Source organism: Salvia miltiorrhiza, chromosome 1 (genome assembly GCF_028751815.1).
Source record: "Salvia miltiorrhiza cultivar Shanhuang (shh) chromosome 1, IMPLAD_Smil_shh, whole genome shotgun sequence".
Taxonomy (NCBI): Eukaryota; Viridiplantae; Streptophyta; class Magnoliopsida; order Lamiales; family Lamiaceae; genus Salvia; species Salvia miltiorrhiza.
The window spans coordinates 33,801,373-33,873,040 of record NC_080387.1 but is presented as its reverse complement, the minus strand read 5'-3'; the positions used below and the strand labels follow the sequence as shown (position 1 = coordinate 33,873,040).

The 71,668-nt window shown below is 37.1% G+C and overlaps 5 protein-coding genes, 1 long non-coding RNA gene and 2 pseudogenes across 11 annotated transcripts; 2 read left to right on the top strand and 6 right to left on the bottom strand.

The window, feature by feature from the left end:
• Window positions 1-4,111: 4,111 nt before the first annotated feature.
• On the bottom strand, window positions 4,112-5,313 carry LOC131021554 (borneol dehydrogenase, mitochondrial-like). Its single transcript, XM_057950791.1, has 2 exons — window positions 5,117-5,313; window positions 4,112-4,984 (listed from the first exon to the last, which is right to left on the bottom strand). Exons 1-2 carry the CDS (start codon window positions 5,137-5,139, stop codon window positions 4,204-4,206), a joined length of 804 nt encoding a protein of 267 aa, XP_057806774.1. The 5' UTR covers window positions 5,140-5,313; the 3' UTR covers window positions 4,112-4,203.
• Window positions 5,314-9,230: 3,917 nt separating this feature from the next.
• Window positions 9,231-9,954, bottom strand: LOC131021545 (borneol dehydrogenase, mitochondrial-like; annotated as a pseudogene).
• A 19,019-nt stretch (window positions 9,955-28,973) lies between these two features.
• Window positions 28,974-29,948, bottom strand: LOC131021538 (uncharacterized). Its single transcript, XR_009100984.1, has 2 exons — window positions 29,191-29,948; window positions 28,974-29,149 (listed from the first exon to the last, which is right to left on the bottom strand). It is a non-coding gene; the product is annotated as an uncharacterized LOC131021538 (long non-coding RNA).
• Window positions 29,949-46,467: 16,519 nt separating this feature from the next.
• LOC131021522 (NAC domain-containing protein 40-like) lies at window positions 46,468-48,932 on the bottom strand. 3 transcript variants are annotated; one of them, XM_057950766.1, is made up of 5 exons: window positions 48,692-48,932; window positions 48,391-48,587; window positions 47,480-47,733; window positions 47,153-47,404; window positions 46,468-47,076 (listed from the first exon to the last, which is right to left on the bottom strand). In XM_057950766.1, the coding sequence occupies exons 2-5, from the start codon at window positions 48,560-48,562 to the stop codon at window positions 46,735-46,737; spliced, it is 1,020 nt and encodes a 339-aa protein (XP_057806749.1). In that variant the 5' UTR covers window positions 48,563-48,587; window positions 48,692-48,932; the 3' UTR covers window positions 46,468-46,734. The 3 variants fall into 3 exon arrangements, with proteins under 3 accessions (XP_057806749.1, XP_057806734.1, XP_057806740.1); XM_057950751.1 differs by having other exon boundaries at window positions 48,391-48,702; XM_057950757.1 differs by lacking the exon at window positions 48,692-48,932 and having other exon boundaries at window positions 47,171-47,404; window positions 48,391-48,680.
• A 944-nt stretch (window positions 48,933-49,876) lies between these two features.
• On the top strand, window positions 49,877-52,716 carry LOC131021512 (putative late blight resistance protein homolog R1C-3). Its single transcript, XM_057950742.1, has one exon. It carries the CDS (start codon window positions 49,895-49,897, stop codon window positions 52,445-52,447), a length of 2,553 nt encoding a protein of 850 aa, XP_057806725.1. The 5' UTR covers window positions 49,877-49,894; the 3' UTR covers window positions 52,448-52,716.
• A 520-nt stretch (window positions 52,717-53,236) lies between these two features.
• Window positions 53,237-56,874, top strand: LOC131021509 (bifunctional nitrilase/nitrile hydratase NIT4A). Its single transcript, XM_057950729.1, has 5 exons — window positions 53,237-53,623; window positions 54,351-54,530; window positions 54,622-54,915; window positions 55,092-55,373; window positions 56,473-56,874. The coding sequence occupies exons 1-5, from the start codon at window positions 53,383-53,385 to the stop codon at window positions 56,616-56,618; spliced, it is 1,143 nt and encodes a 380-aa protein (XP_057806712.1). The 5' UTR covers window positions 53,237-53,382; the 3' UTR covers window positions 56,619-56,874.
• Window positions 56,875-61,364: 4,490 nt separating this feature from the next.
• On the bottom strand, window positions 61,365-64,738 carry LOC131021486 (uncharacterized). 4 transcript variants are annotated; one of them, XM_057950701.1, is made up of 4 exons: window positions 64,446-64,738; window positions 63,692-64,359; window positions 63,432-63,557; window positions 61,365-62,950 (listed from the first exon to the last, which is right to left on the bottom strand). In XM_057950701.1, the coding sequence occupies exons 2-4, from the start codon at window positions 64,145-64,147 to the stop codon at window positions 61,568-61,570; spliced, it is 1,965 nt and encodes a 654-aa protein (XP_057806684.1). In that variant the 5' UTR covers window positions 64,148-64,359; window positions 64,446-64,738; the 3' UTR covers window positions 61,365-61,567. The 4 variants fall into 4 exon arrangements, with proteins under 4 accessions (XP_057806684.1, XP_057806691.1, XP_057806700.1 ...); XM_057950708.1 differs by having other exon boundaries at window positions 63,692-64,160; XM_057950717.1 differs by having other exon boundaries at window positions 61,365-62,941; window positions 64,446-64,736.
• A 1,522-nt stretch (window positions 64,739-66,260) lies between these two features.
• On the bottom strand, window positions 66,261-68,992 carry LOC131006769 (patellin-3-like; annotated as a pseudogene).
• Window positions 68,993-71,668: the final 2,676 nt, after the last annotated feature.

The window sequence follows — 71,668 nt, the reverse complement described above, 5'->3', positions numbered from 1 at the left end:
AACTGCGCTTAGACAAGCATGCTAGGTTTATCGTTTTCTTAAGCATGTTTTAGAATTCTGCGAGCATGTTTTACATGTTGCGTTCTAGAAGAGCATGTTTAGGATTATGTGTTGAGCATGATCAAACCTTTTGAAAGAAAAAAGACTAAGCTGTATTAATAATTTTATAGATGATTAAAAATTATTTAAATTTCCACAAACGATCTCAAGACAAAGTGATTAAGAATGTGAGTAAACGTCCACACGATCGTGGCTTACTTCATGTTTGATTTCACAAGTTTGTCAAGTTGAGGTTTCTATAAAAAATATTTAAACCATTAAAGTAGTGGGAGTTATGCAGTAAACGTCCACCCCTCGTGGCTTACTTGTATAGTTTTCACAAGTACTTTGGAGAATGGAATTGAATAAGATAACTAAGAAATTAAATTGAATGCGGCATGGTCCTAGTGAGTATGTCAAATTTAAGAATTTAATTTCGAAGTTAGATTGTGGTTATTGTTTAATAATTTTTATTCTTAAAATTATATAGACCTCCACATGCGGTCTCTAGACAAAGTGATTAGCAATGTGAGTAAACGTCCACCCCTCGTGGCTTACTTCACATTTGTTTTTCATAAGTTTGTCAGAAGATGTTTCAATAAAAAATATTTAAACCATTAAAGTAGTGGGAGTTATGCAGTAAACGTCCACCCCTCGTGGCTTACTTGTATAGTTTTAACAAGTACTTTGGAGAATGGAATTAAATAAGATAACCAAGAAAGTTAAATTGAAAGCGACATGGTCTGCGTGAGTATGTTAATTTCAAGAATTTAATTTTCAAGGTTAAAATGTGGTCATTGCTTAGATATCATTTCAAGTACAATGTACAACTCCCTCTCGGAGTCCCTTCTTGATAATGATATGGTCTAGTTAAAGGAGCCAATTATTAATTTCCTTTGTCAAAAGGTTAAGTTGACATGGATGGAAATTAAACGACTAGGTTAATAGTCTGGTTGAGGAGTTTATGTGTAAACGTCCACCCCTTGTGGCTTGCACATAGAATTCTTTGAGCAATTGGAGGTTTCACTAATATTGTTTTATCAAAAGGTTACAATATTACTGTTACGAACTATATGCGTTCATGTTCTTACATGTTTAAATTGTTTACTTTCAGATATGTCTATGTCTCCTGTTTCTTTATTCTTGCACAAAGTCTTTTAACCGGTCCACATATATAAAATGGAAACGCAGTTCTGGTTTTTTATCTTATCACAAACTAACACAATTTTTGTATTGCTTACTACTCCACGTTCTATTGGTCCGAATAATGAGTCAACTGATGAGAAAAAAGGAATTACATAAAAGGTGGCACAAGACGAATAATGTGGCTATATGCTATATTATGAGTATAATGTCACGAACTTTGTAGCTCCAACATCAGGGCATGGACGATGCTATATATTAGCATCATGCTGAATCTCAAGAAAGTGTTCGGGGAGTCGGACTGAGCTGCTCATTTAAATTTGATGAGAGTAATCTTGTTATTTTTATGAGTGAACACAGCTCAGTGCACGAGCATGTCATGCAAATTTTGATGGACTTGACTTGCTCAGTGGGAGTATCGACGGTGAGGCAAAAGTCGATATTATCCTGAACTTTCTTCCCAAGTCTTTTAATTAAGAACTTCCGCCTCAACGCTGTTATGAGCAAGAAAGATGATACTCTTTTTGAGTTGTTGAATGCTCTAGTTACAGCTAAGGAAGTTGTGGGAAAAAGATGTGCAAACACTTGTTATTGCCAAAGGATGCCCATCTTCTTCGTCAAAAGACGGGAAGAAGAAGGATCTAAGGGGCAAGAAAGACAAGGGAAATAGTGGGAGTAGTGGTGTGATAAGATTGAGTATTGAAGATTTTTTCTTTCAATACTCAAGGCAAAGGGTTAAGGTACTTCACTTGCTATAGTAACTGAGACATATCAGCTCATTTTCTACTCAGTTGTGAGTAGTGGATAACGAGAGAAACTGATAATGATTGTTACACCTTGCATGGCCTTTTAAGCTGACAAGGAAGCTGAGAAGTGATGAGATGATTGTCTTCATAAGCAACGTGACTAGAGTCGCAGTTGTTGCAATTGAAGCCTTGTCTTTAAGTCCTAAAGACATAGTTTAGTTTTTGAGAGTCCTTATCATGTTCCAAAATTTTGAATAGATGGATCTTATGTCATTTTTGATAGTGGTGTTTCTATCATAAGAAATGACAAAGTTGTCTATTCTGGTATTTTGAACATCTCTCTTCATACTATAACTTGTCTATAAAATACCTTTATATTGCATTTACATCATCGAACAAAAGAAAGAGAAAAGTTAAGGCTAATCTCTCATGAGGATCTTACACATATATTGATACCCTAGATTAGGTCACATCTATCTTAACAGGATCCAAAGGTTCGTGTCTAAATAGTACATTGGATTCAATCCAGGTTGTAGCACTTGGAACCTGCGAATCCTGTATAGAGGAAAAGATGGAGACCGGGTCATTCATGGCAAAGGGGATAAAGGGCCAATAATGTGTTAGGAATGATCTTTTCTGATTCATTGTCAGTGTTTGGGATTCCAACCCAGTTTACTACACCGTGTAATCCCTATATAAGATGGTGTGGTGGAGAGAAGAAATAGGTCACTCTTGGAAAAATATGTTCGATGATGAGTTATGTATCTTTGCAATTAGTCCTAAAGAATCAGAAGGTGGTTATTAGCAATGACACACGATTCTTAGAAGTGGACTATGGGAGTAATCACTAATCCAAGTCAGATAGTGTACTTCAAGAAATTGAAGACATTAGACAGGCGATTCCATCACCCAAGCCAAATGTGCAAGAGTTTTGTACCACAAGACACTGCACGCACTGTTGACACACATCTCGGAGAAGTGTATCTCTTTGCACGTATTCCTCGAAGGAAACCGGGGTTGCTCGAGCACTCTCCATCGAGTCACTGCTAGACGCCCCGTGTCCTGCGTCGTCATCTCTCCAATTGGTAGCCGCTTCACATTCGTGCTCCGCAATCATGTTATGGAGAATGATGCAACACACCATGGTGTCCTTGAGATGCTCCACGTACCAATTACACTACGGGCTTCGAATGATTCCCCACCAAGCTTGAAGGACTCCAAAGGCGTGAGAGAGTCTCAACCTATTGCATCACTGCTCATCTGGAAGTAACTATCGACACCTTGAACAGCTTCCACGATGCGCAAGAACAGCTCCTTCTGCATTCGAAAATGACGTCAGAAAAATGTAGGCCCGTACGTTGGATTTTCATTGAAATAGTCTTGCATAAGATGTAGATGGGCATCCTCACGATCACGGAGGACGTAAGACCGGGGACGTCTAACACGTTCCGGCGTCGGTTGGGAGTAGATTTGAGACATCAATTGTTTGTGCAACTCTATCTCGTCCATGATCGCTTAAGCTACGTCGTCGGATGAATCAGACGAAGAATCGTGCAAAGGTTCCGCCATTTTTTGAAAAAAAAAATACTGAAAGATAAATATTGGAAGAGTGAATGAGAAGAATTGTTGTTGTGTGAATGAAGGAGTTTAGGGGTATTTATAGATAGGAAATTAAAAAAAAAAAAAAAAAAGGAAAAAATCGGCAAAATAGTCATTGAAGGCAAAAAAAAAGGAAAAAAAAATCGGACAAAACCGCTGGTTTCAAATTTGAATTTGTTTTTTTTTTTCATGAGGCGTGTGTACAACACGCGCCAATTACACCGTCCTTCGAGTAGCACCCAATCGTTCGCGTAGCCCTCGAGTAGAGGCCGACTGCATTGCCCTACTCAATCTCGCCCTTACTCGAATAAGGGAGATCGAGTAGAGCGTTGCAAATGCTCTTATACAGATATATCTCTTACTGTGTACACTATCTTTTTTCATAAAGGAAATTGTCATAAATATCATTATCCCCCTCCCACTCCCCCGCAGCGGCGGAAAAGAACCTCGAAACAAAAATTTAATTTATCTACATAATTGACAATATACTATTAGGAGTTCCCTCGAAAAAGATTTGTCCCAACAATAGTTATAAAAAAATTAAGAAATCGTGCATATATAGATATTTTCCAAACACACGTTAATTTTCAAGCACTGACTCATGCTTCATTTTATTTATTAATATCATGAAATACAAGATCCGACAAAATACTCCACCCATGGATTCAAAGTAAAGTCATATGATCATATCAAATACGTTGAGTCCTTGATTCATGATACAAAATCCTCCATCAACCATAAGGTTATGCCCACTCACATACTTAGATTCATCGCTCGCCAAATAAAGGGCAGCAGCCGCCACATCTTCTGGCATCAAATTCACTCCCTTAAGGTTGGAATTAAAGCCTCGAATCCCATCGTCGTTAGCCTTCACAAAATCCCTCGACAGCGGCGTAGGCAGAATATACGGCGACACGCAGTTCACGCGCACGCCGTGCCTCCCGAGCTCCACGGCGGCGTTCCTCATCAACCCCACCACGCCGTGCTTCGAGCTGGTGTAGGCATGGGAGGAGGAGCCGCCCACGGCGGAGCACACGCTCGCCGTCGTGATGATGCTCCCGTATCGCTGCGGGATCATCACTCGGGCGGCGTGCTTCGTCCCGAGGAACGCGCCGACGAGGTTCACGTCGACGACGCGCTTGAACTCCGACAGCTGGCAATCCCGGATCTTGATCTGGGGGGCACCGGCGATGCCGGCGTTGTTGAACATGATGTCTAGCCTCCCGTACGTCGAGACGGCCGTGTCCACGGCGGTCTCGACGTCGGATTCTTTAGTCACGTCGCAGCGGACGAACGTGGCCGACGACGGCGGTCCCAATTCTTTGCAGACATTGCGTGATAATTCGTCTTGGATGTCCGCTATTACAACCTTGGCTCCATGCCGGGAAAACATTCTGGCGGCGGCCTCTCCGATGCCGCTGGCGGCGCCGGTTATTAAGGCTACTTTCCCTTCAAGCCTAACTCACGTCAAGTATGAAATTAATTAATTACAACATTAAATCATTAATTTTTGGTTATTATACAATGATGCTTTTGTGTTTCGACTAAATTATTGATTATTGAAAATTAAATGTGAATGTAGATCTTACCTTCTTAGAGAAGTTGAGGCCATATTGGCGCACCCTTTCGTTAGCTTGTTTTGTCTCTTTTTGTTGTCGCGAGTTTTCTTTTATTGATCACTTCACCGGTAGATCAACACTCTTGGATTTTTTTGATTTGGATCCTTGTCCTAGAACCTAACCCTAATGGCCAAACCTATCAATTAAGCTAGTTACCTAACGTACCAAATTCATAGTATTTCAATTATACTGTAAATATTTCGGTTGGTGTTTGGTTGAAACTTGGAATATACAAACGCTGGCTCTAATTGGACCCGCTCAGATCCGTGGATTCAGATCCGTTTTTTAGGGTCTGGATCTCAATTTTTTGGATCCAATAGATCTGAATTCGGATCTGGATCTCAATTTTTAAAACGGATCTGGATCTGGATCTTGAAATTTTTAGATCTGAATTCAACCCAGATCCGACCCGTGGATCCGTTTTATTTGATATATATATTAAATATTTTATATTTATTTTATTAATAATATTAAATATACTAAAAATTAAAAACAATACACTATGGAGACTTTTTTTCTTAAGAAATGTAATTTGAAAGACTTGTTATCATTGACTTGAGCATTGAGATTTGTTTATTTTGAATTTTTAGTGACTTATTTTTCTATGTTGAAACTTTGTATTGCATGAATATGTTTTGTGCAATAATTTTTATGATGAAAACTAGATGCTGTTGATTTTGCGACTTTTTTTAAAATTTTATTTAAAAACAGTAGATACATGGATCTGGACCCGTGGACCCGCGGATCTGAATTTGAATTCCAAATTTTTAGATCCGTTGAATCTGGGACGGATCTAGATCCAATAAAATATTAAAATGGATCTGGATCTGATATTAATGAGATCCGGTCCAGATCCAGCCGTTGCCATCTCTAGCTCCAATTCCTCTACTAACCCACTCAATTTGATAGTAGGGCTGAGAATCGGGTCAGGATCGGGTACCCTACCCGAAAAAATCGGGTTCCCGATCCCGAATAAGACCAAAACCCTAATCCCGACCCCGAACCCGAAAAAAATTCGGGTATTCGAGTACCCTAAATTACCCGATCAAAATTGCATCTGTCAAGTCAAACTGTGAAAATCGGGTACTTCGATTGGTGTTTGGTTGAAACTTGGAATATAGAAACGGTGGCTCTAATTAGACCCGCCCAGATCCGTGGATTCAGATTCGTTTTTTAGAGTCTGGATCTCAATTTTTTGGATTCGACATATCTGAATTCGGATCTGGATCTCAATTTTTAAAACGGATCTGGATTTGGATCTTGAAATTTTTAGATCTGAATTCAACTCAGATCTGACCTATGGATCCGTTTTATTTGATATATATTAAATATTTTATATTTATTTTATTAATAATATTAAATATACTTAAAATTAAAAACAATACACTATGGAGTTTCGCGAGTCTTCATAGGGCAATTGTCACTGCCTATGGACCCGAACCTGGGTGATCCTCTTCCTCTGCTCAAAGGAAGATAAGATGGAGGAAGAAAAAGGGAATCTATCGGCTTAGGAAAGATAAGGCTTCTCGATTCCACCGGCTGTTACTCGTACACAAAAGCCAATTGGGCGGTGTGGTTGAGAATGTGATTCACCTTTGAATCATGTGAGTCACTCCTTAACTAAAGAAAGAAGAGTTATTTATAAACCGCCCGGGATCACCTTAAAATTAAAAGAGTTGAAAAGGAAAAAGGGGTAAGCCGAGAAGAGAAGAGTGGGCGGTAGTTGGAAGCACAGTACGGGCAGAAGCAATCCCCAAGCATCATTTTAAAGCTCATTAGTCTTAGCGTGAAACCCAAGATAAAGGGGTGCAATAGGTCACTATAAGAACATGAACCCTCCATAACTTCTTTTAGGCCTAGATAACACTTTTTTTCTTAAGAAATGTAATTTGAAAGACTTGTTATCATTGACTTGAGCATTGGGATTTGTTTATTTTGAATTTTTAGTGACTTATTTTTCTATGTTGAAACTTTGTATTGCATGAATATGTTTTGTGCAATAATTTTTATGAAGGAAACTAGATATTGTTGATTTTGCGACTGTTTTTAAAATTTTATTTAAAAACAGAAGATCCATGGATCTGGACCCGCGGATTTGAATTTGAATCCCAAATTTTTAGATCCGTTGAATCTGGGACCGATCTAGATCCAATAAAATATTAAAATGGATCTGGATCTGATATTAATGAGATCCGGTCCAGATCCAGCCGTTGTCATCCCTAGCTCCAATTCCTCTACTAACCCACTCAATTTGATAGTAGGACTGGGAATCGGGTCAGGATCGGGTACCCTACCCGAAAAAATCGAGTACCCGATCCCGAATATGACCAAAACCCTAATCCCGACCCCGAACCCGAAAAAAAATCGGGTACCCTAATACCCGACTCGGGTATTCGGGTACCCTAAATTACCCGAATAAAATTGCATATGTCAAGTCAAAGTGTGAAAATTGGGTATTTCGGGTATTAGGGTACCCGAATTACCCGATTTAGCTTAATACCCTAATACCCGAAATATTCTATTTTTTTTTATAAAAAAATTGAAAATGTAGCCCCTATTTTCAGCATTTGCCCTATATAAATAGAAATTAAAAATTAATTTTATAATTTAAAATTCACCCTTATTTTTAATATTCGGGTATTCGGGTATACCCGATACCCGATCAGGTATACCCGATACCTGATTTTTAATTTACACCCTAAACAACCCGATCCCAAATCCGACCCCGAATTTTTCGAGTATAGGGTACCCGATACCCGATTTTTTTAGGTCGGATAATCGGATACCCTATACCCGAACCCTATTTTCTCACCCCTAGAGATAGTATAGGCGCCTAAAAATTAGTCAAAGTTGTTTTGTAAAATTGTTTGCATTGACTTTAAAGCTATATTAATTAACTAGGATTTAAACAAATTAAAATTATTAGGAGCGTTTAATTTTAGGGATGATTTTAGATATATAAAAATGAAAAAATACTGTCATTTATATGATATGGGTCAAAATATAAGTTCGGATTAATATGTGGATCAGGATCTGAATACGGGTTAATTTAGGTATACGGTACACCCGAATGCATTGGAAATTTTGTGAATTATATAATATGACGAAATAGAAACACCAAATTGAAGACGAACCAAATCTTCTTTTTTCTTTTTTAATTTGTGAAATAAAAAAACAATAATCCAAAATTTAGAACAATATATATAATGTATAATACCCGAATTAATGATACGTGTCATCCTAGTATCGAACATCAAAATAAAATACACATGTACGTGAATAATTGAATATCCATTGGAGTATATATACATACAACCTAACAACAAAGATATATCTATATTCATGCTTCATTATGCCAAACACGTTATGCACGTCACATACGTTGATATCATGAAACATTTATATCTATATATATAATACTCCTTCCGTCCACGATATTATTTTCACTTTATGAACAACATAAATTTTTAGAAAATGGTGAATAGCAATAAATATTATCGTGAGTGAAGTTTGGATCCCATTATTATTGTGAGTGGAGTTTGTGAACCATTCTGCTATAAATCGAAGTGAAAACGATATCGTGGACGGACCAAAATGGCAAAAGTGGAAACGATATGGATGAAGAGAGTATGTAATAACGATTACAAGTTGTCAAAATAATAGTAACTTCAATTTTTTATTTTTTACCATTCTGTTTTTAAAAATTAATTTAAGTAAATTATTATATTAAAATTCATCTTATATTTATTATATATTTTAAATTTAAATTAATTTAAGTAAATTATTATCTAATATTTATTATATACTCCCTTCGTCCCATTGATTTTGTCATGTTTTCTTTTTTGGATTGTCCCATTGATATTGTCATGTTTCTATTTTTCGTAATAATTTTACACTACAAATAATATATATGACCTATCACCTTTACACACTTTTATTACACTAATTTAACTCTCATTAATAACTGTGCCCAAAAATGGGACAAGCCTAATGGAAGGAGGAAGTATATTTTAAATTTATTTAATATCCTAATTTATAAAATAGATTTCACGCATTGCATGCGTGGGTGGTTCAGTAGCGACATATGAAATGAAGAGTCCCCATCGATGGTATTAGGAATTGATGAAATCAAATATGTTGCATGCTTGATTCATGATAGAAATTCGTCCATCAGCCATGAGGTTATGCCCACTCACATACTTAGATTCATCACTTCCCAAATAAAGAAAAGCTTCTGCCACGTCTTCCGGCATCAGACTCACTCCTTTAAGGTTGGAGAATATACCTCGGATCCCATTTTCATGTTAGCCCTTCGAAATGGTGTAGGCATGTGAGAGGCCGCGCTTGCTGTCGTGATGATGCTCCCGCTCCGCACACTCGGGCGGCGTGCTTGACGAGGTTCACGCGCTTGAAATCGGACAGCTGGCAGCCCAGGATCTTGACCCGGTCGGAGCCTTCGATGATGTCTAGTTTCCCGTACACGGCGGTCTCGACGTTGGATTCTTCGGTCACGTCGCAGTGGACGAACGTGGCCGACGACGGTGGTCCCAAATCTTTGCAGATATCGCGTCCCAATATTGGTCTTGGATGTCCGCTATTACAACCTTGGCTCTATGCCGGGAAAACAATCTGGCCTCCGACGCCGCTGGCGGCGCCGGTTATTAGGGCTACGTTTCCTTCGAGCCTATATATTGTCACGTGAAGCATGAAATTAATTCGACATTTTTGGTTATTATAGAAAGATGTTTTCGACTTGATATTGAAAAATGGGAATGTTGAACTTACCTTCTTAGAGAAGTTGAGGCCATTGAGGCACTCCTTAATTTTTTTTTGTTGTGGTGCGTTTCCTTTATTTTATTTGTTCCTATGGGTTTCCTTTAAGTGGCAAAAATTAAAATAGCCAATTTGATTAAGTAAAAGTTGATAGTGATCATAAAAATAAAAATATATTAATTAGGTACATTTTTACAAATATACCCTTTTATTATTTGAATTTAACAATATTAAATTTTGAAATTTTGAATTTTATTTTACTAAAATTTGAATAAAAGAAAAAAAAAATTAAATCTTCCCCCTCACGGTCTCACCCCTTTTCAACTTCGTCCCCTCCATCAAATTGCCGATTCCTCTTTAGAAACTCCGGCGAACAACAACAGTCATAGGCCGCAGCCTTCAACCCCCTATGTCGTGTCGTTCCCTATAGTCTACCTCTCGACGGCAACATCATCTCTCTCTTTTCTCAAATCTTGATCCACCTTTCCTTCTTTCATTCCTCGCAATTTCCGGCCAACATTGTCGCTGTGACAGCAACAACGTATCCGCCCGCTTTCTTTCTCTTCCGCATAATAGTAGGCTTAGTAGCAGGTGGAGTCGCCACCATCGACCTGTTTTCCCCTCGTCCCCACCGAGCAACTGTAACAAAGCCACCATTGCCGCCGTTTGCTGCTGCTCAACATCTCCCCCCTTCTCGGTTAGTCCGTCAGAGACGAGAATCATTGCCGCAGTCCGGCCGAACAGAAATAGCCACCAGCCGCTGCCCTCCTTCCACCTCCGGCAGACTACTAGGACAGGCTGGCGCCGCAATCGCTGCCATCACCACTTTCTTTCTAATTTATGTTTTGATATTTTTCTTTTTTATTTTTTTCTCACTTTTTTATTATTTATTTTTGTTACTATATTTTTTAAGGGTAATATAGTCTATTTACACAAAAATTGATTAAGCCATGGTCCCCACCATCCACCTTTATATTTTATCCTTACAAACACTCTTTATTTACAAAAAACTCACCTCAAATTCAATCTCAACCACACATCTCATAAAGTGGTGGGGCCCTTTCTCCACTACATCAACATCAACACACATTTTATTAAACTCCGTGCCCGGCCAAAGTGGAATACTTTTGGCGGACGGAGGGAGTATATTTTTAATTCGATAGTTACAGTTAACTTTTTGTTAAGTAAATTGGTTATTTAGAACTATTAACCCTTCCTTTAATGTATGTTCAAATTCCGTCATAGACATTTATTATTTTACTAATAAAATCACGTGGTTTATGACATTTCTGGCTATTAACAATCACCTCCTAAACTACAATGTTTTTTTCTCATATCGAACCAACCAAATTAATTATTGGAGAACTACACAAGTAACAACTGGAGTAGTTATTTTGTATTCAAAAAAATTAAAATATCCTTGTAATTGTGACATAAAGTAATACAAAAATAAAATAAAGGATTAATTGCATATAATATCACGAACTTTGCCCGAAATCTATTTTTTTCATAATCTTTAAAAATTTTATTTTTTATTAAATACTTTGACATTTATTTAATTTCCCCATAATTTTTTTTTCCGATGACCGAAAAAATGACATAGCAGTGATATAGATTTAATTTTACACGTAACATTGACATGAAATATATATGAATTTTAAATTACACATATAATATTAAATAATAATAAAAAGCTCTACTTTCATTTAATTTCTCATTTTTTTTCGGGCAAAAAGAAATTAACGATTGCTTTTGGCGCTAGAAAAAAACGATAGCTTTCCTTTCCATAACCTCTATCGAAGGGTTCCTCTATGATAACACTCATGTTTCCATGATTTTTAGTGTTCATAAGATGTTAATTTTATAGGAAATTGAGTGGTTGATGATTATTTTGTGCTTAAATTATTTTATCTTGTGAAATATGTTACTTGCTCGTACTTTGATGAATTTTACAGAAATATGGAGTCTGAATTTGGACCGATGGTCTTAATTAAAGTTGTATTTCGTCTCGATACGAGTTCGTAGGCACAAACGGTACGCAAATCCAAGTTCGGACGAGAAAGATATGACCGAAATAAGAAAGTCGCGCGCAGCAATGAATATATAGTGCCCGACAGGAATTTTCGAATTTTCGGGATTTTGCGAGATTTTCGGATTTTATCAGTATTTTCGAACTCTGTACTGTATTTATCCCTGACACTATATATAGGTCTTCTTTTGACCTATCTAGGGTTCCCAACTTTAGTTTTTCAGTTTCATATCTTTAGATTATTATTACTTTCCAGTTTTTAAAGCTTGGATCGGATTTCTGCAAGGATTGAAGATTCTAGATTGTTCATCAGTTTTATTCAGTTTTATTTAATTCAGTTTTTACAATATCGTTCTTTTTAATTATGTTTCTGTTTTATTTCATTATGTCTGGCTAAGTTTTTAATCTGATTCTAGGGTTTGTAAATAGTTAATTAGATTCATGTGATCAATTTGTTAATACTTTTTTGCCTTCCAGTTTATGATTCATAATTCCTGGTGCTTGAATTTCTTGTGGATTATCTGACCAATAGTTTGCATGTTTAGCTATTCGGTTTGAGACCTAGCGGAGATAACTGTTTAGCGGATTCAGGAATGTATGATATGATTCTAACCTTGAGACCTAGCGGAGATAGGTGGATCATAGAGAGCTATTCTCATGTGCTTTTGGGAGTTAGTAGATTTTCTTGAGACCTAGCGAAGATAGAGAATTTACTAATCTACGATCGTTGCTGCTATAGCGAGAATAATTGCTTAATTAAGTGATCTCTCATCATAACTGTATTAAATTGGTTAATAGGATTAATAGATTGATTATGTAGATTTAGTTAATGAAATTGCTATCCTAGGATCAGTCGTTTTCAGTATTTGAATTTTTCCTCTTGAATTTTATTTGTTGCTAGTTGAGTTTAGTTTTAGTTAAATCTTCTTCATATTTTGTTTGCCTCTCTACTGTGATAGTTTGTTTAAGGAGTAGCTAAGGTTATTTCGGTTATCAGTCTCTGTGGATACGATACTCGGTTACTGATTATTTGCTATAATTGCACCGTATTAGTTGCGGTATTTTGTTGCTAATTAAGAAATTAGTGATCACTCTCCAAAAGTATTCGTGTCGAAGTCTTCCAAACCAGTGGCGCCGATTGTCTGCTCATATACCTCACAATTAATCTTTGTGTTTCCAGTCTTCCAAACCAGTGCGTCGATTGTTGGGCGCCGGTGCTTCGCCCATTGGTGGCACTGATTGTTGGCCGGTACTCAGCCGGGCAAAACGAGAAAGAAGAAGAAGAGGGAAAGTGGAAGAACAGAGACGTTGTTTGTCACGACCGGTCCTAATTAAGGATAATTAAGCCGGGAAACCGTGACTAATGGAGGGATATTAGAAGCGGGGTAGAAAGGGGATAATTAAACAAAGAAGAATCACATTTCATCATTTAACAAAAGGAATATTTATAATATAACAGAAGTTTAGTCGTATAGACTCAAATAACTAATAAGTTCAGATATCTCTGACTTAGCCAAATAAACATAAAACTTCTGAGTACGCAGCGGAATATGATTCTGATTACATGTATGAAGACATGTAACCCTAGAGTTCATTAATACATAATAAGACAAAAGAATCCCGCTCGTCACTTCATCACCATCTGCAGCTGCTCAACCTGCACATTTAGAAATATATGCAGGGCTTGAGTACAAAAGTACTCAGTGGGCACGTATGCCTAAGTATAAAAATACATGCTTCAAAACTGTAAATTGTCATGTCATCATAAACAGTACAGCAAGGGAGTTTTTCGCTAAAAGGCCCAAGCTTACTAAATTCATTTGTGATTCTTAAAGTTCGACTGCAGTCTAAGTTCTGTAATCTATCATATCTGGAACTGTGTGCCGGAGAGGTGGCCACCTCTCACGGTCACTTGACCGGCCAACCCGCTAGATGACTCACGGTCACTGGTGTACACTAGCCCTGGCAGGATAGCTATCAACTGCTCAAGACCCGAATTCGATTACATGATAAAAGTCACATCAGATAGATATCATACTGAAATTTAAATATTTTATGGCAAGACCATATTTGAAATAACTTCAATTAATTTAATCATGAAATAACTTGCTTGAACGTAATATTTAAACTCATTTGATATATATGAAAGTAATGCCCACCTGTTAGAAACTTTTTGTGGTACAGTAGCTCCTTGACTGATTATTAATCTCGTGCTTGACCTTTATTACGAGAATATAAATAAGATATTGCTCGAGTAAAATCCTCAAATAATGAGATTACAGAATTAACTATGCATGATTTTTATGCATGATTTATTACTCCGAGATGATATTAGATAATTACTACTATTAATCCTCACTATCGGATCAAATAAATACCAACTAGGTTTCATCTTGCGTGGTTGAGTAATTAACTAAAATAATCCGTTCGCTTCAGGTGTTCCAATCCGCCAAGTAAATAAACCCCATTCCTCGTAGTCAATAAAAAAAAATAAAATAAATAAATAAATACTTCAACTTATTCGCTTTATAACCTCATAATTAATCAGGCTTAATAAATAGGAACAAGTAATGTTATAAGATTAAATAATTAAAAGGCTCAACATAAGGCAGCCTAATAATTAATTAAACAAATATGGGCTTGATTTAAATAAATCGTGGCATTCCAATAATTAAATTGAAAAGTTTAGTTGGAGTAATTCATGGACTCAAGTAATTAAATAATTTTAGGGCCCAGTTGAATAAATAACCAAGGCCTAAAGAAAATAATTAGGAGGCCCAATCGGAATAAAATAACAAAGCCCAATGAATTAATTAAATTAGGCCCAATGAATTAATTAAATTAGGCCCAATGAATTAAACTAAAGCCCAAGCAAAATAATTGAATTAGGCCCAATTATAATAAATACAACAAGGCCCAAAAATAAATAATTATGAAGCCCAAAGAAAATAAAATAAAGGCCCAAATTTTCGGCCCATCTCAAGCCCACTGTAATTTAAAATAAAATCGGTCCACTGAAACGAAGCCCAAATAAGGAGTCCAACATAATTAAATAAACTCCGGCCCAATGAAATGGCCCAATGTAATGGCCCAATTATTAAAATAAATAAAGTCCAACTCAATTAAATGAAGCCCATACAAATCAAAACAACAATTAAATCAAAGCCCATATAAATAAAATCGGAGGCCCAATCAGTAATTAAAATCGGCCATTTAAATAAAATCAGAGGCCCAATATTAATAAATAAGCCAGCCCAACTCAAGCCCACTAAAAATAAATCAACAAGGCCCAAAGAATTTAATAAATAAGCCCAATTAAAATAAGGAGCCCAACTTTAATTAAAATAGGAAAAAGCCCAAAATTTCCCCCCCAACATCTCGGTTCTCTCTCTCTATTTCAATACACACTCACATACACCCTCACACACACTCTCGGTTCTCTCTTTTACCTTACAAATCACGCACACACACAAAAGAACGCACACCTCTCTCTCTCTCACTCAAAACAGTCGAGCTCTCTCTCTCTATTTCTCCCTCTCGCTCCGCCTCCAACCGGCCTCAGCCGAGGCGCCTGTCGCTGCAGCTCCTCGTCAACGTCAATCCCTCAACGTCCTTCTTATCCTCTCCAAAACAGATCTGTCACTCTCAATCTCGTCGTTGCTGCTGCGTTCCTCCAGTGAGCAGATAAAAGTTCGACGCCTCTGTCGATTCCCCGAGCCCCGACGCCGCTGCTGCTACTGGAATCCGGCGAGCCAGCCTGCTCACGGTTGCCAATTGCTGCGTCGTCGGCTGCCTTCGAGATTTCCGCCGCCTCTAACTACAACTGCTGTTTCGCCGGGTCGCGGCCTGGAATTCTATCGCCGGACGTAGCCGCTTGGGAGCGCCGCCGCCAGCCGCTGCTGTTAACAGCAAGAGTCCAGCAGCCTCCTTTCCCGGAGCCGCCGTCGCCATGATTCGCAGAGCTCCGACAGTCCCGATTCAGACGTCAATGAAAGCTCCGTCGTCGCGTCGTCTTCCGATTCAGAGCAGGGCAGTCGGCCCTATTCCTTAAGCTAAGTTCTCTAGTCATTCTTCTTTTACTACACAAATAAAATGTTGTTGTGGTTCTCTTTGCTACTGATTAAGCAAATTCTCGTATTCTGTTTAATCTTCTAGTTGCTAAGGTGAATGATTCTCAAGCTTGTTGTTCTATAGTGCAGTAGGATGAAAAGCATAAGTCTTTTTATTGCTATACATATCATGCCCATTTGATATAGTGGTGAAACGTGATTATGCCTCTGATATGAATGCGAACTGAATGGTTATTTGAGATAGCAAAATACCTCGCTTGTATTCAATTGATTGGTTGTTGCTGGAGTGTAGTGAAGGGTGAAATAACTGAAATGGATTGAAGTTGCCATTGTTTAACGAATGAAGGAGACTTGAACTGAAAATAGCAAAGTTAAGGACAAAGCTTACCTTGCAATTGTTTGGTTTGATTGATGTATTGTTCGTTGTAGTTGATTAGTTCCACTGAGGAATTAACTGAAATAAATGATGGTTCATTGTATAATGCAGGTGAATTTAGTCGAGGGAGAATGAAAGTATTGAGCCAAACCTTACCTTGAGAGCTTTGGCAGAAACAAACTGGGTTGTTCTTAAATTTTGTTTTCTCGGTGAAACAAGATGAGAGTGAAAGTTTGCATTTGTTAGGGAATGATACTAATAGAAAATATATATTGCTGCATATTTGAGTGATGAGTGGTGGGAAAAATGATGAGTGATGGGGGAAAGTGGTTGGGAAAGAGTGAATGGTCGGGGTGAAAAATGAGTGGTGGGAAAAAGTGGTGGTCAAAGATTGATGGAAAGAAAAAGAAAAAAAATAGAGAAGAATTAATGATGTATTTTCTATGTCTCGGTGATTCCGTAACTGAAATAAAATACTGGCTTCGATTCTGCTTGATACTGTATTTACATAAATCTCGATTTCGACATGTGATATCTCGCTAAAATCGATAAGTTATAAAATGAATCAAAATTAAATCCGTAGATTTAATTCGTTCGTTGTTCTAATATATAAATTAAATCCGCAGATTTAATTAACTCACGAGTCTGAAATAATCCACAACTTGAGTAAGAATAAAATCTAATTCCATCTCGCTTAAATAAATAACGTGACTTTGCTAAGTCAGTTATAACTCTGAAATAATATCATTGACTGCTTTAACAATATAAATTCAGGATCATAAGCTGAATTCATATCAGAATAATATCCGTTTTCATTCACTGATGAACAAAAATACACACTCATTACTGGATTTAAAATATATAAAAGAGCGGGTCACTACATACTACCCCTCTTAACAAAAATTTCGTCCCGAAATTTGCATATTTCTTCTAAAACAGTTCGGGGTATTTATCCTTCATTTTGTCTTCAAGCTCCCACGTGGCTTCCTCTTGTCCGTGGTGTCTCCATAAGACTTTCACTGATGTGATTGCCTTATTCCTGAGTTGTTGTACTTTTCGATCTAGAATGGCCTCTGGTCTCTCTTCATAACTCAAGTCTGGGCAAAGGATCATCTCTTCTTGGTGGATTATGTGCTTTGGATCGAAAACGTATTTTCTGAGTTGTGATACGTGGAAAACATTGTGAACGTTTCCAAAACTTGGCGGTAATGCCAACCTATAGGCTACTGGGCCTATTCTTTCCAAAATCTCATAAGGTCCTACGAATCGGGGCCTAAGTTTTCCCTTGACACCAAACCTAGTTATCCCCTTGGTAGGAGATACCTTTAGGAAGACCTTGTCTCCTATTTCAAAACATAACTCAGTTCGACGTGCATCAGCGTAAGATTTCTGTCTATCTTGTGCCTCTTTTATTCGCCCTCTGATCTGGCGGACTATCTCAACCATCTCATTTACCATGTCTGGTCCTAAAACTTTTCTCTCACCCACTTCATCCCAATAAAGTGGTGATCTACATTTTCTTCCATACAATGCCTCATATGGTGCCATATCGATAGTCGCCTGGTAACTGTTATTATAGGCAAATTCAATCAACGGCAGCACTACTTCCCAACTTCCACCTCTATCTAACACCACTGTTCTCAACATATCTTCGAGGGTCTGAATTGTCCTTTCAGACTGCCCATCTGTCTGCGGGTGGAAGGCGGTGCTGAAATTTAACCTCGTGCCTAACTCCTTCTGTAAGCTCATCCAAAATCTAGAAGTAAATTTTGAGTCTCGGTCTGAAGTGATCGACACTGGTACACCGTGTAAGCGTACAATCTCTCGAACATACAACTGAGCTAGCTTGTCTGACCCATGTGTGATCGGTATTGGTATAAAATGAGCACATTTTGTGAGTCGATCCACTATTACCCAAATGGCAGTGTTTCCTCTCTTTGTTTTGGGCAAACTGGTCACAAAATCCATTGCGATGTGCTCCCACTTCCATTCTGGAATTTCCAACGGTTGTAGTTTTCCATATGGCCTTTGATGTAAGGCCTTCACCTGTTGGCATGCTAGGCATTTCTCCTCAAATGACGCTATGTCTCTCTTCATTCCTTCCCACCAAAAGTGTTTCTTTAGGTCCTGATACATCTTAGTACTGCCTGGGTGGGCAGTATAAGGGGTATCGTGAGCCTCACTCATGATTTTATCCTTAAGCTCATCATCGTGGGGGATGCATATTCTTCCTTCAAAGAGGATAACATTATCTGATGCTTCTTGATAATTCTTGACGCCTCCTTTTCTTACTGCTTCCCGTAGTTTTTCCATCTTCCCGTCTTTTCTTTGTGCTTCTACGATCATCTTCCTCAAGTTAGGTACTGTTGCCACAACGCTTGCTATCGTCCCTGGTGGTTTAACCACTTCTATGCTCATTTTGCTAAATTCTCTTATGAGCACCGTCTCTCGAGTGATGAGAGCTCCCAATTTAGATTGGGTCTTACGACTCAATGCATCAGCCACTACGTTGGCCTTGCCTGGGTGGTAGTTAATACCGCAGTCATTGTCTTTCACTAGTTCGAGCCATCTCCTCTGTCTCATGTTGAGGTCCTTTTGCTCGAAAAAGTATTTCAGGCTTTTATGATCTGTGAATATTTCACACCTAACTCCATATAGGTGGTGCCTCCAAATCTTCAGCGCATGCACCACTGCAGCTAACTCCAGATCATGAGTCGGGTAATTCAGTTCATGTGGCCTAAGCTGTCGTGACGCATATGCTATCACTCTTCCTTCTTGCATCAGCACGCAACCAAGTCCATTTTTGGACGCGTCTGTGTAGATCATGTATTCCTTATCAGCTGTTGGGACGGCTAACACTGGTGCCGTAGTTAACTTCTCCTTAAGTTCTTGGAAGCTCTTCTCGCACTCCTCTGTCCAAGAAAATTTTATTCCCTTCCTGAGTAGTTGCGTCATTGGCCTTGCAATTTTGGAAAATCCTTCCATAAACCTCCTATAGTAACCTGCCAATCCTAAGAAACTTCTTATCTCATTAGGGTTAGTAGGCGATTTCCATTCGCGCACTGCTTGCACTTTTTCAGGGTCCACTTTAATCCCTTCTGATGATACAATATGTCCTAAAAACGTGACTTCGCTGAGCCAAAACTCACACTTGCTGAATTTGGCATAAAGGCGCTCTGTCCTCAACGTTTCTAGAACAATTCTCAGATGTTCCTCATGGTCTTTATCGTTCTTCGAGTAGATCAGGATGTCATCTATGAATACCAAGACAAATTTGTCTAAATACGGATGGAACACTCGATTCATGAGGTCCATGAACACGGCTGGCGCATTAGTTAGCCCGAATGGCACAACTACAAATTCGTAGTGGCCATACCTAGTTCGAAATGCCGTCTTAGGTACGTCTTCTGGTCGAATCTTCAGCTGGTGATAACCAGACCGCAAATCAATCTTCGAGAACACGCTTGCTCCCTTGAGCTGGTCGAAGAGGTCATCTATCCTTGGTAAAGGATATTTGTTCTTCAGTGTCACTTTGTTCAGTTCCCTATAGTCTATGCACATTCTCAATGTGCCATCCTTTTTCTTCACAAAAAGTACAGGTGCATCCCAAGGTGATACACTTGGCCTAATGAATCCAAGTTCCAAAAGTTCTTGCAGTTGTATCTTGAGTTCTTCCAACTCTTTAGGAGCCATCCGGTATGGTGCCTTCGAAATGGGAGTTGCCCCGGGCTCCAAATCAATGGTAAACTCAATTGGTCTGTCCGGTGGTGGCCCTGGCAGAATCTCTGGAAATACATCTGAAAAGTCCCGTACAATTGCTACATCTTCTATACTCTTTTCAGTACCCAGTTCTCCGTGCAAGTATACGAGGTAAGCTGGGTATCCCTTCTTCATCATTTTCGTTGCTTGTAGGGCGGAGATGATCATCTTTCTTCTTCCCATACTAATTCCGTGGAAATGTGACGGCTCCCTTCCTGGGGGTCGAAACAATATCTGTCTTTCGTTACAAAGGATGGTGGCATAGTTCTCGGCTAGCCAGTCCATTCCTAGGATTATGTCCACATCTCCCATCGGTATAACATAGGAGTTGTTCACTACAATCTTGTGTGACCCTATGTTCAGTTCTAGGTTCAAGCACACATGATCTACTGTCGTCATTCCTCCTATAGGTGATGATATACTCAACTCCTGGTCAGCTCTTTCCATTTTAAGTTTTAATGTATCAACACATGTACTTGAAATGAAAGTATGCGATGCGCCCGTATCAAATAGAAGTACAACAGGAGTATTGAGTAGCATGCCCATACCTGCCAGGTTTCCCTGGTTGTTCTCGGGCTGCTTCTGCCTCATAGCATAGGCTCTAGCATGACGAGGTTTTTCATGTTGTTTCTGTTGTCGCTGCTGTTGTTGGCGGGCCTGTTGCTGATACTGTTGTTGAGGTTGTGGTTGGTACTGTAGCTGTTGGTGCTGCTGTGGCTGCTGATACTGTGGTTGCTGCCTTGGGTATGGTTGGGGCAAAGCTTGAATTGCTCGCAGATGCGGAGCCTGGATAGGTGGGTTTGGCCTTGAACTCGTTCCATGTTGCTTATTCGGGCACCGGTTTGCATAGTGCCCCTTCTGGTTACAGATATAGCAACTATCACTGCTGGCCTTACAGATTCCCACATGATTTTTGTTACATTTGGGGCAATGTGGGGCCCTCTGTTGGTTATTTCCCATCTGTTTCGGTGCACTCTGACCTCCATAGCCCTGTGACTGGAAGACCCGTCCCTGCCATGGCCTCTTCTCGCTTTGGTTCGGGTTACTGTTGTCCTATCTCCTCTTCCCTTTGAAATTCTGATTATGATTTTGATCATGTAGAGGTGCTGGAGCAGGTACAGTTGCAAGTCTTTCTCCTGGCATGGCTGCCTCAATGTCTAACGCTCGGCTGAGCGACTCAGTGTAAGACAATCCTCCATGGCTTGCCAAGGCCATCCTAATCTCGTGCCTCAGACCGGCACAAAACTTTTCAGCCATCTTCTCATCTGTGTCCACTTGTTCCGACGCATATCTAGACATATCGCAGAACATCCTGTCATATTGAGTTACCGACATCTTCCCTTGCTTTAGATTGTAAAATTCAGCTTCCTTCTTCTTGCGGTAGCTCTTGGGTATATACTTGTCATATATACCAGCTTTGAATTGTTCCCAGGTCAGGTTTTCTAACTGCTCTGCTGTCATCGTTTTCATCCGTGCTTCCCACCAGAAATCAGCTGACCCAGTCAACTGAAAGGACATACAAGTCAGACGTTCTTGGTCGGTGCAACGCAGGAAGTTGAAAATGCGTTCAATAGCGCGAACCCAAGTTTCAGCTTCTGCCGGGTCTCCTGTCCCGTTGAAGGTAGGTGGGTTCTGTCGCAAGAATAATTCTTCAATCCGTCGTTCTGGCTGAACAGGTGGTTGAACTATTTCGGGTTCTGGTTCTGGCCCTGTTTCTGGGCCTCTTCTTTCATTTCGGGGAATCCTGCCCCCTCCTCTTGGTCGTCCTCGTTTTGGCGGCATTCTATTAGGTTAAACACAAGTTGCCAGCGCATTAAAAAAAAACAATAAGGCCATACTATCATTTCTATAGTTACTCTTTAACTCATCGAGTTCTGCTCTTGTTAAAACTTAAACGAACATATAAATAAAACATAGCGGAATGACTTGCTGCGAAAAACCAATAAGATCACCATATATAACATAGGGAAAATTGCCTCAATGAGGACTTTACATCATCATAAAATCTAGATTCAAAGATCTATCTAAGTACCACACATGATGAACTGGCTACCTAGTGAGCCATTACAGAAACTACTCAGTCACGGAACGTCCCAAGGTTTCGCGTCTCCGTCCTAATACTAGTCAAAAGTCTATGCCGACACATGGCATACAAAAGCATCAGAACAATCTATGTTTCTGGAATATTTAAATATCATCCTATTAGATATATATATAAACCGGTCTAAGAAGATCGGGTACAAGATCCCTGGGTCGGGGCATGGCTGTCTTCCTCTGGATCCTCTTCCGGATTTTCCTCTGGGTCCTCATCTGTTTCTCTGCCAGATGGGTGCGACTCACCCCCTCCTTCACCTGCTGCCTGGCCAATGATGGCTGAGCGAATCATCTTCAAGGTGACTCGAAGAGTTGGGCGGTCGTCCATGGCCGGGGCTTTTCCCCTATTGAGGAAATCCATGGTATCGGCTAAGACTCTGTCAACGTCGGCCATAGCGGCTGCTATCTCTGCCTTGCTCAACTGCCTCGATGACAATGGTGGCTCACAGACTAATGGCACTGAACCCGTGCCAGGTGGAAAATCTCTGTAGGCTTGAGGCCTAGAGGGGCCTGCCTCAGCGTCGTGCCTCCTGGGTTGCCTTAAGATAGGGGCTGCTGGTGGAGTCGGCTCCGGAAGTGGGTCCAGTAGTTCATCGGGCGAAGGTACTCCGACTCGAGCAAGGTCTCCCGGACGTATATACGGCCCTCGAGGAGCATTTCCCCAACGAGTGAATTGTGCCTGGATCTCAGCAGTAAATCCAGAGAAGTCATAATGCAAGTCATAGGACCTGCCAGAACGAGTGATGTAGTGAGCGGAAATCATCCTCGCCCATCCCTGCCATTCTGATGGCAGCAAATCCATTAGCCGCTCCATTCCGTCATAGTCCGATATCCCATGGTCTCTTGCAGCGACCCAGTGTCGATGGAAGCCGGCCAAGAATTGGCCTAAGTCATCACCGTGGCATCGGCGATAAGTAAAATATGAGTTCCTGATAGCATCCGGACTAGCATCTCGACGCAACGGCCGTCGTCTGGTAAAGCGCATCCTTGCCATCTATACATGAAGGTCGCATAATCAAACTCACGAATATCAAAATAGGTGGCAAAAACAGTAAGGTTCAAACATATCTACAACAGTAAGGTAATAATTCTACTTGAGGTCTCGAAATTCAAACCACGGTATTATAATCATAATAGCCTAACACTAGACTCGAATATAATTCGTGAAGTCTTAAATATGCTGCAACTAGTACTAACTAGGTTTTTGAAAAGAGATAACTCCGCTATGTTGCAGTTTCCAAACTATGTAGGGTATTCTTATTACTATGAAAAGTGTTCCCACTATACTCTGATTAAGGCAATAGTTGATTCGGTATCCGCCTCGCGTGAATAATCCGAACGAAGATCTATGCCCGTGTCACTATCTCGTGTGTGACACTTTTCTTTACTCCCCATTGTATTTTGTTTGTTGATTTCTCGTCTGGTTCACTAACTTTGTAACTTACTCATCGCCTCAATTTACAGAGAAAAGCAAAAATGTTCTTGCTAAATTCCTTCTATTGTTGTGTTCATAACAGTGATCATGCATCCTTAGCGCATCTAAGTTCATTGAGTAACATCTCCATAAAAAGGCATAAGTAAAATCAACATTTGCATCAAGGCGAAATATAAACTTCAACATTCGAAACTTTCTGTTGCATTCCTTTCTGTTGAGCATAGCGATGTGATGAAGTGCTGAGCTTTTGCCGACTGACTCTTTCATACTAGTGATCATACTAGAAAAATTTATTAACTCTAGGGTTCAGAGCAAATGAACTGCTCTGATACCACTCTGTCACGACCGGTCCTAATTAAGGATAATTAAGCCGGGAAACCGTGACTAATGGAGGGATATTAGAAGCGGGGTAGAAAGGGGATAATTAAACAAAGAAGAATCACATTTCATCATTTAACAAAAGGAATATTTATAATATAACAGAAGTTTAGTCGTATAGACTCAAATAACTAATAAGTTCAGATATCTCTGACTTAGCCAAATAAACATAAAACTTCTGAGTACGCAGCGGAATATGATTCTGATTACATGTATGAAGACATGTAACCCTAGAGTTCATTAATACATAATAAGACAAAAGAATCCCGCTCGTCACTTCATCACCATCTGCAGCTGCTCAACCTGCACATTTAGAAATATATGCAGGGCTTGAGTACAAAAGTACTCAGTGGGCACGTATGCCTAAGTATAAAAATACATGCTTCAAAACTGTAAATTGTCATGCCATCATAAACAGTACAGCAAGGGAGTTTTTCGCTAAAAGGCCCAAGCTTACTAAATTCATTTGTGATTCTTAAAGTTCGACTGCAGTCTAAGTTCTGTAATCTATCATATCTGGAACTGTGTGCCGGAGAGGTGGCCACCTCTCACGGTCACTTGACCGGCCAACCCGCTAGATGACTCACGGTCACTGGTGTACACTAGCCCTGGCAGGATAGCTATCAACTGCTCAAGACCCGAATTCGATTACATGATAAAAGTCACATCAGATAGATATCATACTGAAATTTAAATATTTTATGGCAAGACCATATTTGAAATAACTTCAATTAATTTAATCATGAAATAACTTGCTTGAACGTAATATTTAAACTCATTTGATATATATGAAAGTAAATAAGTAATGCCCACCTGTTAGAAACTTTTTGTGGTACAGTAGCTCCTTGACTGATTATTAATCTCGTGCTTGACCTTTATTACGAGAATATAAATAAGATATTGCTCGAGTAAAATCCTCAAATAATGAGATTACAGAATTAACTATGCATGATTTTTATGCATGATTTATTACTCCGAGATGATATTAGATAATTACTACTATTAATCCTCACTATCGGATCAAATAAATACCAACTAGGTTTCATCTTGCGTGGTTGAGTAATTAACTAAAATAATCCGTTCGCTTCAGGTGTTCCAATCCGCCAAGTAAATAAACCCCATTCCTCGTAGTCAATAAAAAAATAAAATAAATAAATAAATACTTCAACTTATTCGCTTTATAACCTCATAATTAATCAGGCTTAATAAATAGGAACAAGTAATGTTATAAGATTAAATAATTAAAAGGCTCAACATAAGGCAGCCTAATAATTAATTAAACAAATATGGGCTTGATTTAAATAAATCGTGGCATTCCAATAATTAAATTGAAAAGTTTAGTTGGAGTAATTCATGGACTCAAGTAATTAAATAATTTTAGGGCCCAGTTGAATAAATAACCAAGGCCTAAAGAAAATAATTAGGAGGCCCAATCGGAATAAAATAACAAAGCCCAATGAATTAATTAAATTAGGCCCAATGAATTAAACTAAAGCCCAAGCAAAATAATTGAATTAGGCCCAATTATAATAAATACAACAAGGCCCAAAAATAAATAATTATGAAGCCCAAAGAAAATAAAATAAAGGCCCAAATTTTCGGCCCATCTCAAGCCCACTGTAATTTAAAATAAAATCGGTCCACTGAAACGAAGCCCAAATAAGGAGTCCAACATAATTAAATAAACTCCGGCCCAATGAAATGGCCCAATGTAATGGCCCAATTATTAAAATAAATAAAGTCCAACTCAATTAAATGAAGCCCATACAAATCAAAAAAACAATTAAATCAAAGCCCATATAAATAAAATCGGAGGCCCAATCAGTAATTAAAATCGGTCATTTAAATAAAATCAGAGGCCCAATATTAATAAATAAGCCAGCCCAACTCAAGCCCACTAAAAATAAATCAACAAGGCCCAAAGAATTTAATAAATAAGCCCAATTAAAATAAGGAGCCCAACTTTAATTAAAATAGGAAAAAGCCCAAAATTTCCCCCCCAACATCTCGGTTCTCTCTCTCTATTTCAATACACACTCACATACACCCTCACACACACTCTCGGTTCTCTCTTTTACCTTACAAATCACGCACACACACAAAAGAACGCACACCTCTCTCTCTCTCTCACTCAAAACAGTCGAGCTCTCTCTCTCTATTTCTCCCTCTCGCTCCGCCTCCAACCGGCCTCAGCCGAGGCGCCTGTCGCTGTAGCTCCTCGTCAACGTCAATCCCTCAACGTCCTTCTTATCCTCTCCAAAACAGATCTGTCACTCTCAATCTCGTCGTTGCTGCTGCGTTCCTCCAGTGAGCAGATAAAAGTTCGACGCCTCTGTCGATTCCCCGAGCCCCGACGCCGCTGCTGCTACTGGAATCCGGCGAGCCAGCCTGCTCACGGTTGCCTATTGCTGCGTCGTCGGCTGCCTTCGAGATTTCTGCCGCCTCTAACTACAGCTGCTGTTTCGCCGGGTCGCGGCCTGGAATTCTATCGCCGGACGTAGCCGCTTGGGAGCGCCGCCGCCAGCCGCTGCTGTTAACAGCAAGAGTCCAGCAGCCTCCTTTCCCGGAGCCGCCGTCGCCATGATTCGCAGAGCTCCGACAGTCCCGATTCAGACGTCAATGAAAGCTCCGTCGTCGCGTCGTCTTCCGATTCAGAGCAGGGCAGTCGGCCCTATTCCTTAAGCTAAGTTCTCTAGTCATTCTTCTTTTACTACACAAATAAAATGTTGTTGTGGTTCTCTTTGCTACTGATTAAGCAAATTCTCATATTCTGTTTAATCTTCTAGTTGCTAAGGTGAATGATTCTCAAGCTTGTTGTTCTATAGTGCAGTAGGATGAAAAGCATAAGTCTTTTTATTGCTATACATATCATGCCCATTTGATATAGTGGTGAAACGTGATTATGCCTCTGATATGAATGCGAACTGAATGGTTATTTGAGATAGCAAAATACCTCGCTTGTATTCAATTGATTGGTTGTTGCTGGAGTGTAGTGAAGGGTGAAATAACTGAAATGGATTGAAGTTGCCATTGTTTAACGAATGAAGGAGACTTGAACTGAAAATAGCAAAGTTAAGGACAAAGCTTACCTTGCAATTGTTTGGTTTGATTGATGTATTGTTCGTTGTAGTTGATTAGTTCCACTGAGGAATTAACTGAAATAAATGATGGTTCATTGTATAATGCAGGTGAATTTAGTCGAGGGAGAATGAAAGTATTGAGCCAAACCTTACCTTGAGAGCTTTGGCAGAAACAAACTGGGTTGTTCTTAAATTTTGTTTTCTCGGTGAAACAAGATGAGAGTGAAAGTTTGCATTTGTTAGGGAATGATACTAATAGAAAATATATATTGCTGCATATTTGAGTGATGAGTGGTGGGAAAAATGATGAGTGATGGGGGAAAGTGGTTGGGAAAGAGTGAATGGTCGGGGTGAAAAATGAGTGGTGGGAAAAAGTGGTGGTCAAAGATTGATGGAAAGAAAAAGAAAAAAAATAGAGAAGAATTAATGATGTATTTTCTATGTCTCGGTGATTCCGTAACTGAAATAAAATACTGGCTTCGATTCTGCTTGATACTGTATTTACATAAATCTCGATTTCGACATGTGATATCTCGCTAAAATCGATAAGTTATAAAATGAATCAAAATTAAATCCGTAGATTTAATTCGTTCGTTGTTCTAATATATAAATTAAATCCGCAGATTTAATTAACTCACGAGTCTGAAATAATCCACAACTTGAGTAAGAATAAAATCTAATTCCATCTCGCTTAAATAAATAACGTGACTTTGCTAAGTCAGTTATAACTCTGAAATAATATCATTGACTGCTTTAACAATATAAATTCAGGATCATAAGCTGAATTCATATCAGAATAATATCCGTTTTCATTCACTGATGAACAAAAATACACACTCATTACTGGATTTAAAATATATAAAAGAGCGGGTCACTACATTGTTTTTTCCTTATATATATATATATATATATATATATATGAACGCTGCTTTAAATTTAGGAACTAGGGTTTTAATATTTACACTGAACGCATCGTTTTATTTATCGAAATGGAGTGTGCCGGCGAGCCACAGCAGCGCCACTTCGATTCTGATTTGAGGGGGGAAAATCGTGGGGAAATTGAACAAATATTAAAGTATTTAAGTATTTGTTAAAAGATGAAATTTTTAAAGATCGTGGGGAAAATGAATTTCGAACAAAGTTCGTGATATTATATGCAATTAACCCTAAAATAAAATGTGGGACATTTTGTTGTACTTGTTGGATGACATGAGAGATGAAAGAAAAATAGTTTTTTTTTTTTTTTTCACGAATCTATATATACAGAAGACCAATTCAACGGATACTTTTTCGTGGAAAAATTTAAAATTTAAAATTACGGTTACATTTTCTACACACGTTCTACTTCTAATCACGATAGTCCCTAATTTTCAGTAACTGAATACCTTTTCTTTGTCCACTCTAATAACCTCTCTCTTTTGTCATCGTTTTTCTATTTTATATTTTTGTTATTTTATTTTTCTTCTTTTCTTTTTTTTTCTTTTATTTCTAAAATTCGTACAATTTAAATAATAATAAAATATTCATTATACATATTAAATTAAACATCATGATGCAAAACCTTTAATTTGATGAATATCTATACTATATTAAAACAGCAGTTTTCAATTTGAAATTGATTTCAAATCAATTTGAAATTGATTTGAATGGCGATTTTGGGATTCCTTCAAAAAATAATGTCATACTCCCTCCGTCCCAGCCCAATAGGCTCGTTTTCCTTTTCGGGACGTCCCAGCCCAATAGGCTCAGTCTTAAAATGGAAATAATTAGGGTTGTAAAGCAAATAATTAGCTACTTAATTAAAGAGAATATACACCCCCTAATTAAAATCCTAAATCATTCACTCCTTCTTTCTCTTTCTATCTTGCATCTCTCTTCTCTCTTCTCTCTTCTCTCTTCTCGTCTTCACCCTCTCTCTCACCCACATTCCATCTTCGACCGTCGACCACCACCACGATCACCCTCACCGCCGCCGTCATTTCCACCGCCTCCGCTGCTCTCCTTCTCCCCTCTCCCGGCCATGGCGGCCTCCCCCTCCAGATCCTGAAACCTCTCCCGGCCATGGCGGCCTCCGCTGCTCTCCTTCTCTTCTCTCTTCTCTCTTCCGGTCTTCGCCGCTCTTCCGTCACCGCCGCCCCCTCCCCCTTCTCTCTCTCTCAACAACGAGCGGCGCCACTGACTCTCCAGAGCTCCGGCCACACAGATCCGCCGCCGCCTCAAGACTACAGCCCCTGCTGTGCCGCCGCCGCCTCTCCTTTGTCGGTGGACGGTTCGGAACCCCCACCGCCGCCGTTCTCCGTCTCCACCGCCGCCTCTAAGCTCTTGATTTAGGGTTTTTGATTTGGTAGAAAGTTTCTGAAAGTTTGATTGCTGTAGATTCGATTTCATTTTGATTGTAGATTCGTCTTCATTTTGATTTGGTAGAAACTTTGCTGAAAGTTTCTCTCTCTCATTTTCGTCTTCATTTGCTGAAAGTTTCTCTCTCCCTCATTTTCGTCTTCATTTGCTGAAAGTTTCTCTCTCTCTCATTTTCGTCTTCATTTGCAGATTCGATTAATTGAAGCATTTTGATTGTTGCTAAATTTCGATTGTTGCTGATTGTTGCAGATTCGATTAATTGAAAGTTTGATTTCTCAGTTTCTGTTAAGCATTTGATTGTTGCTGAATTCGATTAATTGAACAAATGTGATTAAGGAAAATAAGAGAACACTTAAAACATTAATTGTTGGTGGACCACACCATTTACCTACCAAAAATTGACTTTCTTAATCTCCGTGCCGAAAGCAACTGGGCCTATTGGCCTGGGACGGAGGGAGTATTATATATACACAAAAAAATGGATTAAACTAACTTAAATTAAATTACAACTTACAAATCCCACGTCTAAAAAAATGGAGCATGCACTAAAAACTGCATTTTTTTACGTGCAATGCATTGAGAAACTGCATATGAATTTAAGAAAGCATGCGTCTCAAAAAAAAAAAAATGCAAATAGATTTGTGCAGCAAAAAAATTGATTTTTAATTTACTTTCTTTAATCTATACTTTAAAAAGTTAAAATTTTTATTTGAAATTGATTTTAAAATTGAGTGGTAATTTTTTAGTTATAATAAAATTTAAGGTTTATTTATAAACTATATTTTTTTTTCTTTTCTTTTTTTCCCTTTTCTTTATCTTCTTATTTTTTATTTATTTTCTTTCTTTCTAAAGTTGTGAAATTTGACTATTTATAAAATATTTAATATTCATATCAAATTAAATATCATGATAAGAGCTTTAATTTTATATATTTTATGTAAATATTTAATTTAAAATATAAAAGTTATATTTATTTAAAGATTAAATTTTTTTAAAAAAAATCTCTCTCCTCACTTATCTTTTATTTGAATAATTTTTCACTTCTTTTTTATTTTTACTTCTAATTTTTTACTTACATTTTTGGCTTTTCATAATATCAATTTTTATTATTGTGAATTTTTCTTTATTCTTGTATATTTTTCAATATTTAGCTCAAATATATTCAAGTATAATTAATTTTCTATTATATTTATAAATATAATAATTGAGTAGGAATCAATTTTATATAAATATAAAAATATAAAATCATTTCCCGTACATTGCACGGGATGCAAATGCTAGATATATCAATTGATGAATTGGTTGAGCTAGAATTACGAACTTATTGCAAATAAGATGTTGAAGAAATGCTTAATAACTTGAGGTCGTAAATGATTTCTGTTATTTTTATTTTTACTCTTTTTTTTTGCATTTTCATAATATCATATTTTATTATTGTGAATTCTTTTTTTTTTCAATATTAAGCTCAAATATATACAATTAAAATTATTTTAGATTATATTTATAAATATAATAATTGGATTGGTATATATCAATTTTGTGTAAAAATAAAAATATAAAATCATTTCCCGTGCATTGCACGGTATGCTTAATAATTTTGATAATACTTTTAATATGAAGGTTAAAAAAAATTATTAACACCACTAACTCATTTCACACGTTCACACTAATTCAACAAAATATATTAATTACTTAGAAAACACTATTCAAATATATTTATTCAATTTGATTTTCTTTTAAATTCATCAACTTTAATTTATAAAAAAATATTCAATATGGATGTTAAATTAAAGATAATGACGATATCTTTAATTTGATGTAAAAATTATAAAAAATAAATTTAAAACCAATAAGTTATTATAGTTTAAACTTTAAAGTCACCAAATTATTTTTTTCTCTCTCCTCTCTCTTCTCTCCTCTATCATCTCCTCTCTCATTTCTCATTTTTTAAAATTCACGGTTCTTTCATTCCTTTTTCCATATTTTTTTATTTTATTTTTTATGTTTTTACTATAGATCAGTATTTTTTATATTTTACTATTTATATTTTTATTATATCAGTTTAATGCAATTACAATGATGAAACTTATATTTGTTCATTTTAGAAATCTTTAGCTTAAAAATATTTTTTTAAAGGTCAACTTTATATTAATATAAATTTGTAGATAAATAACTAATATATAGTATATCTTAAAAATCGAATTTTTAAGCTTCAAAATTACTCATTGGAAAATCAGTAATTAGAGAACCATTATCGATTTTCTTTAAAAATAAAAAATAAAAGTAAATTGAAGAGTTTAATTTTTTAGTAGCACATTTATTTAAATTTACTGAAATTGTATACATTTTATTTTGGAAAATGAACGACACATATCTCATGTTATACCCTTTATTTTTTCACTTTCCAATTGAAAAAAAAATGTATACATTGTAACTTTATTTTAAAATTTGAGCATAAACAAAATGACCTCATAAATATGCATTCGAAAACTATATTAAACTACAGTTATACTATATGTAAATAAATAGTTTTGTACATCTTAGAATATTATATGATCCATAATGATACTCATTATCATCTATACTTGCTTTTGATATTTCATAATTTATTTATTTATAAATTTATACACATTATCAATTAAATCAATTAATTGCTATTTCAATAATTGAAAATTCGAATGTTTTCAGATTGATATTTTTATTGAGATTATATTGTGAATAATTTATTTTTTATTGAGATCATTTATGTTTATATTTACTTATATATATATATATATATATATATATATTATGTTTAACATTTTTATTTATTTATTTAAATTATCGTTCAATTTCGATGATGGTCGTGCATCGCACGAGCGGGCACATACTAGTTATACTAAAAATGGAGTTAAAATAAAAATGTTACAAGAGTTAGAAGTCTAAAACTATTTTTTTCTCTCTCATATTATTTTCATATATTATCTTTTATCTCTTGATTTTATTTCATTATTTTATTTACTATATTTCATTTTATATTTTGATTTTTTTTAATTTGCTTTATTTTATGAGCAAATATATAGAAGTGTCCACTTTCATATTGTAAAATTAAATTTTAGCCTATGAAATAAAAATATTAAAATCTGGCCAGTTTTTGAGCGAAAAGACAAAAATGCCCCTGCCCTCAAAAATTAAAAATTCTCTCGTTGTACTCTCTCTCTCTCTTTATCTCTCTTTTTCTCTCTCTCTTCTCTTTCTCTCTCTAGGTCTGCGCATTCTCTCTCTCTCATCTCTCATTCTCTTCTCTCTCTCTCTCTCTCTCTCTCTCTCTCCACTCTCTTTCTCTCTCCTCTCCCTCATGTTTTTTGGCGGCGGCCAACAGTAGCAGCTCTCTGCCGCCCTGTCGCCGCCTTCTGATTCTCGGCGAGCAGAAACTACAAGGTTACCACCACCGCGTCTGCCTCCAGTAGTATCATCTCCTCCGGCGACGGAGATTACTCATTGGAATACCCATCGGACTTCGATTCTCGGCCGCCGGAGGCCGAGGAGTCCCCACGCATTCGTTGCTCTGCTGCACCAGATCTCGCCTCCTCCTCCATCCTTCGAGATCTCCTCCAGCTCACAACACCTCCTCCTCCGCATCGACGCCACCATCTTCACCTTCAAGTCAACAGCCCAACCAACTCGTCTGTCGCCAGTCACATCAGCGCCACCGATGTCCTTCACAACGGCCAACAACTTGCACTTTCATTTTCTGTTTCTCTACTATCTTCTATCTCTTTTTCCTTTCTTCATCAGTCATTCTCATCTCTCTCTCTTCGTCTAAATGATCTCCTGACATCTTAAAAGGTCTAGGTAATATACATTTTTATGAGATTCATTGAATGGACATTTAACTACATGATTGGTTAGTTTTGAGAATGGAATTGGCGAATGCTTAATTTAATTTGAAGTCAGAATGGTAAGTGATATAAGTGATAGAGATATTATTTTTAATCTCAAGTCTAAATGTTAGTTTTAAATTAATCTCAAGTCTGAATGTTAATTTTAATCGAAAAAAAAGATATAAGTTATAGAGAAATTATTATGATTAAGTATCATTGTACTTGTATTGGTAATTTAATTAATAAATTTAACTGATATTTTGAGAGTGTATTGATCGACCGAAAGAGAAAAACAGATTTTGCATAATTGATTAATGATGTTGAATTCACAATTGGCTCTATGAATTCACATTTTAATGTTCTTCAATTCACAACAAGATCTATGAATTCACAATTTAATATTCTCGAATTCACAACCAAATCTATGAATTCACAACTTAATGTTCTTGAATTCACAACCAGTTCGATGAATTCACAACTTAATATTCTTGAATTTACAACCACATCTATGAATTCACAACTAAAACTCGAATTCACAACCAAAATAAATTCTAGTTTTAGTTGTGAATTCAAACTTTAAAAATTCAAATTTACAACTATTTGAATTCACAACCAAAATAAATTCTGGTTGTGAATTAAATTCTAGTTGTGAATTCGACTGATTGTGAATTCACAACCAACATAAATGTGGTTGTGAATTCACAACCAAAAAATTCTGGTCGTGAATTAAATTTTGGTTGTGAATTCACAGCCAAATTTTTTTTGTTGTGAACTAAATTTTGACTGTAAATTCGACTGGTTGTGAATTCACAAACAAAAAATTCTGGTTGTGAATTGTCACAACCAAAAAAATTTAATTGTGAATTCACACTGGTTGTAAATTGCGGGATTTTTTAAAGGGGTGATGTTTAAAGGGTAAAATGAAGTGGACATTTATTTTTAATTTTTAATGTGAAGGGTATTTTGATAACACTGGCCATTTTTTAATATTTTTATCTTAGTGGACAATTTTTAATTTTACAATATGAAAGTGACCATTTTAAAAATCCACTCTTATTTTATTTTGATTTCTAAATTTTATATTATAACACGGCATTTGCTACTTCTTGCCATTATCTTTTTGCTACTTCAGATTCCATTATCCCTATTTTTCTTCCACAATTCATACTCAGCATACAATTTTATTTTTATTTTTTCTTTCTTTTGCTTCTCATTTTTTTTTATAAAAAATAATGTAATTCAACTAATGTAAAATATTCAATTAAATATCATACAAGAGCACTAATTTGGTAGTATAATATACAAATATATATATATATATATATATATATATATATATATAGGCAAAGGTTCAATGAAGAAGGCCTAAATGTAAGAAAGAAGAGAGAAGTAATCTCATCCGTTGATCTTATCTAATCTAACGGACATGATTTGTTCACGCCATGTTCAACGGATTTTTTCGTTGAACATATGGGGGGTCGAAACCCAGAACCCCCAAAAATATTGTATATGTTCACGAATGTTCAACGAAAAAATCCGTTGAACATGGCGTGAACAAATCATGTTCGTTAGATTAGATAAGATCAACGGATGAGATTACTTCTCTCTTCTTTCTTACATTTAGGCCTTTTTCATTGAACCTAACCCTATATATATATATATAGGGGGAAGTTATATATGGAAACACAAAGTTAAATAGAGAAAGGAGACATGATCTCGTTCATTGATTTGATGAAATCTGATGGATGAGATTCATTAGCATATCTCACGGTATAATATATGTAGAAGGTTATGTTTGTGCTTTCATAATTATTCTAACCTAAAAGTACCTTAATTATACATAATCAAATCTTTTTTATTATGAAAGATTTGGCCTTTCGATACGTTACATACAATAACCATAATCTTTCATATCCAATCTTCTGTAACTCTTGAGTTTCGGCTCTAAATAGCTTTCGTTCGTACATGGTATTGAACTTTAAAGGTTTGAAGTTGAATGAACACTATATCCCTTCATTTGAACATGGTTAAAAATACTTTCAAACAACAAATCAAATGTGTTGAACAATGAGTGTTTCGGAGTTAATCGAAAATTTGAATGAACATTATATCCGTTCATTTGAACATTGTTAAAATTACTTTCGAACAGCAAATCAAATGTGATGAACATGGGGTGTATAAAGAAAGATCTTATCTTTTATAATATCACGCATACGCAATGAACAAAAAATGCAAAATCGCTGAACTTGATTTGAACATTCAAACGTGAGAAAACGAATGAAAATTTGCTACAATTTGTAATGTGAGAAATTTTAGGGATACAATAAATCTTTCCAAATTATGTTCATTGTATTTTTACTTAATTGGCCTCATTCACTTCAGATTTATTAGCTTAATACTCCCTCCGTCCCACCTTCATAGTCCCTTATTCCTTTTAGATATCCCACAATATGGTTCATTTTCTAAATTAAATTAGTATTAAATTTCTTTTATTTACCAAAGTAACCTTATTTAAATATAGTCAAACATAGAATAAATAAGGGCAAAATTGAATAATTACATATATTTTGGATTTTTCAAGTACTATTTGAATTTCCCAAGCACTATTTATTGCATTTTCTTAATATGTGTGAAAAAAGTGAAGTGGACTATGGAAGTGGGACGGGGGAAGTATTAAAAATTATTATAATAATTGAAAGAACTTTAAATCTCATCCCTTGATTAGTTTTGATCCAACGAACTATATTATGTCTTCTTTCTCTATGTAGGGAGGTTTTCCTATTGAACCCAACCCTATATATATACATATATATATTCATATATATAGGGAGAGGATCATGTGAGAACTAAGAACTAATTATAGCCCTTGATCCTTGCAATCTAACGTTTATGATCTAAAACATTAGTCAAGCTTAATTTTCGTCTAAAATGTTTGTTTGGTCATTTCCTTATTTTGTGTTACCGTGACTTTCCTAATTTCATGGAGCAACATATCTCTTATTTATGGAATTTTGGATTTCAACCATATCATGCCCTCACCCACTAACACACATCCAAAGATTTGGAATTTACTCCCTCCGTCCCTAAAATAAGTTCCTCTTTTTCCTTTTTGGGATGTCCCCCAAATAAGTTTCTCTTCCTTTCTTTCCATTTTTGGACAACTACCCCACCACTAATAATACTTTATTTATTCTTACTTTTCACTTTTTCACCACTCCCAATACAAATTATAACACTTTTTCACCACTCCCAATACTAATTATAACATATTTTTCTCTACTATTAATACACTTAACCTCTTTTTCTTAAAACCCGTGTCGTCCCCAAAGAGGAACTTATTTTGGGGACGGATGGAGTATCTTTTTTCACAATTCACGCTGGAACATCTTATACAAATTTTATTATTCAGATTTTTTTATTGCTCATTAATCGTTGATGGCTGGTGGGGGAAGGACGGCAAAGTGCGAAAGTTAGGGGAGACGCGGCGAGGAAGAGAGGTGCACTGAGCGCGGTGTAGGGATGCTGACGGTGTGAATGGCAGACGGAGACACGGTGGCTGAAGGCGGACGGCGATTGGGTAAAATGCCGACTGTAGTGGATAATGGTCGTCCTAAGGGTGGTTATGGCGGCTGTCATGGCAGGGATCGTCTCTATGAGATAAGCAGCGATGCTTCCGAGCTTGACGGGAGGACTTAGTCGTTTAGCGGTTACTTAATTGCTATAGGTGAGGGTTGTTTAATTTTTTCATTCGTGTGGTTTGTTGTTCATCATGGGTGTTGTATTGCTCATTCCTCATTTTTGCTAAAGCTTTTATTAATGTACGGAGTATGTTATAGACAATATGTTTGCAAGAAAAAAATGGTTGTGAACAAGGGCCGATTTTCGGTGAATAACACCAATAACAACATGAATTATATATCTTTTCATTTTTACAGATTGTTCAATTTTACTAACAAGAGTATTCATATAAATTTACCTTTCTTATTATCCAAAACACATAAATCATACCAACAACATACCAAAATACCAAAAAGATTACAATTTTATTTTGTTCATGGCCCACACTATATATATCCCAAAATTATTGGTACCACACACCTAAAAAAAATGACAAAAAGACAATTCTCATTATTCACGTTTTTTCAAATATTGTTCATGAGTTATGTTAATTGTTACTGGCGTTGATTTTTTTTTCTTCAGTTTTTTAGTTTGTTGTGGTATGTGGTTCATCGCGGATGTTGTTTTTCTGAACTCGTTGTTATTGTTTAAAGCATTTACTGTATGTTATAAATCATATGTTTTTAGGAAAAGAAATGATAAGTTGAGATGAAATATTGTTCATTGATTTTTTTGGAATTATTCATGAATCACACAAGATTATTCATTAATCATCGACCAACTATTTTAGAAAAATCACTCGAAATTTAAGATAAACAACCTAAAAAATTGCAGAGTTCATCAAACTTTTGAATTTGTTCTTGAATCCCACATGAACATTTTTTTCTCGATTAAGAAAACTAAGACATACTGTAGTTGTCGAATACTAATAGGAATTGTCAAGTACATGCTTTTATATTAAATTATATTTACAACCTTTTGTCCAAGTTTTTCGAGATTTCCCATATAATTTTAACGAATCATATGCCATGTACTTTACTCAAGTAGTATTTGTTGAATTTTAATACACTTGTCCACTTTCGCATATACAATATACACTTACATATTTATGTTTATGCACATGTTTATGGTCATGTATTCACTTGTTCACGTTTGCATATACACTATTCATATAGTGTGATCACCACACATTTGTTCATGTTCTTTTGTGCACTATTCATGTTTGAATATATTCTATTCACGAACTCTGATACATTGTTCATGTTCGCTAGTGGCATAAATGAACATATACTGTTCATAATGTCTCACATGTAATGAACATATACCAAATCTAATGAATAATAAGCATTAGACTACATTTTGAACAAAAACAACAATACAATGAATAAGATTCTCAAATCCAATAAACATATCACCAGTTACATTAATGAACATATACCGTGAATAATATCTCAAATCTACTGAATATATCCTAAATATAACGAACAATAAGCATTAAATTACACTTTGAACAAAAACAACAATACCGTGAATATCCCAACAACGACAACGACAATGACAATGATACCGACAATGATACCATCCTTGTACGCAACAATTTTTTTCTTCAATTCGTCGGAAAGCAACGGGAAAAAATAACAACAAATATATTATTGAAAATTTCAAAGTAAAACAGAGATGTTCATAAATTATCGTCGCTTCAACGGAAGTCGCCGGAAAATCAATGGTTGTTCAGCCGTATCAGGTTTGGATGAGTGCATTCTCTTCGTGCCAACTGTTCACGATAATGGAAATGAATATATATGTTGAACAATTTAAGGTAATGAACAATAACATTGAAACTCATGAACAAGCACAACAATATCGTGAATATTACACTAAACTTGTGAACAAGCACAAACAATACAATTGATGAACAATTTTAGTTAATGAATAATAACTGGTGAACAAGAGCAACAATATCGTGAATATTACTCCCTCTGTCCCATTATTGAAGACACAATTTCCTTTTTGGGTTGTCCCAATAATGAAGACACATTTCCTTTTTGGGAAAGAATTAGTCATTTAAGTACACTAATTAAATCATGGCTAATGAGAGTATAAATACTCAAATTTCTCTTTCTCTCTCATTACTTCACGCTCTCTTTCTCTCTGCCATTACTCCCGAAACCCTAGCCCCTCAATTCAGTCTCCGCCGCTCTCACCTCCGATCTCATCAGTGTCTCCCTCCACCTTCGAACTCCGATACGCCGTCTCCCTTCACCCTCGATCTTCGATACGTCGCCCTCTCTTTCTCCCTCCCCCCTCAGTCCACCTCCATTAGCGCCGCCCTCCTCCGAGGTGAGTCCACTGTGTTTCCGCCTCCCGTTGTCTTCGAGAACCTCTAAATCTCGAAGTAGATGAGCCAAAAATTAGGTTGGGCTTCTTATTCGAACAGTCAATTCGTCCCCGATTCGGAGGACTTCGATCCGTTTGAATCTTTGCCTTCATTGCCGCCGCCGCCCCCTGGTTATATTGCTGAGCTTCACGGTGGATTCCAGTCGGAATCCGACGAGTCGTTGTCTTTGCCTCCTGTCCCGCCGCCGCCCCCTGGTTATTCTTCTCAAATTGAAGGCGGATTTTGAACTCCCTCGAAGGAGTCCTCCGGTGGTGCTTTGGAGGAGGGGTTGATGGTGAATGATACGCCCGTGTTGCCGATCCGACGGCCCATGATTCGGCGTTACATTTGCTGCCGATGCTCTCTCGCGATGACGAAAGAGGAGTCCGATTTACTCCCTTTCTTATGCACTGGAAAGGGGAGGACGTCCTCAGAGAGAGGGAGGAGGCGGCTGTCGATGATGACACCCCAGAATGGTTGAGCAGCTGTACTCCGACGGTTCGACGGTTCCTCGAAATCTACTTACCGCCTGTGAAAAGGGTGAGATTGTTCTTATTGTACTTGTGTGCCTCATATTAATTGCCCATGTGTGTGGTGGTAGATGGATTGAAATGCTGAGATGATGATTCATGTGTAATATGGGCTGTGTGCTTTGATTTTATGTTATGGCTGTGATTTTTCGGTAAGATTGTGTGGGTGACTGAATATGGTGTGTGTTCTCAAGTTTTTTTAGAGGGCTGTGTCCCCCCTGTGCTCATGTATGTGTTGGTATGAGGGTTGTGTCCCTCTGTGCTCATGTATGTGTTGGTATGAGGGCTGTGACCCCCTGTGCTCATGTATGTGTTGGTATGAGGGCTGTGACCCCCTTTTTTCGGCTATTTGGAGGGAATTAGGCAGCGGCAGTTTTGGGAAATGAAAAAAAATGCTAATGGAGAAAAAAGGAATAAATAGGAATAAAAAAAATGTGGCAGAAATTAATTTAATGAGATTTTCGAATTTAAATTTTTTAAGTTTAAAATTTGAAGTCAAAAGTTAAAATAAAGGTCAAATAATTCATTAAACAATACATAATCAAAATACTAATGGAGGTGGGCCATATCACTTTAACACCTAAACCACTACTCCTTAATCTCTGTGCCCAAATGAATTGTGTCTTAAATATTGGGACGGAGGGAGTACTAAATTTAATGAACATTAGTACATCATTCTTACCTGCCTCACGCTTGACTTTCCTAGCGATATAATTGTGCTTTATGAAGAACTCTTTGCATCCACTTTGTGGCTGCAGATAATGTCAAGTTAGATCAAAAATAGATAATGAGCATACCTCATTTGTTCAAGTACATAATTCATACCTCTCGCCTATGCTTCTATCAACTTATTTTGCAATATTATTTCCTTATTGGATGGTCTAGTTGTCACATGAACAATGAAACACATATTATGAACAAGGAAAAATGCAATATATGAATGGAACAGAAAATATGTTCATAGATTGTAGACTCTTCACCACTCTTCACTATCAAAGAACCACCGTCGGGAACCGCCGAAAAAAAAACATAAAAATTGAACGAAAATTAAAATATTTTCATATATTGTTGTATCTTCAAACAAAAAATTGTTGAAAGTTCAAAGTTCATACTTTTTTGTTCAAAGTACCACCAAGAAATCACCGTTCAACACAAAGAGATAAACAAAAAACCACTCACAACCACATACATTATATAAAACCCAAGAGATAAACAAACATTTGCATATATCAATCGTCGAAAAAGAACAATTTTTTGATGATTTGCAAAAAAAATTTATAGAAATTTCCGTCGGCAAAAGAAAGAAGTAAATTCAACCGGAAAATTACCTCTTCCAAGCCCGGCGTGAACAAGGTGAAAGGCGTCTTCTATTCGCCGCTTTTGGCGATTCCGACGTGAACAAAGTTGAAGAACAAAGTAAAAAAAATGGTGGAGTAAAAGCTTGAATATTTATTGCTATGATAGGTAGAAAATGGCGGTGGACATGAATAGATTGATGTTGATAGGTTATTTAGTGTAGGTGAATTTTTTTTATTCAAACAAATGGAGTCAACCCTATAATTAAGGGATTCATTTCTGATTTACAAAATTTAAGATGATTCATATCATAACGACATTAAACATATTTTTCAATATTACTCTTGTTCATAAAAAACGCAGCTCTAAAATTAAAGATTGTAAATTAATTAATCGGCTAATTTATAATCTAAGTCATTGGATTAAGCTTAATCTATTGTCTAAGATGGTTCTTAGTTCTTACAAGATTATAGATTCTCACAGGAGTCCAACCCTATATATATATATAGGGGCGCGTTCCAGTGAGACCCCCTATTTTTCGTGTAACATGAGTACAATGAATAAGACATATAATACTAATGAACAAAATATATATCTAATGAACAAGATGTATATACTGATGAAAAATAAAATTTAAAAAATTCGTAATGAATAAGACATATATACTGATGAACAGGGCCGTATATACTGATGAACAATGCAGTATATACTGATGAATAACAAAATTTAAAATATTCTGCTCCCTCCAGGAATCGAACCCTGCGAAAAAAAAATCACATTTCAGATACAATATCAGCCATAGGATTGATAAAATAAACGCACCAGATCGTGCCCTAGATCTCACTAAAATTAGGGGGTCTCATTGGAGCGGCCCTATATATATATATATATATATATATATATATATATATATATATATATATATATATATACTCAGTGTGGGAACATGCAATTATTGTCCAAATTAATAAAACAGTAACACATACGACCATTTCATACATATCCTCAGTTCGCACGGTGGTAATCCAAGGACTTTAATGTCCTGGACCCTATTTACGGGCCCCTGACGATAATATAATGGTTGCAATCATTTAACATGTAATCGCATTGTGGCAATCCAAGGACGGTGAAGTCTTGGACCCTATTTACGGGTCCAAGACATATTATTAAAATGGACAATAAACCACGACATGTATTTAAATAAATCTCACACCTGAAACTTGAGCTTTAGAAAACAACTCGAACAATTCAAATCAAAGTCAAGATCTTAATCGCATCGCAATTAGTTTCATAAAATAGATAAATAAACTTAAATATTTATATGTGTATATATAGTAGAAAGTTTTTTTAATCGAGGATGAGAAAATACGAAAACTAATGCCATATATATATAGGAAAGAAAAGAGAATAGTATATAATATGAATCAAAAGTCTACTGCGTAGGCTTAATTACTCAGCACTTCATTTTCTCATATGTATGTGATGTGACACGTGGGAGGGTTAGGCTATAGGCAAGATAACTCTTAAAATTTATATATAAATTATTTGATCATCATTTTGATTAAAAGAATAACTATGTCTACATATATTGTAATTCTATTTATGCGTATTTCCATGCAGATACTAAAATTCAATGAATGCATAAATCAAACAAAAGTATTTTTACATGTGTAATTTAGTTAAAGTAATTATATATATATATATATATGTGTGTGTGTGTGTGTGTGCGTGTGTGTGTGTGTAAGTTTCGTATATATATGGTATAACTTAAAAATTCAATTTATATAATTTCAAATTTAAAATGCTATAAATAGTACAAATAGATAGAATTAAAATATTTTTTGTAAATTTTATAGCTTAAAAATATAATAATTTTCAAATAAATTATATAAAGAAAATAAATGATTTTGGGCTGTGACATTTGGAAATTGGTCCAAAGTTCATGGTTTTTGACGTAATTAACCCTTAAAAAAATTGATGTATAAAAGTTCATTTCTTGTATTGTCACACCCCAATTCTTGAATGAATAAATACAATCGAGGTGCAACTAATTCATAGAAATAAACAAGGAACAACCTTGTTAAAACCCGAATAAGACAAGTCGGGCTAGTCCCCTTTGGATCACAAGCTTTGTTTCATGCTTCTGACAACCAACATTCATTAGCATGAATCTAGGAGTTTAGAGTCTAAACTTAATCAGGGATATCATTTGAAATTTAATATGAAAGCCTTAAGTTAGGGAAAACAAAAGACTTGATATTATTGAGTGCTACAATGGAAGTCTTAATAGGAAGTTGAACCCTAGCCTCAGCTCCTCCCCATCAACACCAGCCAGCCAACCTGAAAACATTTGAAAGTATTTTTGGGCTAAGTACTAAAGTACTCAGTGGGCATGCATTTTCATAAACATTTCATATTTTTTTTCTTCTTAAAGACAGTTTATCCAATCATACTTGACATGACTTAGAAGATTTTAAATAACTTCTAAGCATGTTAAAATAATTTTCATTTGTGCGCACATGTCACACTCCCTTTCTGTTACTCGCTGTGATCCCGGACCTTTTAGCCACCGACGGATCCATTTCTCCCATTGCACTTGCCCTGAGGACATAACTCAGACAAGTTGAATTGACCTCGGGACGCTACCCAGGCAGGCCCTTACATTACATGCTTCGGAACACATCCAGCAAGCACCCTTATAACGCCTCTTAGTTAGTGCCCGATGGAGATCAACCCACCGAGTCAGCTAACGAGTGTACACAATTCTCAAATAACGTGTTAGGCCATAAGAGAACCTCAATTGATTCGTTGTGGCGAGCCTTAAACAGAGCAGAGTGCACATAAACATTTTATTGGATAAACAGTTTTCATTTCATTGAATAAATAATTTGCATTTAATTGAAACATTTAGAGCTTAATAACTCAATCATACTTTATACATTTGGAAAGTAAGCCCACCTGCTTAGGCAAAGCCTGTCGTTTAACTTAACTCTGAATCGGAATAGCAGTGCTAATCCTCCTGACGTTCAAAGCCTACAAGAAATCTATTCTTAATAGGTCTCTTAATCTAAACTCAAGTCATGGTGTAATGCTCATCATCCTATGATTCACTTAGCCGGGTTTTCAAAATTTAAAGAATAAATACTTGAAAACAATTCTCTTGAGTTAAGAACACCAACAATATTCTTACTCGTCTTTCTTTTGAAATCGGAGTTTTAAATGACCAATTAAAACATGATGCAATGCATGACTCCAGAAACTGAACACGAACAGCAGCCTTAAGTTCATGCAACTCTAACATTTACACTTCAAAACTTCATCATGCTCATCAACCATCCTAAAACACAAACACATCAAAACCCTTAACATGCATCATCTTCAACCTCAAACTTTCATAAAAAAATCGGCAGCCTTGAACTTCAAATTTTGGCAGCCAAGATCTTCATAAAAACATGCTATTTTCATGCTTGGAAGACTATGAATTTAAAGCACAACAATCCTAGCATGCTCCTAAGCACAAACAACAAGTTACAACAATCAATTGGAAATCGAAGGATGAAGAGCAATGAAGAACAAAAGCGGGCTGCCCAACTGGATTCCCTAGCTATGGTTCGAACCGATCTTAACTCTTTCATTAAACATGCTTGATAATTACCCAAGAACAACATACTAAAAATTCACATCAATCCTACAACGTTTGAAAAAAAAGTCGAGAATCGACGTTTTTTCAACGTCGACGAAAACCGAAAAGAAAACCATGGAATCGTAGGTAGAGATGTTACCTACGTGAATCTATGATCGAAAAGGTGCTCGGCGCTCTCCTCGTTGCTCAAATCGGAGCTCAAAAGCTTGACCAAAGCTTTAATGGTGAGTGTGTGTTCTTGGTGTGTGTGTGAAAGAGAGAAAAGGTGATAGTGAATGGGGTGAGCTGCCAACAGCCGTGGGTTTTATAGGGAGTGGGAGTTGGGCGGTTGGGGGGGTGGTTTTGGTGGGGTAGGGTTAGATCTTTTAAGATATTATCCCACTTAGTCGTTAAATATCTCGTTTCGTTTCGTTTTAACGACTAATTACCCACATTCTTCGTTACTCGCCCTCTCGACCTCTACTCAATTTCATTAAACTCGTAATTCTATATAAATATAGAAAACGTAAGCTCGTTCTCGAAATTCTGATAAACGAGATCTACACGTTTATCGAGAAATTCTGATTTACTATTCACTCGTCGTCCAAAAATAGAAACTTTCATTATTGGACTCGTATCGAAAAACTAAGAATATTTCTCGACGACGTGCACGTAAGATTTTTGAAAGTCGACAAAAAGACGAAATAGCAGTATTTTACTATTCATCGTCAAAAAGTCAAAAATTCTAAAAACGTCGTAACGGACTCAGATCTCACTTCCGAGTTCACCGTTCTCATTCAAATAATTATCTCGAATTATTCGAATACTCAAACTCAAGCAATTAAAAGCTTAAGGCCCAAATAAAATTAAAGCTCACTCATAAAAATGCTTGAATGCTTAATTAAATAAATATGCAAAGCATATAAATTTAAATTACTAAATTTACAAATGCTTTTGTAAATCATTTTTGTTGGAATTAAAATAATTTCTTTTTCTCAATCTGGCGTGAATCATCTTAAATCTAAGTTCAAAAATTATTCTAAACTTAATATTAATGGGCGGGGTATTACATGTATTTTACTCAAAAGTCTAGTATTCAAACATTAGATGTCGTCTTCCGGACTTTAAATGATGATATGATACTACAGGGTGGTTCAGACGAGATGATGCCCAGATGAAATAAAATCTTCAATATTGACATTTTTTAAAAATATTATTAAATAAAAATTTATATAAAAAATATTTATTATTCTAACAAAATGTTAACATGTAATTGAGGAATATGATTCAGATTAATATAATTTCAACTATATTACCTTAAATTAAATAAATTTAAAAATAATTTATATATAAATAGATTATGAGTAAATAATATAAGTTAAAAATGTAAAATTGTAAGAATTATATGTGGGGTAGTGTCTAAAAATAGGGTATGCATAATTTTAGGGGCCGCACCAAAACAGAAAGATATGCATAATTTTGGAGGATGGAGGGAGTATCATATAATTTAAATAATAATTTAAAATAATTTTCCCTCGAATTTCGACGGGTTACGCACTAGTACGGCCTAATAATGATATCATATATGACTATACATAAAATAAATATTGATAAATAAAACACGAGTTTGCATGAAAGAAACGACGCTCTACCAGTTTACCGATTCTGTCAAGAAACTGCACATTTTCAGCTTAAATTAATGTGTTTAATCATCTCAGCTTATCGCATGGCGTGCATGGATACTACGGAGAATACAGCATGAAAAATAGATCTCTACCAAGCATATGTGCAAAACTACCCAACCAATTCTCAACATAAACTATACAGATTCACACCATCATAACATATACGATCTCACTTTTTTACATTTCAAAACTTGATCACAAATTCTTGATCAAACATTGAGGTAAAGATGAGCATACCAAGACAGTCAGCTAGACGATCCGCGGATGTAGAGGAGCAATATCAAGACAGAGATTAACACGACAGCAACGAGGAACACGATCCTTGTTGATTTCTCAATTAGGTTCGAATCTCTAGCATTCTCAATACTTATCTCCCGAGTACTCGTCTGCTTTTCCAATTCATATATCCCAAAATGCTCCCTCCCATTCCCATAAGATTCCATCCTGTGGCGTCTGAGCCTGAGACGTCGATTTGCTGTCCCCTGGGAAGGGAGCTTCTGTCTTATAGGCCTAGGATTCTCGCTCAACGAGGAATCATCGAGCTTGATTATGTCGTCTTTCATTATGTCAGCATAACAATCATCTTCCTACAATCATATCATCAAATTAGTCACTCTCTGATTTCATTTTAACAAAAACAGAGACATATACTTTGATGCAAACCTCGTTGAGGCTGCTTACAGGGTGAGAGGATTCGTTCGTGACTTTCTCTTCCGACTCAGAGCCCGTGTCGAGCTGTTCCACCGAGTGGGAGTTGTGGCTGCTGCTGCAATCCTTGGAACAGCTACCAGCAGTCTTTGCCCCATCCACAAGCCCAGATACAGATGGTGCACTGTTTTCGACTGCCCCTTCCCCTACGGAATCGTTCAAATGGAACTCCCTGTTCTTCCGCAGGCGACACACCACCATAGCATCCTACATTCAACAAACAATCAATTAGATGGTTTTTGATAAGATGATGAGAAATGAGAAGATGAAAGTGGTGATCACCTGGGATTTCTCACTCGTGGTATACTCGTGCATTATCCACTCCGTCCTCTGCCCTTTAGGCGCCCGACCCATGTGGAACACGAGAGTCCTCTTCGTGCCAATCTGGGTCGAGCCGGACTTCACGCTGCGCTCCTTCCCTGTCGCCTTCCAGTAACCGGACACGGTTGCCCTTTTACTCTGAGACCCGTTCGGATACTTCCTTCCGCGAGGCGAGAAGAAGAACCACTCGTTGTCCGATTGTATCACTGATTGACCTGTGCTTTCATTTCAATCAACAACCAATCAATACAATGCTAATGCTGTTCACATACATATCCTAATTCATTCTTCACATCACATTACCAAAAACTTGGAGAAATTTAGGGATAATTGCGTTCAAATATACGAAATTTTACCAAATTCTAACCTTTCACACCAACTAAAAAGGCTGCCTCCAAATACATAAGCTTTCAATTTTCCACGAATTAATGTGTGGTGACTTAGTTAAAGTGGCACATTAATATCATCATAACTAATTGAAAAGGTGTGATAGGCATCCAACAATGTCGTTTAAGATAGAAAAAATTTACATGGTGAAAGTTTGTGTATTTAGACGCAATCACCCATAAATTTGTATGCCAATAGACTTCATGTATCTATTATCATTTTTATTTCATTTCATCAATTATCACAAAGAAAGCGCAGAAGCATAAAACACAAGTTCAAAATACCAAGAAATAACAAACCGTGTAAAAACCCAACTTAATTTGATTAACCATAGTCAGTCAGTCACAAAATGTATTCCTAATTAACATGTTTATACAAATGCTAGACAAGTATGTATGTGAAGGTGCATTGATGAAATAAAATAGGAAAGTATAGTGTATAGAGCGAAAAGATTAAATGGAAGAAGAATGGGAATGAAATTAAACCTGGTAAATCCCAAGGTTCATGTCTGCAAATATCAACTTCAGGGATGACTTCGACGCCGTCGTCGGAGCCGTGCAGCTTCCTCTTGAGATAATACTGAATGAGCTCCTCGTCGGTGGGGGAGAAGCGGAAGCCGGGAAACATGGAAGAAGCTTCGGCTATGGAGATTTCCATGGAACAAATTGATCTGTCGTTGTCGCTGATATTACAGCTGCCCATTATTTTATTTTAATTGTAATTAAAGAAGGGAAAATCCCCTGTTTTGGAATATGTTAGAACTTAGAATAGGGGCAAGGAACGAACCCGATGCTGATACACCCAAACAAGTTGCTTTTCTTCTTGTTTGTTGAGAGAGACGAGTGGAGCGTGAAGTTCACGTGAGCCCACGTGGGCGTGGCTTCTGAGCTCTACTTGTTTCGCATGCAACTGCTCCACCTCAGCTCAGATCACCTGTCGCCTACTGGATTCAGCCCTCATCTCTTCCGCCGCACATATCTGCCTCCAATTCGATAATAACTTCCACATTTCATCTACCATTTTTTATTTTTATTTATTTCTCTTCTTTTTTTTCCCTTCTCAATTATTTTATGCTTTAATTTAATTTTAAAGTTTATTACAATTCAATTAAAATATATGTATATTACTTTTTGTATTTTTATTTTAATTTTCTTTTTATCAATTAATAATTCATTATTAATATAACAGTGATAATCCAGTAAAGAGTAGTATATAATTTTTTAAAACTTTAATGAGTTGTTAGAGTTTTATTAATAATTTTCAATTATAGTTTATCAATTAAAAAATTATTAATAATAATTAGAATTCAATTATTATGTTGTGGCCATGTACCGTTTATTGGAATGCATCGAAATGTGTAATAATGATAAATTTGACATTATTAGGATCATGTAATATAGTAGTAACCCTTACTAGAATAGGGAATAAAATTCATTGTGAACTAAGTTACATGGCCCAAACCTAACCCCACTGACCCGATTAATCTTCCAACCCTTAACCCGTTTCAAGACAATTTCATTCCACCATCCACCACTTCGTAGAAATCTCTGGACTAAAAACAGAAATGGAAAAAACGTAATTAGTTACGTTGCCATTTCACATGAGCTCAATGTCCAAGTCATCATCGATGAATAGTCAAATTCTGAGTAGAGGAGAAGCTGAGACATGGCTCTGGTTTCTAATCCTGCTGTTGACGCCGAGGTGGACATGGGGGCTGACGCCTCCGCCCCTGCCACTCGTGCCTCTTGGTTAGTTCCCTTTTACGACATTTTAGAAATATGCATAAATAATACGAAAATTAGTTGCTTGCATGTGCAGGTTCAATGCATAGATCTCAATATATGACTAAAATATTTGAACTTGTAAATATTTAATTAATTAAGCATGGATTCACACCGTATAGCTAGCCTATCTCATGTCAGATCAAAAATTTAACTCTTCATCATAAGATCAAGGCAATTTATTAAAAAAATATATCAGAGGTTAAAGATGGCGGCTTATGCATCTCTAGTTTCTTTGTTGAATACTATGGAGAAGATCCAGGCTCATCCTCTCCTCTCTACTTGTTTGGACAAGTACCAGAATGAATCTCTTCGCACAAAGGTTGATTTCTTTCTAGATTTTGTAGAGCATTATTCAGATGCAGGCAGCAGAGAAGCAGATGATTTGCTGAGGCGAATTGCATTCGTGGCTCATGCGGCTGAAGATATAACTGAATGTGAAGCAGCAGATCGAGTTCGTGCTGTTTCCACTAAAAAAAGTCTGCAGATGTTGCTCCGTCTGCAGAGAATAATCGACGGCATGTTTTCAATCGAGGAAAAGGTAATCAAGTTTAAAGAAGAAATGGGGTGCATAAACCGGCAGCCCTCGTATTCGACGTCATCAGCTGCATCTGTGAAGACTGCAGCTATGGTGGGATTCGACGGCTACTTGGTGCAACTCTTGGATCAGCTCACTGGACAACCTCCTGAGCGGCGGATAATCTCAATCGTCGGAATGGGAGGGATAGGTAAGACCACTCTTGCTAGAAACGTCTATGAAAATCTACTTACTGTTCAACATTTTGATGTTCGTGCTTGGGTTACTGTGTCGCAAGATTACAATGCTAGAGAAATTCTTAAAGAAGCACTTTCTTGCCTAGGAGGATTGAGTAGTAATATTGATAAGGATCAATTAGGCGAAGAGTTGCATAAAACTTTATATGGTAGGAGGTATCTCATTATACTGGATGATGTGTGGAGCGTCGAGGTTTGGGATAGGATGAATTTTTTCTTCCCAGAAAATAACAATGGAAGCCGAATTGTGGTAACAACTAGGCTATCGGAGGTGGTGGATTATTTTAGCTCCTCTGCAGTTGCATTGAGCTTTCTTGATGATAGTAAGAGTTGGGAGCTTTTCTGTGAGAAAACATTTCCACAGGAAAGCTGCCCTCTTGAACTGGAAGACATCGGAAAGAAGATTGTTAACAAGTGCAGAGGACTCCCACTCGCGATCGTCGTGATTGGAGGCCTTCTTGGAAAATCATCTAGGACACAAGAATACTGGGAGAAGATTGGAAATGATATAAGCTTGATTTTGAATTCAAGAGAGGGAAACAAAGTGTTGAGCATATTATATCTGAGTTATAAGCACTTGCCTGCGTGTCTGAAATCATGTTTCCTTTACCTGGGATTGTTTCCGGAAGACTGTGATATCCGTGTGTCCGAACTCATTAAACTCTGGGTTGCTGAAGGCTTTATAAAACCAAACACACACCAGAGTTTGGAAGAAATCGCGGAGGGATACGTAAAGGAGCTCATCGACAGGAGTCTCCTTTTAGTTCGTGGGTTCAGACCACACAAGAGGTTCGAAACATGTTGTGTTCATGATCTTGTAAGAGACTTGAGCATCAAGATTGCTGCAAAAGAGGACTTTGTTTGTGTGCGGCGTCACTTCACCGTTGATGAAAGAACTGCAAGCTTTTACAGCCAAAACAATAGCTCTGGTCTTGTCCATCCTCAGATATTCACCGCCAAGGAAAGGCCGTTTAAATCTCGATCGTTGAGGGTGTTGGCTCACTGTTCGGGTAGCCTAGACTATAATCTCCGAGATGTCAGCTTGCGGTATTTATACCATGAATCTACTCTTGTCGGACTCAACAGGATCCGCAGTTACAATCTCCCTTCATCAATTTCAAACCTCTGGAGTTTGCAGACTTTGAAGATTACAGGGATTGTAAAAGTTGTTGCGCCGGCTGAGATCTGGGAGATGCCACAGCTTAGGCATGTCGATATCGGGTCACTCCATCTTCCTCATCCCAGGGGCAATCGAGACGCGATTGTATTGCGAAACTTGCAGACGCTCAGGAGAGTAAAGCAATTCCAGTGTTCTAAGGAGGTCTGTAAGAGAATACCAAACATTAAGGAATTGGAATTTGATTCGAGCTCGCGTCGCACTTTGTACAATATCGGAAGCTTAACCAAACTCGAGTCGCTGAGATACTCCGCCTGTGGATCGTCAAGGCCACATTATTCCACGAAGAACCTCAGATTCTTGAGCTCACTCAGGGAGTTGAGTTTGCATGGTTGCAAGCTCTTGTGGAGGGATATGAAGACACTTGGTTCATTGCCTCGTCTCCAAGTTCTCAATTTGTCGGGGAGGAAATCCTTGGTGGGATCGAAATGGGATTCGAGTGAGGAGAGATTCCTTAGCTTGAAGCACCTGCAAGTTTATGGATGTGTTGGTTTGATCTGTTGGATTGCGGAGTGCTCCCATTTTCTAGTGTTGGAGACACTTTCCCTTTCAGGTTTATCCGAACTGGAAGAGATCCCTTTAGGTGTAGGAGATATAGCGACTCTTGAAAGAATAGATGTGAGCTATTGCGCGGAATCAGTCTACATTTCAGCGATTAAGATAGTAGAGGAACAAGAGAGCCTTGGAAATCATGGGCTTCAAGTGGAGCTCAACTTCTTTGATCAGGAGGATGCAAAAGAGTTCAAGGAAAAATTCCGACTAGAGGGCTTCACTAACCAAAATCTTCGATTCACATATACGGCAAGATAATTAGTTTCGGGCCACTTTTCAGCAACACAATATGAGGCAAATAGTTGAAGGAGAAGGTGAAATTTAATGGCCTTACTTTTTCAAGTTGATGAATTTTCTAGTTTTTTTTTTTTTTTTGATAAATTAATGTATTTTCTAGTTGATCGTGTGTAATTTTATCATTTTTCTACAAGCCTGAGAAACTCAACACTTTTGTTTTTTTTGGTTCGTGTATGCTTGTATTTGCATACTACTCATTTCGGAGAAGAACAAGATTTCACAAATAGCGTGTTAAAATAATGGCTATTTATGCATTACATTCGTATATTTATATTAGCTTATTCGTTATGTTCGTGTAATGCATTACAAGTTGTTATTCGTAGATTTATATTGATTTATTTGTAAATTTATACTGACTTATTCGTTATTTTCCTTTTACACGATAAATTTGAATAAATTAACATTAACTGTAAAATTTAAATATTTAACTTTTTAGATTCATTCTCATTTAACTATTTAAAAGTCCTCGATCGCCGTAATTAAAAAATAATAAATAATAAGTACTACGTAAATAATTAATTAATTGTTGTTAGAGTTTTATTAATAATTTTCAATTTTAGTTTATCAATATTTTAATTAAAAATTATCAATAATAAGAATTTAACTATTATTTGACATTACTTTTTATTAGGATCATGTAGTAACACTTAATTATCTGGAGATTGGATATAACACTTAGGTGGGCTGACCCGGTTAATCTTCCGACCCTTAACCCGTTTCAAGACAATTTCATGCCACCAATCCAAAAACCAATCTTCCGACCCTTACCCATTTGAAGAAAATTTTATGATCCACCACTTTCAAGAAATCTCTGGACTAAAAACAAAAATGGAAAGAACGTAATTATTTTTTAAATTAATGATCGAAATTTTCTTACAGAGTCGTCGCCATTTCACATGAGCTCAGTGTCCACGTCATCATCGGTTGCTCCGAACAGTCAAATTCTGAATAGAAATTCAGGGGTGGAAGAAGCAGTAGCTGAGAAGCTGAGAGACATGGCTCTGGTTCCTAATCCTGCTGTTGACGAGGGCCCTTTGTTTGCCGAGGTGGACATGGGGGCCGACGCCTCCGCCCCCACCGTCCGCGCCACCGTCGTCCAGGCGGCCACCGTCTTCTACGACACCCCTGCCACTCTTGGTTGGTTCCCTTTCCTTTTTTTGTTTTCCTAATTGACAAAGATTCGGGCTTGTGGTAGACAAAAAAAAGAAATGCATTACTGAATTGTTGGGTGCAAAAGTGTTTTTTGAGTTGCTTGTGTTTCTAGATGGTTCTGGAGTTACTCTTGAATGGTGAAGGGAGATGGTTGGAGTTGCTTTCTTGATTATGATTGATGAGTGTTGAATAAAGAAAAAGGGTTTCAAGGGTTTCTTTCTTTGAAGCCTGAAAAAGCTGAAAGATATTTGATTAGCATACATTTGCATTAGTCTTATCATGTTACTTTTGTATGAGGAGGAAATTCATTGAAATGTTATGTTTGGCTCTAGATGAAACCTTGACTGAGGAAAGATTATTACATGAATAAAAGGCTATGTTTTGAAAGAATTTGGAGCAGTTCTTTATAATTTCCCTGACTTCACTGTGATTTTAGTAAAGCCTTCACCCCTAATATGCACTGATTTTAGTAAAGCCTTCATCCCTAATATGGTTGGTGTTTACTATGATTAGATATCACTTTTGAGGGGCCATTAGGTGCTCCTCCTTTCGTTATCTGATTCTATCAAAAGAAGTAAGAATTGCTCTACAGTACTGTGCTAAAAGTATAGGAAAACTTTGAGGAATCTGGATACATTATTTTAGAATTTCGTCTTATTCTTTGCTATCTACGCGAAAGCCTTGTGAGTGACGAGTAGTCTTGTTCGTCCAGATAAAGCTGAAAGGCTGCTGGCTGAAGCAGCCTCATATGGCTCTCAGTTAGTTGTGTTTCCTGAAGCATTCATTGGTGGCTATCCACGTGGATCAACTTTTGGTGTTTCAATTGGTAACCGTACAGCCAAGGGCAAAGAGGAGTTCCGGAGATATCACGCTGCTGCTATTGATGTTCCTGGTAAGAACCAGCATTGATGAAAAATGCATTGTATAAGATATAACAGAGAATGTTTGTGTCACAGTTACTATATTATCCCATCTTCTGTCAGGTCCTGAAGTTGAACGTTTAGCTGCAATGGCCGCGAAATATAAGGTTCATTTAGTGATGGGGGCTATAGAGAGAGATGGATATACCCTATACTGCACTGTTCTGTTTTTCGACCCTCAAGGTCATTTCCTTGGAAAGCATAGGAAAGTCATGCCTACGGCTCTGGAGCGCATAATCTGGGGCTTTGGAGACGGGTCAACAATCCCTGTTTTCGACACACCTATTGGGAAAATCGGGGCTGCAATTTGTTGGGAAAATAGAATGCCACTTTTAAGGACAGCAATGTATGCTAAAGGTTGTTTTTCACTTTATCTCCATGTATTCAATTCTTTCATCTCATGATACATGATGAGAACTCAGTATATATTACATTTTATTCAGCCATGAATAGTCTTAGCCATTGTTCGTGTCCGACTCATTCTTCTCTATTTGAAGCTATTGTTCAAGTTCCTCAGAGCTTTGTGTTAACAGGTGTTGAAATATATTGTGCTCCTACGGCTGATTCGAGGGATGTCTGGCAAGCTTCGATGACCCACATTGCCCTTGAAGGAGGGTGTTTTGTGCTCTCTGCCAACCAGTTCTGCAGAAGAAAAGACTATCCACCTCCACCGGATTATGTCTTCTCCGGTGCAGAGGAAGAACTCATGCCGGAATCTGTTGTCTGTGCTGGCGGCAGTGTCATAATCTCTCCATCGGGGACTGTGCTGGCAGGGCCGAATTATGAAGGGGAAGCACTCATATCCGCAGATTTGGGTACGTTGCTTTGTTCTTTGTTTATCTTCATTGTTTAAACTTAAAAGTAATGAAATATCATGTGTTAGACAAAAACATGCATAATGTTGGATACAGAACTGCATATATCTATATTAATATAAAAAGTGAAGTGCCTTGGGCACAAATATAGATTGTCTATCATATCCATATAACATATTTTATTCTAAGGATAACTTTGTATATTATATGTTATATATTTATAAGAATATATTAATTCATTATTACACTAAATATATTTATTATATATCTAGATCTCATGCTATCATTATCTTAATTTTTCATGCTTGAAACCAAATCTATTTATACCATTGAATTAGAAATGTCAATTCATTAACTATAACTAAACTAATTTTTCATCGCTACATTTAATAATATATTTGTGGTTTCGCTTCACATACATTAAAAATCTATCTTCGATTTTATATTAACCATGAAAAGAATAGTTTTCAATTTTTTTATATTAATTAATTACTATATAGTGTAAAATTTAATACAAATTATTCGACTCTAATAATTTATTAATGTAAAGTTCATGGATTGTGTGCAATTCACACACTTGAAAACGGCATAAATGCATTAACTCGAAAACATTATCAAGAAATGCATGAATATCCTCTCAAAAAAAAATGCATGAATATATTTATAATAATGCATAACTGTATAAACAAAAATGCATGAGTACCTAATCTTAACCAGTTAGCAAGTAGATAACTATCAAAGAGTCTTTTTCACTTTTCCTTTGCAGCCCCGAAATGTCTGATATGAAAGTTTTAATCTTTTCTCTTGTCTCCGTCGAATTTTCTCAATAATTATAGTGCACCTTTCATTGTAACACTAATCATCTTCCTCGCTCTTATAGTCACTGCTTGTCCCCTTCCACTACACGTTCTCGTGTTTTCTGCATAAAGTTTGTCTCTTCCTTCTCATTTGTAATGGCTGTCTTCTCCAGTTACTGAGGTTGGATATGGGTGTGATGCTGATTTGGATTGTTGCTGGCTTTGTCCTTGCTTTCCTATATTTTGGTTAGGGATTCAATTATTTTGCACCTTTCCATGGTTGTCTTCTTCCTTATGCACAGATCTTGGCGAGGTGGTTCGGGCAAAGTTCGACTTTGATGTGGTCGGCCACTACGCGCGCCCTGAGATCCTCAGCCTCGTCGTGAAGGACCACCCCATGACCCCTGTTTCCTTCACCTCGGCATCAAGCAAGCCCGACGTTCCCTAGCAGACACGCACTAACGTCCAAAATGCAGGTTCATTCACCTAAGCCTTCTAGGTCGAGTATGCTGTCGCTGTCCTTTAATTGTCTGAATAATTTTCTCAATTATTGTATATATATTCTCATGGATTTGTCCCAACATTCTTATCTTTGGGTGAGATGATGCATTCTTACAATGTACCAGGTATCATGCATCGTCAAAATACAGTGTTCATATATGTATATTCTACCAAAAACATAATGCAGACAGTCTCTCCCTCTCTCTCTTTCTCTCATTGATTGGGCATATATGTGTGTCTGATTTTACAGAGAGTGAGGGACCAATGAAGTTTGTCTCAATTGAAACGACAATTTATACTTGATCCCAAGAACGTTTGGAGAGGTCGAACTGTACATGTAGGAATAATTTCAAAATAATGAACAAGGGTGTGTCATCTTTGATGGAAAAGGCTGAAAATTTATTACTTTAGTACTATTTTTTTCGTTATTTTCACATGTTTTATAGAGTAGATAATTTTTCTCCGTCAGAATGAAAAAAAATTATGGATAATATTATAGTGTTGGTTGGTATGATAATATTATTATTAGAGAAATGGCTAGTGTGATAAAAGAAAATCAACTTACAAAATATGGGATAAAAAAATGAGGATTATTATATTTCTTTGTCTCTCCTTTCCATGATAAATTTGCAATGCAGCTGATAAAGAATTTACCATAGTAACAAAACGAAGTAGTTTTTGTCGTGAAATGTAAAATTATGGAGTATCAAAAAGTTTTTTCAGTGAGGCCCCTACGCAAGAGTGTCTTATCATGTTATCAATCAATTATGTCAAAAAAAAAGGAATTAGGAGATGGAAGGAATTAAGTGGCAAGTACAATGAGGAATTATTTGAAGCTAAAAAGGTGTTTTGCCCTTTAAGACATAGGAAAAGTTACGAATATTTGGAAAAATTAATGAAGTTCGACTCCCGTTGCCTATTTTATACTTTGTTATGATATTTGATATTATAAGGATTCATAGATGTATAGGTGTCATAAAAAAAAATATTAAGAATGCAGGATACTTCCATTACCCAATTCCAAAAAAACGGATAAACAATTTTATCGGAAAAGGATATACGACTTAACTTGAGAACAAAAAATCTCTTGTACACTAGGGTATATCGTACATCGAGGTTGACCCATACCAAATTCTCATCCGTATGCTAATCTTAACCCGCATCCTGATCCAAATCATGTAAATGACACTATTCAGTTATACAAATGACACTACTTATAATTGACATTATTCAATTATATAAATGACACTATAAAATTTAAAAATGTTATGTGTCATTTTCAATCTTATAGTGTTATTTAAAATATTATAGTGACATTTGTAATCTTATAGTGTCAATTACAAGAAGTGTCATTTATATTTCCGAATAATGTCAATTATATTCAATGTCATTTATATAACAAAATAGTGTCAGTTACAGACAGTGTCATTTGTATAACCGAATAGTGTCATTTACACGATTTGAATCAGAATGCGAGTCAAGATTTGGGTACGGATCAACCTGAGTGTACGGTACATCCCAGTGTACCCAAGAGACCTAGAATATATAAACGTGTTCCATACTAATCTCAGGGTGTAGAAAATATTTTATAGGATTGCTTTGGATTGTTCGCAATATAAAACTAATTATAGTGATTAAAAAAATCATAAATTTTCTTATGCAGTCGTCCACACATTACAGATCATTCACATATTTTAATAAAATATTTATAAATATTTTATTAAAGTACTGAGTAATTTGCATGATGTGGACGTTCACCCATGAAATCTCTTCATCTTTAGTTAAGAAATAAATAAAGAGGATCGCTTTCAATATTGCTCCGTCCGTTTTAAAAAGGGTTAATAGCCGGAAAATACATGAACTTTCACGAAATTTGCAAATTGCACATGAGCTTTAATTTTGTTGCAAATTGCACACGTGTTGACCACCACCTTGATCGGTGGTGACGTGGCTCCCGAAATTTTCGGACGTGGACTCACCGACATTTAAAACGACGTCATTTTGAGTAGTATAAATTAAAAAAAATAAAAAATAAGAAATGGAAAAAAGTAAGAGGCGATGGACCAGAGGTGCCTTCCCGTCTGGACACCGCACCTTCTTCGGTGGTTTGGTTGGTGGAGGCGATGGACCAGAGCAGGCGCGAACTGGGATTTGTTGTTGTATGGTGTGTGTGGGTCAAAGAAGGTGAGAGGTGGCAGTGGCTCTGCCACTGATAGAGGCGGCGTCGCGTCACCGGGGGTAAAAAGGGGAAAATCCCCAGATCTGGAGGTGGCGGTGGAGGGCTGCAGCCATGGCGCTGCTGGCAGTGGAGGAGGATGAAGGCGGCGACGTTGTTGGAGATGAGGGATTTGAGGGAGGCGGACACAGAGGCGACTTTGTGTGGGTCGAAGAAGGTGAGAGGCTAGTGGCTTGACTGGAGGAGTTTGACGAAATGGGATTGTGGTGAAGAGGGTCAAGACGATGAGGAGAGAGGAGGTTAGGAGAGAGGAGACGAACGGCAACAACCATTTCTTATGGTGCAGAGGCTTGTTGATTTCCATGTAGAGATCTAATGTTTTTGAGCTTGATTTGGAGGACAGAGAGGCGACGTTGTGTGGGTCGGAGAAGGTGAGAGGTGGAGGTGGCAGTTGAGTGGAGGTGGAAGAGGGGAGGTCACGGCACAGCTGCTCCTCGCCGAAGAAGCAGGGAGGCAGACAGGGTTGCATTTTTTTATTTTTATTTTTTAGTAAATTCTCCAAAATATCAAAATGACGTCGTTTTGCATACGTGGCTTGCCAGCATGTAAAAAAAACCACGCAATATGCCATGTAATGTCCACGTAATCACCGGTCAAACCTATTCTTCGCCGGAAATTTCGCCGTGTGCAATTTGCAACAAAATTAAAAGGTGATGTATTCTGAAGCTATTTTTGAAGCTCGTGTGTAATTTGCAAATTTCGTGAAAGTTCGTGTATTTTCCGGCTATTAACCTTTTAAAAAAAATGATCAATTTTTGTCATTTTGAAGCGTCCACAAAAATTAATCTCTTTCTATTTTTTAAAACTTTCTATTTTGGGGCTCTAATTTTCACTCACAATAAAATTAATTATTATCATTAACAATACTTTTTAATGAGATCATTTCTTCATTCACAATACACTAATCATTTTTATTAAAACTCGTATTGTCTATTTTTAAGATTATATTTTGTGAACGGATGAACTACATTATGTACGTTTCAATCACATGATATTTCTTTACTCTTAACATAGGTCTTTATCTAGCATTCCATGTCCTTTAATCTAAAATAAAATAAAATAAATAACCGATGATATATGAAACTTGACATTTTTTTTTTCATTTTTTAAAATATGTGATATATATACTTAAATTTCAAATATTCCAAATATGTTTAACATATGTGCTAGCCACTGCTAGTCGTCAATTTGGTGCTAGATATTTGACATATTTCCTAATTTTGTTGTCTAAATTCTGCGCCTGATAATTGTGTACATATATACCCACTATATACACGTACGTAGGTGAATACATATATATTTCAAAATTCCAAACAAGTTTATCAAAAAAAAAAAAAAAATCCAAACAAGTGGACAAAATGCTATATATGCATATGTAGAAGCAATGTGGTTCTAGCGAGAATTATAATTTTCGTAAGAATATGAGAATCGCTAAAAATTATTGTATTTGCTATATAAGTTAAAGCATCAATTGTTAAATTTACTGCACTCGAGAAAAATAAAAATTTCGCTTCCTTCGAGATTCAAACTCAAGTGGTGCATTCATCAACCGTAGATCTTAATCATCGAAGAGTTAAAAATAATTCCCGGCTCTTATTTTATTTAACGAAACTTAGTTAAACCTCTATGTAGGAGAATACATAGATATTTCAAAATCCCAAACAAGTGGACAAAATAAAATAAAAATAAATGGGACACTTGAAAATGATGCTTAAATGATGCCTCCACATGAGACAATCATTCATTGAATCAACATGATGTATAATATAAAATAAAAAATGGATGGTTTCTCTGGGAGCCATAGCTTCCAGCTGTATCTGGCAATGATATGGGTGCATGTGCTCTAAATAATCCAACACACCTTATTAAAATTCCAAACACAATTGTTTGAGACAACATTTCTGTGGTGTCACCCCCAATTCCTCTCTTGCCCCAAACCATGTGTTTTGTAAGAAACAAGATTTTGATGGGATTAAAAATATTGAGGTGACAAATCTCATTTTGTGTGTCTTTTCTCTAGTTTTCAATGGTGTGGGCTGTTTTCCAAGTCTTCATCTCTTGAAGCCAGGTTACATGCATGAGTCTTCAAGTTGAAGACAAGATTAGGCAAAAGCCAAACACAAGAAATTGCTTGTCTAATGCTGGGCCAGCACTGCAAAAGTGCTAGCTCCTCTAGTAACTACTTCAACAATTGGATTCATGGCCTATTTTGCAATATTCTAATGAAACCTCTCTAATCCAAAAAGTAACTGTATCAGAAAAAGGTTTGTGGGAAGCAAGGAGCAATCACTATCAGAATAGTCAAAAACTGACATGATTCAGGAGGTTGTACTATGATGGTTAAATAACATGGGACCAGCACAATTTAGTGCATTTGTACCACAGCATTATTTGGTTAAACTTTAAGATTATCCCAAAAAGCCAATCTTCGTAAAAGAAATTTCAAGAACAAAGCAGTAAAAATTTCAACATATAACAATACTTTCATTGCCTGAAGAGGAGTAGCATAATTTATACAGTTACAGACTTTATGTAAATCTATGGAAACAAAAATTTCTGTTTACACTCTTGAATTCATGGCATAGGCTAAGCCACATTGGAGGGAAGTTTTCGCCATACCCCAAACCCGATAAGGAGGCGCAATGCGACGCCTCAAGTTGCTAGCCATGACATGGCACACCATTGGGAGGATCCTTTGAAGGAGAGGTGGCCAAGTCTTGAGAGGATGCAATTCTTGAAGTGGAAACTATGTGGTCTCTTAGGTCTTTGATCATGTTGTATCTCTCGAGCTCGTCCTCGACGTCCTTCTTCTTCCATGGCTGTGATGAGAACTCAAACAGCCCTCTCCTGTCAAACATGTCTAGGGTTTCTTGTTTGTTCCCATCTGATGAGAGCTTTGTCTCGGGCAAAATGGCGGCTGCTGCTGCCGTTGGTTTCTTGATCTTTCCTGAGATAGACTTTCTCCCTTTGCTCTTGTCGACTGAGTTCCTCCTCGATTCAGCTTTGGCAGGGCCACCCCATTGAAAGCTCTTGCTGATGTCGTCCATGTTTAGTTCGATGGAGTGGAGGTCGCTGTCAGCTGAATCATCGTCCTCATCATCATCAACATCATCATCATCATCGTCTTCCTCTTCTTCTTCTTTGTGTTGATCAGCTTTGTTTACTGCTGAAACAACCAAAACATCGTCTCTGTCTTTATCTTGGTACTCATATGGGCTAGGCAGCGTCTCCCTCAAGTATCTCTCGAGCTCCTTGATCTTGTCATAGCTCGGAGAGCCATCACCTTGTTGTTGCTCTTCGCCATTCTTGGACTTCAAGTAGGCCTCAAGCTCGTTCCTCAACGTGTCCACGAGGGCGTTTTTCTCCTCAAATTGATACTTGGCCTCCGCAAGCTTCATCTGCACTCTCTCCTCACGCAGCACATCAGCTAACTGAAGCATCTCTCTCTCCTTCTCCACCTCTTCGCAGACTTTAGCCGATCGCCTCTTGAGTTCCTCCACCTCGGCCCGATCCTCCCCTATGCCTCGAGCCAGCTCATCACACACTTGCTCAAATATCTCTCGTGCCCTCTTCTCGCTCTCGAGCTCCTTGGTTATCTTCGTCAGGGACTCCCTTGTCTCCGCCAATTCTATTCCAAGCTTCTTGTTCAGCCTCTCCGTCTGCCTCCTCAGTTTCCTCTCTGTTTCGAGCTCTCCATTTACAGATGCAATGGCATTGCGAATCCTATCTTGCTCTTTCAATTTCCAAACTAACTTCTCCTCTTCTAACTGCTTTACCAAAACACCAATCTCACCCCCCTTCCGTTGCTCTTGGATCAATTTACTTACATGGATACAAGCCCGGTCAAGCTCAAACTTTAGGGCCGAGAAAAGGGATAAACGCGTAGAGTTCTGTTCTTCAAGATGGCTAACGCGGCTCATCACTTTGAGCAACTCTTTAGAAGTTATGAGGCCGTTATACACATCCTGGAGACGATTCTTGGTTCCAACTACTTGCCTACATGGGCTCCGGGCATGGTTCTGCACCTGATCAACCTGCATCGTCTTTGTTAATCCACAGTTTTTTAACCTTCTGTAGAACATTCCAATCAAGAAGAAACAGCCAACAGAAATTAATACACTAGTGCTTGACAAATGAAAGTGTTTAACCATTTGTTGCTATCTATATAGAGACAAACACATGACATGATAGGTAAAATGGTGCCCCATAACAAAAACAAACCATGTTCTCAGCTCCACCACAGTAAGACCATACGATTTTTGTCCATTTCAGTCAAAGCTATAATCCATAAAAAATAAAAATCACTAAAAACACATTTAGTCTTAGTTTTCTTAATCCAGAAAGAAATGCTCGATGCACTTAATTCATGAAGATGTGCTCAACTAGTGAATCTATGAATCATCCTCCACCAAAGGGAACGAAGGTCCTAATCAACTAACACAAATGCTGATGCCAAATTCTTTAACCATCTTCATCTCACAAACTAGTAAAAGAATATCTAAAACGTTTAACTCGAAAATATACCTCAACGAGGCAATTATGAGGAGATTTGGTGCCTCCCAAACCACTATCAACCTGCAGAAGCTTCTGAGAACTTGCTGATGCTCTCCTTCTATGGCTGGCCATCTTTGGCGGAAGAGGTTCCATTCCCTGCAATTCGAAAATGACAACAAAACAACATCAAACGCGATTTATGCAAAAGAATCACTTCTACCATAAAAAAAATCCCTCATTCAAACAAACACAAATATCCAACTTTGTCCATGTAAATGCACAATCCCCACCTCAGCAACAGGACTACGAAACAGATCAGACAAAACAAGAGCCGTTGATCCTGATTTCGCCTCCTCCAATCTAACAACTCCCCCTACCGCACTCCTCCTATCATCAAAATTATCCCTCCTCACTCTTGGTGAAGGCATACCATCAATCTCCCAGAGAGTGGCAGCCAGTTTCCGGGCTGAAATCGACAACTCCCTCGCCTTCTCGCCACCCCTTGTCGCCAAATACTTTAGAGTTGCCGCCTTGTCACTCTCCACTGATGGTGATCTGGAGCTCATCATCTTCCACCTCGGAACAGGGGTGCTCGATCCCACTCGTTTCCCCACCAAAAAAGCGCGCTTCAACCGGTTATTCTGCACCAACGATGAGGAAGACGACGATGAACAACCCCTCTTCCTCACTTTGCATTTCCTCCCTCCAATTTTGACATCAACATTGATCAAATTCTGCCTTGGCATTCTCCAACTTCACCTATATTTAACCTTATTCTATATCATAACAACGCTCTATGCCAATCTCGAGCAATGTATATGCATATAAAAGGCAAAATCCCTATAAAAACCCTCAGAAGCCTAAACAGATCTACAGACAAAAATAAGGTCGCAACAGTGCATTGTACACAATCGGTGATGCCCCCCCCTTTTGAAATGAAAATTTTCCTCTTTTGTAACTGCCAAAGTTGGAGTTGTAAAATGCTTTTAATCAGTCAAAAAAGAAGGGGTTTAATTTAAACAGTGGGGGGGAATTTGGACGTACCGGCTATTAATGTAGTGTCTTTTTGGAGTAGGGAATGATGTTGAGATGGGTTTGGCATGCAAATTTGAGCCCCCTTTGCGAAAAGTTGGGCTCTGATTTTCAAAATTCCAGAGAGGGAAAGGAAAAGTGTAGAAGATACATGTGACAGTGTAGTTGCGAATGAGGCAACTGTCAAAGCTTCATCTTCAAGTGCAGTTGGGAAAAGCGGTGAGAGAGAGAGAGAGAGCTTTCAAGGAGTGAATCTGGTAGCCTTTTTCATGGAAAAGGAAAAGTTTGTGAAAGAGAGAGAGAAGAAGGCAGTTAGACCTGTGATATAAAGAGAAGAAGAGGAATACGTGGCATACACGTGAGCATTTAGAAGGCACAATCACCGCCACTGTCTTATTGTTTTATTTTATTTTATTTTTTCGAAATAAAAATATTTGCAATGCTCGAAATTAACACGATACTTATTTAGATTAATTTTTTTTTCATCTCCATTTTTTAAGGATTTTTCAAATCTATCTTAATCATTAGAATGTACCAATTATATACCTGTTTTTTTAATTTATTTTCAAATTTATCACCAAATTAAATTGTACTATGACACTTGACTGATGATATGACATATTGAAATCTTATAAAAATTGAAAAAATCACATCTCTATAGTTTTTTAAGGAGTACATGTCATGTCACTAATCTAGCAATGAAAGTTTAACTTATTGATAGATTTGAGAATATTTTAAATAAATTTAAAAAAATAATGAAATATCGGGATAGAAATTATAATTAACCTTACCAAAATTTGAATAAGGATCAATATTTAATATACTGTAGAAAAAGTGAAATATTCTTATTTTGACGGTACATAATTCTATTTGTGAAAAATATGGAATGCGTTGAATCGGAATATTATTAATCATTTTGATATGGCGTTTTAATATTTTTCCTTTTTTTCCTAATGATTTCTTGCCCTTTTTGTGTTCAAGAATTAGAGCATGGTGACTAATGATAACTTTCTAGCTTGAAACACTAATGATTATAGACTTTGTTTAAAATAATTATTATAACAGACTTGAACAAATATCAAGCATATATTAGCCGCCTAAATAAATTGTGTTCAACTTTGGTCGTCGTGATAAATTTACCAAAAATCATTAAATTTATCCGATCTAAATGAAGAATTAATGATACTTTTTTTTAGGCGAAGAATTAATGATACTTACTATAATATTATCGTTGAAAAACTTATACCATTACGATATGAAATTTATCATCTCCAGCCATATTTTATTTTTATGGTCAAATTTGACTACGCAGATTTAGCCTTATATATCAATATTAATAGGGTAAATGTCACTTTATGTCCCATCGTTTGATCGAATTATCGATTATGTCCCAACTTTTCAATAATATTTAATCGGTACCCAACCTAACAACGTTTTTTAAATTGTGTCCCCTAAAAAATTTTCGGCGCCCTGAAGTTGACGTGGCACGCCGGAAACTGTGACGTGGAAATATTAAAACAGTTGGATTTGCCAGCTATAATTATGTGGCACTAAAACAATACTAACGAGTGTGCATGAAGAAAAAAACCCAAATCAACACTAAAAAGTTCTAAAGTTTGGGAAAAGTGAAGAACTCTTCGTCGGGCAAGGGCACCTATGCTGGCCGCCGCTCCAAGCTCGTCGCCATTCACCCGCGATCTTCGCCGCCACAAAATACACGTTCGACGCAGTGGCCTCTCCTCTCAGGTATTCCTCCGCAGCCACGAAATACCTTTCCTCTGTTCCAATCGTGCGATGATTTTGAACCCTAACGTCAATTTGATGTTCTCAGAGGACAGGGAGATCGACGACGGCGGCGGAGAGAGGCGGCGAGAGGGAAGAAAGCACGGGGCAGAGGAAGCGGCGAGAGGCAGCGCCGCGGGAGTGGAGGTCAGCGGCGAGGCGGAGGAAGGGGATGAGGTGACCCATTCTGGCGCAGGGGAAGAGGGCTACATGGTAGCAGAAGACGTCATGGAGATTGGGGGCGGAGAAGGGAGTTAGGGATGTCGCAAAATCGTATACCCACCAAAATTCTATCAAGATTTTCTCTTGCTCCATTCTCTATTCATGATTTACTTCAACTATTACACAATAGATAATTTTTGAAACAGAAATCGAAGAATGAAGAGAAATCGAAATATAAGGATTTATAAACAAATTCTTTGTGTTGATAAGTATTGGGGAGGAGGTGGCCGACTGTTCTCGTCGTCGGAAACACTACGATGGCGGGGAATGCGGAATTCCGCTGGAGATGGTAGACGGCCTGTGGTGTTTCGTGGAGAGTGAGGAAATAAGGTGAGGAGAAGAGAGGAGTTGACAGTAGGCTTGAGATGGTAGACGGCCTTTGGTGTTTCTGCGGCACTGACGGTAGGCTTGACGGTGATGGTGGTGGTGGCGGCAGCGTCGCAGGAGTGGAGGTCGGCGGCGAGGCGGAGAAGGAGATGATGTGATTCTTTTGGCGCAAGGAAAGAGGATGAGGTGATATGGATTATGTTAAGTTTTTTTATTAAAATATAATGGATTTGACAATTCCAAGTGGATTAATAAGTCCACGTAATCAAACTCCGGCATTCCACGTCAACTTCCGTGCGTCGAAATTTTTTTACGGGACACAATTAAAAAAATATTGATAGGTTGGGTATCAATTAGATATTATCGAAAAATTGGGACATAATCGATAATTCGGCCAAACGATGGGACATAAAGTGATATTTACCCATATTAATACAACATGTCATTTTTCCCCTTAAAAAAATACAATATGTTATTTTTGGCGCCAGACCAGTTTTTTTCTTTTTTTATACTTCTTTCATATTAACACTATATCTAGATTCTCAATTATTCATAGTCCCTATTATTGAACTCATTCATCATAGAATGTTGAAAATAAATAACATATTATTATATTGTACGAATCCATATCTCAAGTGACAAAAGGCACCTAAAAATTTTCTTATCTGAGTAATTTTGGGTTTAATTTTTTCACTTTTATGGGGTGTAGAGATCTCACCTGCATGCAAATAGGTTATTTAATTATATTTAAATATCTTTTATAATTTTAATTAAATAAAAAAAATATGTACAACCATATATACCTATAGTAAGTATGAAACGTTGAAAATACGAAATGAGATCGCAATAATTCATAGGCCCGTTTAGGATAAGAATCACTAGTGATTTTTTACTATTATGGTAAATCTGCAAAAAGCTGTCACATGAATTTGTAAAATATGTCAAAAATGTAACTTTTCAATGGTACAAATTACAATGTTGGTAGGCATCACATTCATAGGTGGCCAATGGTCCACGTTTGGCAGAGTGACATAAGAATTATTAACTTTTTTCCTATTGCAATCTACTAAATCAATTAGGAACAGAAATTAAAATCACACTTACCTTACCTCTCCCCCGTCCACGATAAAATTACGATAATTATGGTATTTTTATTATTTTTATCAGTTCAAAGTAAATATGATATTTTTATTTTAGGGTTAATAGCGCCTAAATTACTAAACTTATACCGAATTCTGGTTTGAATACCATACTTTGAAGCGTGTCATGTAAATTACTACACTATCAATTTAAACTGATTTAATGACTCAACTCATTTTCCGGCGACAACTTTGATGACATGGACCACTAGAAATTCTATGTGGATACGCCGGACAAATAGTTAAGCACAATCATTTTACTTAATAAAAAACAACGTCGCTTTTTATTTCTTTTGCATTTAACCTCTTAATCAAATCAAAACTTCCTCTACTTATGCAACAAACAGAGTTAGTGAATGATCATCAACACTACTGCAAACATAATTTCAATTCATTAAAAAATAAAATATGAAATCTTCACATTTTCCGATTTTTGCATCACATCTCGTGCTCTTAATACCTGTTTGGTTACTGATTCAAGATAGTTATCCTGCAGGATGACCAAAGCCTGTTTTGTTGCAATCCGAAGCTCCTTCTTTCCGGCCCGAGTGAGTTCTTCAAATCGCTAATTTGAAATATCGTATTAATCCCCCTCGGATTGAAATCCAGCTTCCTAATACTCCTCTCCAAGAATTGAATCCTCCATCTCAAGAACCTTTGCCTCTGCTCCTCATCTCCAAACGTCTTAGCATACAATTCCTTATTCTGAAACTCTCCATACACATTGTAGCAAATGGGGTGGCCTTCTTTGTTGCAGTTTTCATGCGTAAACGCCACTTTTTCAAGATCGTCGCCCAAATCCTCCTTGAGCTGCTTGTCCACCCCAAAATCCTTTCTCCATTTTAGGGTGTTTTTTAGCATGGAGAGGGATTCCTTCACTTTGAAGTCGCAGGCGCAGAGGAATTTCAGCAAAACAACGTCGTTGCGATCGTCCTTCAGGAGCGGCATGCCCCATATGGAGGCCTCGTCACTGAATTCGGCAGCGGCGATTTGGTTCTTGAATTCGTGGAGGGATTTGAGTTCGGGCTACGAGAGAGATGAGATTCGGTTGCTCTCATCTTTGAAGGAGCCGAAACGGCGTCGTTTCATTGTGGCATCCACTAGGACGACACCTGGATGCCAGCATCGCGTCCTAAATTTGACATGTATGCAAAATTTTCAAATTAACCTCGCCGGTAATTGGTCGGAAAATCTAAATTAGATTAAATTAATAGTGTAGTAATTTACATGACACACTTCAAAGTATGGTACCCAAACTTGAATTCGGTATAAGTATAGTAATTTAGGCTCCATTAACCCTTTATTCTAAGATATACTATATCCTTATACTTTATCTCATTTACACACAATATTTACAAAAAATCATCTCACAAACTATTTATTTATTACCTAACAAATTAATTCAGTGGAATCTTTTATCCACTTGATACACATTTTCAAATATTTTTTTAAAACTTTAACCGTCTCATTTACACCACACTTATCTCGGACGGAGGAAGTATATTTTAAGTTGAGCTATTGTAGGAGCATTCACGACAGGGCTCGCGAAGCAGGCACAAGTTCGTCTCGTGCGAGCCCTATACCATTATAGGGGAAGAGGGTGCACACCTCGAAGCACAAGTGCGCACTCAGTGCAAAGTAAGAGAGAGAAAAGGGCGTGATGCGGATACACCAATAACAAATTTAAAAAAAAAATGCTTTGATTTTTGGCTAAAACAACTAGTTTGAGATTTTGATTTTTTCTTTTTTAATTAAAGTGAACGGGACATTTGGCTCACAAGAGCAGTTTTCGTTTATTTATTTTTTATAAATACTCTTTCTTCCTTTCACCAATTTTACCACATTTCATCTATATCTATACTCCATTGTTTTTCTCTTCTCCAAAAAAATATCTTCTTCTTCCAATTCTTCCAACCGGCGATGAGGTTTCGGCTCTTCTGGATCCAAATGTTGATCCCAGTCTTTTTTTCATGCACATTGCAAAAACATTTATGGAGATTGCGAGTATAATTCAGTTCGATTCACCTCCAAAAAAAAGGGCCAACAAAAAAATATACATTCATTGCGATCGTGGAACATGTGGTTAACGACTTATTGGGATTACTTCGCCCCCGATCCTATTTTTGGTGAAACATTTTTTCTATGTCGTTTTCATATGCGTCGATCCTTATTCTTGCACATTGTGAATTTGGTGGAGTCTGATCCATACTTCCAATAACGAGGAGACATTATTGGGATAGTCTGCTTTACACTGATCCATAAATGTATGGTGGCAATTCGGCAACTAGCGAATGAAGGTGCCGCAGATTCTTATGACGAGTATCTACGTATTAGAGAGTCGATGGCACTAGAGTGCTTGAAGAAATTTTGTCGAGCAACCGGCCGTATTTTTTACCCTAAATATTTAAGGAGACTGACTACCGCCGACTGTCAAAGGCTACTTGTTTTGCACGAGGCGAAGTACGGGTTCCCCAGAATGCTAGGGAGCCTCGACTGCATGCGCTGGACGTGAAAGAATTTTCAGGTGGCGCGGTAAAGAGCTTACACCCGAGATTATCACAGCGAGCCGACGATTATTCTTGAGGCTATTGCATCCCAATATCTGTGGATCTGGCATGCCTTCTTCGGGGCCGTTGGCTCGAACAACGACATAAGTGTGCTCAACGAATTGTCGTTGTTCAATGATGTTCTTTCGGGAACTGCTTCGACGGTGCACTTCAAGGAAAATGGTGCTCACTTTACTATGGGCTACTATTTAATTGAATAAATCTACCCAGATTGGTCGGTCTTTATCAAGAGGCATTCATTTCCTACGGACGAGAAGAAGAAAAGGTTCAAATTGATACAAGAAGCTACACGGAAGGACATAGAACAAGATTTTGGTGTTCTTCAAGCTCGTTGGGCTATTATCAGATGTCCGGCTCATCTATGGAAGAAGGAGCAAATAAGCGATGTCATGTTTGTGTGCCTTATTTTGCACAACATGATAATCGAGGATGAATGATTGAGCGATGTCATGTTTGCATGCATTATTTTGCACAACATGATAATCTAGCCTTCGCGATAGACGATTGCACGACCGGCGCCAAAACTTATTACTCGAGCACATTTGGGCACGATTTGATCCTATTTAGCTGTAGTTCAAAGAATGTAAAATTTTAAAGTTTATTGTAATTTTTTTAATTATTGTATTTTTTTAATTAATGTAATATTGAATATTAATTTAAAAAAAATTATGTTGGTAAATTCAATAATTTAATTTAAAAATATATTTAAAATAAAAAATAATACTCCCTTCGTCCCACTAGAATTAACACTTTTGAGTTGGGCACGGAGATTAAGAATTAATGGTTAAAAGTGTAAAGCAGGTAGAGTCCACTTATTTTATATGAGTAGAGAAAGTAAGGACCACATACTATTTTAGGAAAATATCAATTCTAGTGGGACAAACAAAAAAGGCAAGTGTGCCAATTTTAGTAGGACGAAGGGAGTATATAAAATTAAAAAGGTCGAAAGTAGAGAACCTCATTATAGAGAATGGGTTCTTAAGTGGCGAGGACCATTTAAAAGACCCTTTAGCGGTTAATAATTGTGGATGCTCTAAATATTTTATCCAATATATATATATATATATATATATATATATATATATATATATATAGGGGCGCGCTCCAGTGAGACCCCCTATTTTTCGCGTAACATGAGTACAATGAATAAGACATATAATACTAATGAACAAAACGTATATCTAATGAACAAGATGTA

Coding starts and splice junctions, on each gene's coding strand:
- LOC131021522 (XM_057950751.1), bottom strand. CDS start 48,607: ATGGGCAGCTGTAATATCAGCGACAACGACAGATCAATTTGTTCCATG. Junction 47,405..47,479: donor CCACGAGTGAGAAATCCCAG/GTGATCACCACT, acceptor TGTTGAATGTAG/GATGCTATGGTGGTGTGTCG. Junction 47,077..47,152: donor CTGTAAGCAGCCTCAACGAG/GTTTGCATCAAA, acceptor ATATGATTGTAG/GAAGATGATTGTTATGCTGA.
- LOC131021512 (XM_057950742.1), top strand. CDS start 49,895: ATGGCGGCTTATGCATCTCTAGTTTCTTTGTTGAATACTATGGAGAAG.
- LOC131021554 (XM_057950791.1), bottom strand. CDS start 5,139: ATGGCCTCAACTTCTCTAAGAAG. Junction 4,985..5,116: donor GCCTCAACTTCTCTAAGAAG/GTAAGATCTACA, acceptor GACGTGAGTTAG/GCTTGAAGGGAAAGTAGCCT.
- LOC131021486 (XM_057950697.1), bottom strand. CDS start 64,147: ATGCCAAGGCAGAATTTGATCAATGTTGATGTCAAAATTGGAGGGAGG. Junction 63,558..63,691: donor TTCGTAGTCCTGTTGCTGAG/GTGGGGATTGTG, acceptor TTCGAATTGCAG/GGAATGGAACCTCTTCCGCC. Junction 62,951..63,431: donor CTCATAATTGCCTCGTTGAG/GTATATTTTCGA, acceptor GGATTAACAAAG/ACGATGCAGGTTGATCAGGT.
- LOC131021509 (XM_057950729.1), top strand. CDS start 53,383: ATGAGCTCAGTGTCCACGTCATCATCGGTTGCTCCGAACAGTCAAATT. Junction 54,916..55,091: donor GACAGCAATGTATGCTAAAG/GTTGTTTTTCAC, acceptor TTGTGTTAACAG/GTGTTGAAATATATTGTGCT. Junction 55,374..56,472: donor ACTCATATCCGCAGATTTGG/GTACGTTGCTTT, acceptor CCTTATGCACAG/ATCTTGGCGAGGTGGTTCGG.